At 53.9% G+C, this 68,929-nt stretch overlaps 2 protein-coding genes, 3 long non-coding RNA genes, 1 other non-coding gene and 1 pseudogene across 8 annotated transcripts; 6 read left to right on the top strand and 1 right to left on the bottom strand.

Annotated features, from left to right (window-relative positions):
• Positions 1–4,680: 4,680 nt before the first annotated feature.
• Positions 4,681–4,762, top strand: TRNAS-GCU (transfer RNA serine (anticodon GCU)). Its single transcript has one exon. It is a non-coding gene; the product is annotated as a tRNA-Ser (tRNA).
• Positions 4,763–10,494: 5,732 nt separating this feature from the next.
• Positions 10,495–11,076, top strand: LOC132243895 (uncharacterized). Its single transcript, XR_009455466.1, has 3 exons — positions 10,495–10,550; positions 10,725–10,752; positions 11,001–11,076. It is a non-coding gene; the product is annotated as an uncharacterized LOC132243895 (long non-coding RNA).
• A 1,935-nt stretch (positions 11,077–13,011) lies between these two features.
• Positions 13,012–14,157, top strand: LOC132243894 (uncharacterized). The gene is made up of 2 exons (XR_009455465.1): positions 13,012–13,058; positions 13,921–14,157. It is a non-coding gene; the product is annotated as an uncharacterized LOC132243894 (long non-coding RNA).
• Positions 14,158–26,316: 12,159 nt separating this feature from the next.
• Positions 26,317–33,526, top strand: LOC132244166 (acidic leucine-rich nuclear phosphoprotein 32 family member E-like; annotated as a pseudogene).
• A 406-nt stretch (positions 33,527–33,932) lies between these two features.
• On the top strand, positions 33,933–49,845 carry LOC132244165 (uncharacterized). 3 transcript variants are annotated; one of them, XM_059715207.1, is made up of 15 exons: positions 33,933–35,660; positions 39,778–40,126; positions 41,927–42,899; positions 43,446–44,158; positions 44,413–44,543; positions 44,858–44,986; positions 45,383–45,462; positions 45,616–45,718; positions 45,818–45,913; positions 46,105–46,212; positions 46,638–46,773; positions 47,195–47,289; positions 47,467–47,619; positions 48,375–48,522; positions 49,184–49,845. In XM_059715207.1, the coding sequence occupies exons 4-15, from the start codon at positions 43,447–43,449 to the stop codon at positions 49,315–49,317; spliced, it is 2,025 nt and encodes a 674-aa protein (XP_059571190.1). In that variant the 5' UTR covers positions 33,933–35,660; positions 39,778–40,126; positions 41,927–42,899; position 43,446; the 3' UTR covers positions 49,318–49,845. The 3 variants fall into 3 exon arrangements, with proteins under 3 accessions (XP_059571190.1, XP_059571189.1, XP_059571188.1); XM_059715206.1 differs by lacking the exon at positions 33,933–35,660 and having other exon boundaries at positions 39,317–40,126; XM_059715205.1 differs by lacking the exons at positions 33,933–35,660; positions 39,778–40,126 and having other exon boundaries at positions 40,815–42,899.
• A 7,771-nt stretch (positions 49,846–57,616) lies between these two features.
• On the top strand, positions 57,617–58,777 carry LOC132243726 (olfactory receptor 2K2-like). The gene is made up of 2 exons (XM_059714120.1): positions 57,617–57,631; positions 57,827–58,777. Exons 1-2 carry the CDS (start codon positions 57,617–57,619, stop codon positions 58,775–58,777), a joined length of 966 nt encoding a protein of 321 aa, XP_059570103.1.
• Positions 58,778–61,909: 3,132 nt separating this feature from the next.
• On the bottom strand, positions 61,910–63,520 carry LOC132243893 (uncharacterized). Its single transcript, XR_009455464.1, has 3 exons — positions 63,316–63,520; positions 62,962–63,014; positions 61,910–62,772 (listed from the first exon to the last, which is right to left on the bottom strand). It is a non-coding gene; the product is annotated as an uncharacterized LOC132243893 (long non-coding RNA).
• Positions 63,521–68,929: the final 5,409 nt, after the last annotated feature.

The following is a 68,929-nucleotide window of genomic DNA, read 5'->3' as shown; positions in this document are numbered from 1 at the left end:
GCACCAGAACGAACGCACACCGGACATCTATCAAAGACAGAAACACCCAATTACCGGTGGGGGCACATTTCTCACAGGAGGGCCACTCTCTCCCCAATCTCTCAGTCCTGATCCTCCCTCAGCTTCCCGCAGGAGCCATGACTCGATTTTACCTGCACTGCTGCCGTGCCCCGAGGTGTCACAGGGCTGCCCTCTGCCGACACGCAGTGTTCATCCAACCGGAGCTTAAAAGCAGAATTCAAATCCACATCATGGAAAACTAGTGTCACAGGCTTACTGAGAATACCGGAGTATGTAAGTGCAGGACGGGCTTTGCAAGAATTGAATCTCAAAGGAGCATCTCAGTTAGACACCTGTAGCAGGACTACAGCCCACTGGTTCAAACTCAGCTGTTTTGGTTTTTTCATTCCAGTTTATACTTGACTAACACAGAGCTTGGACACTGGAATGACATTTAAAATGAGGAGTCCAGCCATTGACTACGAACTTGGAAAAACTCAGTTTAAGCAGAAGTCTGGGGACAGAAGAATTAACATTTTATCTTTTGTATGTTAGGAGCTCATCTGACTCCAATTACCATTGCACCCACGTGCCTGACAGCCTACGGTGGATGTATCTTCCCAGCTTCCCCGTGAGGTAGAGAAGGAGCATTCCCACTCACGGTCAGCGCACTGAGGCACAGAGGGACAAAAGGATGTGCCCAAGGTCAGCAGGGCAGGCTGTGGCAGAGGGTGGAACGAAGCTCAGCTTTCCAAAGTCCTTAGGTAACCGGTGACTGTGTTACCTCTCGGTAGAGCTTGCGTCTCCTCTCCTTTGCATGAAATGCAGGAGTAACCACAAACGCATGAAATACGCACCAGAAAGATAAGACTGAAGGCCAATGTTTCTATGATGAGGAATAGGAATGACTGGATCATTTCTTTTAAAAATTAGGGGAAAAGCCTCCATACGTTTCTCTTTCATACACCTCACTGCAGGATCACCATGCAATACAGCACAGCTTTGCTTCCCAAAGGCCAAAAAAACCCAACAATCTTTCTGCCTGAAAAACAATACAATTTAAGTCTTTTCAAAGGTTTGGCTTCATTCAAATGATTTACATGTGTTGTTTCAGTACAAGACACAAGAGGCATGCAGAGGAAATGTATGAACTCAACACAAGTCGCACCTTCGACTAATTTAAGTTATAAAGTTAAAGTAAAAAAAAGAAAACGTTTTCTATCAATGACTAGACAGAGATCAATAGGATAATCAAGCTGCTTTAAAAGCCTACAGCAATCAACAGTAATTGAATATACTTTTGCTGTCATTTCGTCATCTCTCATATTTTTAATTAGTCACCAAACTTCAACTAACCTTTGGCTGGCTTCTGGGTAAAAATTAGCTTCCAGGACCTATTGACAAGGTGGCGGAGTGCTTAAGGTGATGGGCTATTAATCCTTTGGGCTCTGTATGTGTGGGTTCAAATCCTGGCCTTGTCATGAATTACTTGTGTAAATCAGGGCTGAACCACTGATTGTCCTTCTGCTGACTTCCCTAGGAGCCAGACTGTCAAATGGTGAAACTTGGGCAATTTTGTGCACTGGGCACGTGTGTTTTGGGGGCTCTGGGCTCCAGGCAAGTGGGGAAATGTTAGCGCCCACACCAGGCTAGCCCACATAACAGACATCCTACCTCAAAAAGTATTCACTTCACAAGAGGTTGTGGTGGAGCATGACAGTGGGAACACCAAGAGGGCACTCTGCTCCCCACACACCTTGTCATCCCATTCCCAGTCTGGCCTTTCCCCTGGCGAGGCTTAGAAAGCCCCAGGAGTTAGGAGGATCTTGGGCGCGACTTAGAAAGCCCCAGGAGTTTGGGGGATCTTGGGGCGGGGGCACTGGGCAGCAAGCTGAGCAGCTGCCTGGACAGGCACCAGGAAGGAACAACCCTCCCCAGTAATGGGATTTCTCTGCCCTGCGCGCGGCAGGTCTCACCCCGCAGTGTTTTATCATGCACCCGCGTTCACCCCGCTGGCCCTTTTGCTCCAGCCTGACCCTCTGATCCCTGCGCAACTTGGGAATGTCTTCCATTTTCTGCCACCCGGGGGGATTCCCTACCCAAGACGGCTCCCGTGAAGAGCACGATACCGCGTGGATGAGCCCCTGTTGGTGATGGACAGGAGGGGTTTCGGAGCAGGGGGGACCAAAGGGGTCACCTCTGTGCAAGTCCTCGTGTCCTTCCCACCAAGGGGCAGAGAGGACACGCGCACTCAGGGCCCTCATTATCCCCCACGGGTGGTAAAAGGCTGTAAATTATTGTAGCCATTTCCCCGAGATGTCCGTCACCACCCTTCCCTCCGAAACGTCACACAGAGACATTTGGGGGGCAAGAGAGACGAGCGTACATTCGAGTATGCACAAGGAAGAGCTTTCCAGTCCAGGCTCACAGGTCATTTCCTGATATTTCGTACTTTCTTAAAGCAAATGGCTCTTTTTTTGAACCCGAGCATCCCTGGGGAGAAGTAAAACCAGGCCAGATGGCAAGTTTCAAACATCAGCCTTTCCATACAGACCACCGTAGGCAGCACGAGTTACAATCACCTCCGAGGAAACACTGGCATTTCTGCCGAACTTGTGCAGAGCTGGAAGGGTCTTGCGCAGACTTCCCCAACAACCTCGGAAACATTGTGGGATGAGGCTTGTTGGGCTGACACTGTTTAAATCTTTGACCTCAGGAAGTGCTCCCCAAACTTTGCCTCCATATGAAGGAAGCTTACACCAGGAAACTACGGCTATGGACCGCACCCAGAGTGGTGGCGGATGGGTCCTTCTCGGCTTGGAGGGAGGTGGGCAGTGGGGTCCTGCAGGGTTCAGTCGTCGGACCGGTATTATTTAATATCTTCATCAGCAATTTGGACGAGGGTGTGGAGAGCACTCTCTCCAAGCTGGCTGATGATACCAAGTTATAGGGGAAAGTTAGTACACCGGAGGGCAGGGAGCAGATTCAGGCCCACCTGGACAGGTTGGATCAAAGGGCAGAGAGAAATAGGATGCAATTTTAATAAAGATAAATGCAAGGTACTCCACCTGGGAAGGAGGAGCCCCAGCACACCTATAGGTTGTGGAGTGTCCTTCTCAGCAGCTCGGAGGCAGAGAGGGATCTTGGAGTCATAATTGACTCCAACATGAACAGGAGCCGGCAGTATAATGAGGCCATCCACAAGGCCAATCGCACCTTGTTGTGCATGAGCAGGTGCATGACTAATAGCTCAAGGGAGGTGATGCTCCCCCTCTATGCGGCACTGCTCAGGCCGCAGTTGGAGTACTGCGTCCAGATTTGGGCGCCGCACTTCAAGAGGGACGCGGGGAATCTGGAGAGGTCCAGAGGAGGGCCGCTCGCATGATTAGTGGCCTTCGTGATAGACCCTACGGGGGGAGGTTGAGAGAGCTGAATCTCTTCAGCCTTCACAAGAGACGGCTGAGGGGAGATCTTGTGGCCGCCTATACATTTATTAGTGGACGTCAACGGGGAATAGGGGAAGCGCTGTTTCCTAAGGCGCCCCAGGGAGTGACTAGGAATAACGGGTGTAAACTAGTTGAGAGTGGATTTAGGTTAGATATCAGGAAGAAATGTTTCACAGTAAGGGCGGCCAGGATCTGGAATGGGCTCCCAAGAGAGGTGGTGCTGTCACCTACCTTGGAGGTCTTCAAGAGGAGGCTAGATAGTCACCTGGCTGGGGTCATCTGACCTCGGCCCTCTTTCCTGCCGGGGCAGGGGGGCGGACACGATGATCCATTGTGGTCCCTTCCGACTACAATCTATGAATCATCTTCTCTCCAACAGGCCATGGTTTGCTGTCCGGTGAGCCCACACAACCCCAGACAGCCTCAGGCTTCCTGGGTATAAGCAAGAGTGCATTTTGGCCAAATGAACATCTCTCTTCACCTGCCGGGCCAGTAGAAACACATATAACATGTTCCTCCCCCAGCGAGTTCCCTTCTCCTTCTTCGCGTGGAGAGGACATGAGTCCAGGAAGATGCGGAGGGACCCAGAGGCCAGCTCTACGCTGGGCTCCAAGCCTGCGCCCCAAACCCTGCGGGATCCCTCTGCGCAGGTACTTAGGTCTCAAGTGGACTGTGATCTTCAGGGTTCAGTAATGTTGCCGAATCTGGACTCCATTTCCTCGTGTTTTACCATTCAGGTTTCTAACAAGCTCCGCGAGAGTTCACGTGCGACGTAGTGAAATATCTTTGACCACGCTCGGTAGTTTCCCCGTGCGGTTATGCGCTTTGCCGTTGTAAACGACAGCTTCACCCGAGAAGATCAGCTTGGGCTGGATTTGAGAGCACCTGTCCAGCGCGCCCTGAGGAAGAAAAAAGAGACAAACAATTGCACCATGAATCGCTGCAGGGGGATCCATTGGTGCTAAATCCAAAGCCTAGTCTCAAAGGAGCAATAAGGGAATAAGAGGGGCCACATACACGAATAACATTAAAGCACTGACTGCACCTGTTCTTTCCACCCCCGCCCCCAACATTTTGATGACCAGTGGTTTGGTGAGGGCCAACCCTTCTCATGATCCAGCATCTGACTCAGCCACTTCAATACTGCAGGAATGGCCCAAGACCTTCCAGCACGGGTGCGGTTTTTTGGTATTAAGAAAGATTTTTTTTTTGTGGTAGGAATTGTAACAGGCATGACAAGGTGGCCGAGTGGTTAAGGCGATGGACTGCTAATCCATTGTGTTCTGCATGCATGGGTTCGAATCCCATCCTTGTCGTGCGGCACTTTTATGGAGTGAGGTGGGCACGCTGGAGGGGAGGAACAGGATCCAGCTAGCTCTGGACAGGTTGCAGAGGTGGGTGCATGAAACTAGGCTGGGATTCAACACAGACAAGTGCAGGGCAAATGAGCCAGCAGCACACCTATAGGCTGGGAATCACCCCTCTTGCCAACATGGTTGCGGAAAGGGATCTTGGAGTCATCGTTGACTCCAGGACAGACATGAGCCACCAATGCGAGGAAGTGGCCAGCAAGGCTAACCGCACCTTGTTGTGCATCTACAGATGCATCACAAGCAGGTCCAGGGAGGTGATCCTTCCCCTCTATGCGGCGCTGGGCACGCCGCAGTTGGAGTACTGCATCCAGATGACGGAGAAGGAGCGCATGCATGCATTTCCAAATCACAGACACAGCGCGTGAGACAAGCAGCCTGCACATGGAAGATCTTGCATTTGTTTTAATCCGAGAACATTTAACAAGGATGGCCGCATATGTAGGGAACAGATAAGAAAGGCTAAAGTGGCGACCAAACTTAGATTAGCAACAGAAATCTGCATGGGCTTTGCTCAAGCCGGTGGGCACCAGCCCAGCGTGAGTCCTGACCTGCCCCAGGCGATCTGCCCCAGCCCAAAGCATGCTGGGAGATTGCACCAGGCAGCAGAGCCAGGGGGCCTGAGTTATCTCCCTGCTCTGGGAGAGGGAGTCGGGGGCAGGCCAGGAGCCCGGACCCCTGAGCTTCCCTTGCTCTGGCAGGGGCTGGAGGGTTACGCGGGGGATCGGGGAACCCAGGCACCTGGGTGCCCTCCCGCACCCCAGCAAGCGCTCACCCACCTGAGTTCGGTCTTCAGCTCCACCGCCACGTCTCTGCCCCCCACGGGGAGAAGAGAAGGGGAAGCAGAAAAGCTGGATGGGGAAAGGGCAAGAGGGGCTGAGCCCAGGACAGGGCACAGAGCACCTCTGCCTGGACGCCCTGCCATGCGCTGGGCACCAGGGCGCCCGGCCCAACTACATCATCCCAGCCAAGGCTTTTTCTAGCCGGGGCTTCAAAACCTCCAAGGATGGAGATTAGAGAGCCTCTCTGGGAGCCTGTTCCTGTGCTTTACTAACTGCCTCCTGAGCTTTTCCTCTGATCTAACCTAAACTTGGCTGGATACAACCTGAGACCAATACCCCTTCTTATACCTAGGCCAACGTCTGCCCCAAAGGCCAGCCACCTCTCCTATTCCCGCTGTACCCAGCCTGACACCCCCACAGCCAGCTGCAGCTCCTGTCCCTGCTATACCCAGCCCAATGCCCCAGAGCCAGCTACAGCTCCTACCCTTGTTTTCTGCAGCTGGTCACCCCTGCCAGACCCAGCCACAGCTTCTACCAATTATACCCAGCCTGACGCCCCCCAGATCCAACTCGGGGCAGCAGGGAAACTGAGGCAGGAATGGCGTGACCCGCAACCCAGCAGCAGGTTGCCAGTGAGGTGGGTGAGCACCCAGGTGTCCGGGTCTCCAGGCCGTGCTGCCCTCTGGCATTGCTAGGTCAGAAATCTGAAATTATTGTACGGGAAGCTCAAATCCATGGATTTTCTGCAAAACTATCCTACAAAAAAAGCGTGCAAATAAGTCTTGTTCTTGCTGTAACATCCCTTTGCCGTATGCTGTTCTCATCACGTCCTCAGTCTTGATCAACAGCTTCTTGGAGGCGGTGGTGGCGGTGGCAGGCCCTGCCCCGGGCCCACACAGCGCGTCCCCAGCACCGCAGCCTTGGGGAGGCCATTGACCAGTGCCATGAAGCTTGGCTACTCACACGGCTGGTCCAATATCTCAGCCCGAGCCCGGTCTGGCCCGCTTGCAACACAAGTGCCGAGTCCTGTCCCCAGCAACGCTGGGCTGGGAGCGGGGTAGAGGAGACTTGTCCCCACCTGGATGTGGACGTGTGCAATGTGCCCAGATGTGCTTCCCAGATGTGGGGGTAGCAGCTGGCCTAGAGGACCTGCTGCAGCTGGAGCCTTTGGCTGCACCAGGCCAGGGCGCTGAGGGGGTTGAACCCTGACCCCATGTTCCCGGCGGGGACGTGGTCAATCCCCCACCCCGGGGCACCTGGAAGAAGGCCCCGGCCCAGCCCCGTCTCCTGGGACTGCAAGGGCGGGCAGCCGGCACTGCCCCGTGCACAGCACAGAACCGGGGGCCAGTTTCAGGCTGGATGTAAGGAAGAATTTCTTTATTATCTGAGCCCCCAAGGTCTGGAATAGCCTGCCGCCGGAGGTGGTTCAAGCACCTACTTCGAACACCTTCAAGAGACATTTGGATGTTTATCTTGCCGGGATCTTACGATCCCTGCTGACTTCCTGCCCCTGGGGCAGGGGGCTGGCCTCGATGATCTTCTGAGATCCCTTCCAGCCCTAATGTCTATGAATCTACGAAATCAATGAATTCATGCCACAAAAAAATGCGTGTGCACTTTGAAGATACAGCATCATCTGTTGAGCATCATGCACACAGGGTCGGGACCAAGTGCTTTCAGAGTTGCCCAGCCAAGGTCATTGCAGGCCCGGCTGCCCGTGCTCTCTGGCCTGCTCTGTCTTCCTGGACCTGGTCCTGGGGAAGACTCCAAGCAAGGTATCCTAGAGGGGACCCTGCCGCAGTGGTCAGGTGGGATGAACGGGGACCCTGATTTCTTGCTGTGACCCCATTGACTCCAGCGCAAGAAGGAAAAGACGGCAGGATACAGCAGTGCCGTGCAGAACAGGGCTTGTGCCCAGCCATGGCCTCTCCAGGGGAGTTCAAGCCCTGGCACCTCATGTGGACGTGCTCTGGTGAGATGCTCACGGCAGGACTGGTCCTGAGCACCCAGAGAGCAAGGGCAGGATGACCCGGACATTTCGCAGGTCACCTTTATATCCCATGGTGACATGAGCGGGGAAGAGGGCAGGCTTGGATCCCACAAGCTGCCACAGCGCTGAGGGACCCCATGTCCTCACATTTACTGGGATCTCTGCATGTGTCAGGCCAGGGAGCTGGACCCCAGAGGTGAAAGCTCCCACCTGGACGGCACCTGCATAGAAATCCTGATGTGATCTGCCACCTGAAACCTGGCCTGACCCGGCCTGAGGAAGGGGTCAGACTCCTCTGGGAAGTGGAGGGGGAGAAAACCCTCAGGGCAGATGGGAAGCAATGACTAGGGGAACGTGCAGGATGACGTGCTGAACCAAACCCAAGCACCTTCTCTTCAGTGAAGCCCTTAAGTGAGCCCAGGGAAGGTTTCATGAGGATTTGCAGAGAGCAGAGAGGCCTGAGGATCTGGCCCCGGGGCTCGGGGTTACCCGGGACCCTGCCCCAGGGCTGTCCCTGTGCTTCGCTGCCGGCCCCAAATGTCACGGTCAAAGGTCGTCCGGGGCCGGGGACCCCCGCAGGCCAGGCCAGACCCCCGGTGCCCACAGCCCTTGCCCCAGGGGGATGAACACTCTGGTTGCCGTGGCAACGGTCCTGTTGCTTAAAAGTGTGACATCACAATCCCCAGCCTAACTGTCAGCCCGGCTCCGCCCAGCGCGCTCGTGACGTCGCCGCAGCCAGTCGCACGTCCCGGTCGGCAGTGTTTGCGGAGTTAGTTGATTCACTGTTAGTTGGTTTGTTATGTTTGTTAGGTCGTTAGTTCGATAGTTTGTTATTTCAGTAGTTCATTAGTTCACTCATTCATTAGGTAGTTCGTTAATTCCATAGATAGTTTGTTACTTCATTAGTTCGATAGTTTGTGAGTTCAGTAGTACATTAGTTCAGTAGTTAGTTCATTAGGTAGTCACTTCTTTGGTTAGATAGATCGTTAGTTCCTTCATTAGTTAGACAGTTAATTAGTTCCTTAATTCAGTAGATCAGTAGTGTATTTGTTAGTTAGTTAGTTAGTTTAGTTAGTTAGTTAGGTCAGTAGTTAGTTTCCTGTCGTTCCCCACCCGAGCGGCGGGAGCGCGCGCCTGCAGGAGCCGTGAGTGCCCGTTCACGGGACTCACGGTGCCGTGGTGGGGCAGGGGCTCAGGCTGCGCCAGGCCCAGGACGCGGCCCCGGGCCTCGTCCCTGCTCTCGCCAGCCCGGCTCCTCTCGCCCTCCTGCAGCTCAGGGCTGTGTTTGGTGCAGATGCTGCGGCGCGAGAAGCTGCCACCGCTGCGCCTGCGCTCCAGCACCCCGGGTGAGGGCTGGGCACGGCCCCCACGGCACCAATGGGGGTGGGCGGCACGGGAGGCTTCAGGCCCGGCAGGGTTTGCCTGGCAGGCCAAGCCCCGCTGTGCCAGGTCCAACCTGGACAGACCCGGCTCCGTGCCCCCAGCTGTGCCCCCTGCTCTGCACCAGCAAGCTCCTGGAGACGGGGAGCAGGACTGGCCCCCACGGGCTCCTCACTCTGCCCCGGTCCTGGCCCTGCCCCTGCCCGAGTCTTGCCCGTGGCAATGGCCCTGCTGCCCTCTGCTCCCTTGCAGGGGGGGCCACACGGGCTCTGGGACCCCCGTCCTCACAGCGGTGCTCAGTCCCCCCAGCCTGATGCTCAGCCCTCGTCTCCCCTCAGCACCAGATGCCACCCTGGGCGCAGGCAGGCGGGCAGCAGACAGACTCCCCGCCATTAAGGGCGCTGCGGATTTACCTCCCCTGGGGGCAGGCCGGGAGCAGAGGGAGCCTGCACCCGGTGAGTTTGGGTCGCCTGAGCTGGGGGACTTGTGCGGTTGCGTGGGGAGGGGGAAAGGTCTCTGCATGGGGGCATCCCCTCTCCCTCCTCAGTCTCCATTCCCAGGGGTCGAGCTGATCCAGCCCCTCCAGCCCCACAGCACTTTCTTCCACCCTCCAGATGCCTGTTTGGGCCAGGAGACCCCTCCCCAGCCTTTCTGCCCCTCATCCCTTCGTGCCCTGGCACCCACCCACTCTGTAAGCAGAGTGGGTGCAGCTGACGCGGTGCCCCTTGTCCCCCCCAGGACCAGGAGCAGTGCCGGGGGGAAGTGGAGGGGTGGGGGAGACCCTCCCAGCTGTGCGGGGCAGCTCTGCCAGGGCCGAGATGTGGCCGGACCCTCCCGCTGCCGTGAGTCTCTGCCCTGACCAGGGCGGTTGGGGTCTGATCTGGGGGTCAGGGGTCTCTCCCCAGGTGCCCTGTGCTTCTCCCAGCCCCATGCATGGCATGAGATTCCGGGGGAGAATCTCGCTCCCTGCCGACTCCACGGTCCCTGCAAGAATAAGGGAGGGGGTCGTGGGCTCATCCCCCAATCCCAGGGACAGTCCTTCCCAAACCAGAGTGTTGGAGGGCACCTGGGACCCTGAGTGGGAGGTGGGGGCTCACCTGAGATGGGTAGTAACAGCCAACCCCTGGCACCCCCAGGACCCAGGTCTGGGATCCCTGCCCAACCCCAGGGCTCTGGGGGCTGCCATCCCTGCACCCTGGGGAGGTGGGGAACTCGCTGCCCAGGGGAGTCCATCGCCCCAGCAGCTCTTTCCTTCCCCAGGCGGAGAAACCCCGTGGCAGGCAGCGCCGTCAGCAGGTGAGCGGGACCCAGGCGGGCTGGGGGCTGTGAGGGAGACCGAGTGGGCTGGGCATGGCTGCATGGAGGGGTGGACCAGAGGGACAAGGCTGGGGCTGGGCTGGGGGATGACGGGTGAATGCATGGCCAGAAGGACAGATGGGGTCAACCGGTGGCTACGTGTGCAGACAGGCCATGGCGTGACGTCTCCCTAACCTGCACCGTCTCGTTTGCTGCAGCTGGAGCTGGAGGCGCTTCGGGTCCGGCTGGCACAGGCAGAGCAGGACATGGAAACTGTGCTGTCCTGGTAGGTGTGGGGCTGGGGAGGGAGCTGGCTGTTCCCGTTGTGCGGCACAGGGCTCGGGGCACAAGCCCAGGGCCCATCCCACCTTCTGTGCATGTTTCTGCCTGGGGAAGGGGTGTTTTCTGGGACGGTGCCATCCATCTCTCTCAGCCCAGTAATGGTTTTTTGTCTCCACAGCGCACGGCAAAGGGAGGAACGGCTCCGGGTGAGTTTGTATGGGGCAGGGGTCCTCAGGGCTGTGGGGCAGGGGAGGGAAGAGGCTGAGGCAAGCTTGGCCAGGCTGGGGGACATCCCAGAGGCTGCTGAAGCTGGGAGCAGAGTCCCGACACATGGCGTGCGGGGAGAGGAGGGACCTGATGGGTGCGCAGGGAGGTAACGCTGGTGGGTGCGGGGCCCGATACGCTGGGCGCAGGCATGGGCAGGCTCTGACGGGCTGGGGGGATTCTCGTGCAGGCCCAAGTGGAGGCGCTGAGGAGCCAGAACCTCTTCCTGGTGCTGGCCCTCAAGGCGCAGAGGGAGCAGGGCTGCGAACAGCACGACAGCCCCACGGAGGCGAGTCCTTCTGCATGCCCCTGCCCCAGGGGAGGGGGAGTGTGCGTGTGCCCGTGTGTGCACAGGGCAAGGCTGGCCCCTGCTGTGCCAGCCCCACAGTGGAGGCGACGGGGGGTTGCCCTGGGGGAAGGGCTTGTGTGTGCAGCGCTGGGCACCATGTGAGCTGTGTGGATGGCACAGTGGGACTGGTGGGGTGACAGGTCTGTGCTGCACTGACCTCCCCTGCTCCCTGGGTTACTGCCCCCCAGCCTCCCCACGTACTCCACCACATGCCAGCGCTGGCCCACGGGCTTGATTTTCTCTTCACTGCTATGTTACTTTTTCATTTGCACCAGACTCCCATGGATATGGAGGGGATGGCGGAGGAGTGCTGGCCACCCTGGAGGGGGTAAGTGAGGGACAGGGAGGGCAGGGTGAGGTACGGGGTGTCCTGTAGCTGGTGGGCTCTGGGCCAGGCTATGGCACGTTGCAAGTGATGCTGTTTGCAGGTAGGGGAGTCCTTCCTTCTCCGGTGCTGGTGGGGATGGATTCAGTCCAGGACCCATTTCTGACCAGCTCCTTTTTGTGCAACCAGGAGCATTAGCCCCTGCCAGGAAACGGAGGCAGGGTCCCATGAGGTCAAGGGGACGCAGACCAACCTGCCCCTCCCTGCAGAAGCCAGCACCCAGACTGGGCCCCTCTGCCGGGCTGAAGTGGGGTGCAAGACAGAGTTTGACAGAGGCGAGTCTTCGTTTGAGTGCTCGCCTCCATGACGGGCAGGGGTTCTGGAGAGAGGGGAGGCCGGGGCATGGGCTGGTGGAAGTGGTAGGGCTTGGGGGTTTGGGGTGTCTGCAAGGTGACCAGTGTCTCTGCCTCCCACCCCCAGTGCTGACACGGCGGCAGAGGGGAGGAGGCGAAGGTGGGGAGCACTGAGCAGGTGAGTTGCCAGGACTTCACCCCGGGGTTTGGAGGTCAGAGCTTCTGGCCCAGGTCAGGCCTGCTGGGACAGAAATCCCCGCTGAACCAAGTGTGAGAACCACGTACTGCTCCCAGTTGAGGAGACTCTCCTTTACCCCGTGGTTGTTCCTGGGTGTGAGCAGAGGGGCCGAGATCCAACCCCATCCCGCTCACACTGGTTTTTTCTCACCTGGCCTGCACCCCACCTTGCGCGTGCCCTGATTCTGCCCTTCTCCCACAGGTTTCACCTGGCCTGGATGGTCCCGTGCTGTTTTGCCCCCAGATGAACAGCTGAACTCCTCCCCTCCCCATGCCCCTCCGTCCTCCTTGTTCATGATGCATCTGCCACTGTGATGAGCACCCCTGAACTTTCACTACAGTTTCTATACTTCGAAAACAGCTTTATATATTTTAAAAAATATATTTTATCTAACCAAGGACATAAAATAGGTTGTTTAGGCTAAAAAAGATCGCTTGTTGCTTAGTTGTTTAATTGCTGGCCTCGCTAAAAAAAAAAGCTATATCAACAAAGTCCCAGAAAAGGAAGGGGGGTTACTTGGGAGAGAGCTGGAAGGGGGGTTACTTGCTGGGCTTGCTACACATTTCATCACATGAACAAGTTTAACCTGTTACATAGCTATATAAGGCAGATGCCCACTGGGGTGGGGGTGCGTACTTTATAAACGATTGCCAAACACCACTTTCTACACAAAAATAAAGATTAAGTTAGATCCTTCACTCCTGTGTGTTTATTGACACAAGCGCACCGGACACGAACTCACTGTCCTTTGGAGACAACAATTTCTGGCGACCCAGATGGGACCCTAGCTGACTGCCTTGCCCGGTCCACCTTTTCGGCTCCGGCAACAACTGTGGACGGCGCGAGGGCCAGGCACCACCGACCTTATTCGTCGGAGGTCTGACCGTCTCCTGGTTGCCTGACGGAGTCGTGGAGGGGTACAATGGTGCAACGCTCGAAGGACCAACTAAATCGGGCGGGGCGAGGGAGGTTTCAACGGACTGGTGAGTACTTCTTTCCATATTTTGAGCAGGTTGGGGAAGAGACGGCTTTAAAAGTTCCGACCGTGTAGACGCCCTAGGCGAGTGAGATCGGGTGGCAGCCCCGTGAGCTCCCTTTGATCAGTTTGGTTCTGAGGCTGAGCGGCGGTCGCCGTCCGGTAGTCGGACAATGGGAAGTAACCAGTCCAAGATTCCACCCTGCAGTCCCTTAGGATGCATTTTGAAAAACTGGCCAAAGTTTGGAAGCGACCCTATGATGAAACAACAGATGATTCGGTATTGCAATACATGTTGGCCACAGTACCAACTTGCGGATGCTGCAGCCTGGCCGGAGAACGGGTCTTTGGATTATAGCACAATCTTGCAGTTAGTTGTTTTGTAGGCACCAAGGGAAGTGGGATGAGATGCTTTATTAGAGGCATATATGACTTTGTATAGGGATGGGGTTACACAGAAGTCGTGTGGGATATTTAGGGGAAGCGGGGTAATGGCTTTACGGGGGGTCACCACAGTATGTCCGGAGGAGCCGGACGAGGGAGACGTGCAGTTGCTAATTGCTCCCACGGCTCCCCCATCTTATCCTGTGAGCCCTGCATCACCACAGGGGACTTCCGCTTTCTGCGCAGAAATAAAGATTAAGTTGGATCCTTCACCCCTGTGTGTTTATTGGCACAAGTGCACCGGGCACGAACTCACTGTCCTTTGGGGACAACAACACCAAGTCTCTGGACTCGGGCCTGCACATAGGATGCCCGCCAAAAGACTTTGGCACAAATTACAAATGGGCACCCACAGACTCCCCACAGTTGGCACTGGGAAACGGTCCTATACTTCCCATCCCACCCTGCAATTCCACCATCTCTAGGTCCTTCCCATGGGAACAGCACTGAGAGAGAGTGCATTTGGCATCTGCCTTTCACCCTCTTCAACGTGGGGACATCCTACAACACCTTTGTGGCTACAAGTTCCAGACCTCCAGCATGACAGGGCTCCAGCACTGTGCCCTGACCTGTCGGCAGTGGATTGATAACCGTGTGTCCTTCCATATATTTCGATGTGATATTTTTCTCTGTCTCTCTTAGTAAAGGTGGTTCTTGATGAATGTGCTCCACGTGTTTTGTTTGCCCCCGTTTCCCCATGGGTGAGGTCAGACAGGGGATTCCCTGCTTTCGTGGGTGCTGATTTCTGTGAAATCATGAAGGGTGCAGAGAAAGGGAAGAGGTGCCGAGCCATGAGAGCCTGAAGTCAGTCAGATGTCGGGTTCTAGATGAAATAAGATCGGAAGAGGCTTGTGCTCTGTCTGTCTGTCTGTCTATTTGGAAAGCTTATGCTCTCAATGCATATTTGTCTTATTTAATTAGCTGATAAAGGTGCAACTCTACCTTGCTTTATTACTGAAGGAATCAATGGCCCATTTTTCCAGGCACTGCGTGGCATCCTGCTTACGCTGCACAGCGGTACAGCCTCAGCATCTCCACCTCATCACATTGGCATGCTCCAAGGATGTGGCCCCCAGCAGTGCCACAGCAAGGAGGGGGGCAAGTGGGGTGACTGCCCTGGGTGCCGAAGCGAAGGGGACGCCAAGAGGCGCTCCCCAGCTGGGGCGGGAGCAGGACGGAGCCGTGAGGGGCTTATCTGGGGAGATGGGGATGGGAAAAGGGTGGCTTCTGCCGCTGCGTACACTCCTGGCAAGCATGGGGGGGTGCCCCCCCGATCTGTGCAGGGGGCTAGGGCGGGCTGCCACTGCGGGGTTTGTCCCAGGCATCAAACTTTGGTGCTTCGGCACTGGCCTCTAGGGTGGATCTACCTAAGCCACGTTCTGGCTTCCAGATCTCTGGGAGTCTCCCCAGCCTGGGCAGCCCCTCCTCCCAGCCTAACTCCTCCCCTGCTCAATTTTCCGTCCTTCCTCCTCTTTCTCCCTGTTATACGTTTAATTAGCTCATAGAGCATACTGTTATGTATGCATGTGTCATGGGGTTGTAATTCCTGGGTTCATCCTGTGCCTCAGGGTACCTGCTGGTTGTTGCTGGGGGCTGTAGGGGCCAGAAAGAAATATTTATTCCCCTTAAAGGCAGAACCTGGCCTCTGATACAGTGCTCAGTTCTTGGTTTGGGGCCTTCCTTTGAAGCCTCAGAGAGCAGCTGGCTATTTCCAAGCTGAAACATTAAGGAAAAGGGGGGTAGCGGCAAGATGACACAAAGTGATTTCAGGTGGGAAAGACCCAGGTGGAGTGCGAGGAACTACAGAAGGATCCTGCATGATTGAGTGACTGGGCAATGAAATGGCAGATAAAAATCCAGCATTGATAAGTGTAAAGTGATGCAAATGGGCAAAAATAACCCATGCTTTACCTATTATGGGCTCTACATGAGCTGGTACCACACAGGAAAGAGATCTGGGAGTAATTGCGGACAGCTGGATAAAAAATACCAGCTCAATGGCTAAAAAATACCAGCTCGATGGCTAAAGAAGAGAATTGTGAATGAAACAAAGTCTCAGGATTCCCCTTTATAAACCCATGGTGCCCCCACACACTGAAGACTGTGCCCAGGTCTGGTCTCCGCATCTCAAGAAGGAAATCGAAGAACTAGAGAGGGGCACCAAGAATCATGAGTGTCACAGAGGGGCTTCCTTCCACATGAGAGCCGGTAAAAGAGGCCAGGTCTATTCAGTTTAGAAAAGACCTGCTTGAGGGGGACCATGTGAAGGGTTTACAAGATACTAAATGGGGAAGAGTAAGTCAATAGGGATTTATTATTGACTCTCTTGCAGTACAAGAACTGGGGTGCCAGGATGAAACTAGTAGGGAGTATGTCGAAAGCAAACACAAGGAAGTTTTTTTTCACCCAGCAGGTCATTAGAGTGTGGGACCCGTTGTACCAGATGTGGTGGAAACTGTTCAAACAGGGATTGGACATATTCTTGGAGGAAAGGGGCATCAGTAGGTATTGAGCACAGGAGTGAGGGGCACAGCCTCTGAATCAGGGCTTCCTAGACCTTAAATGCTGGAGGCTGCAAGTGAGAAACCATGGATAGCCCTGGTCAGACACAGTTTACTCTCCCTTCCAGCATGTGCTGTCTGCCATGGTGCGACACAAGAGACTGGGCAAGACAGACCTGTGGTCTGACCCGGTATATAGCACTTCTGTGCTTAATTCAGTGTGGAGGAGATGGCTTGGTGCCATGAAGGAAGGAGCTGGTAGTCAGGATCCAGGACTCCTAGGTTTCATCAATAGATCACTAGTTCTGGGATCCAGGACTCCTGGAAGTTTCATCGTAGCAGCTTGGCTAAAATGCTAGGGGGCCCCAGCATCAAAAGCCTACGTTCCCTCTCTGCAGCTACATCCCCATGGGTTTGCTCCCCCCAGAGTAGTTCATGCCCTGAGTGCAGCCAGGCAGGGTCTGTTGCCCCCTTATGAGCTCACAAGGACCCTCCCATTCTGACCTCACCATGACGTCACTCCCTGACTACCTCCTAGGGCCCAGGGACCCTCAGGTGGGCAGTTGCCAAGAAAGAGGTGGAGGAGAGAGGTTGCTGTATCTTCTGCTCCACCAACCTGGCAACTTACCAGCATGGATTTTCTGGTCAAATCCATCCTGGTTTTACTCGTATCTCAAGCGGGCTTTTGGCTTTGCAGGTACGTTGGGGGGGGGAGGGGGCAGAGGGGAGGAGGCTTCTGGGCTTTGCTGGATGGCTTCTCCTCTCCTTTCTGCTCCATGTGTCAGGATGTTCTTAACCCTCTTGTAGAGGCAGGGGAAACACCCTGGAACTGGGTCAATTAAGGCAGTTTCCTTGAGTCTTCCCAGGGATAACTGTTCCCCTGGCATGGTTTAGTACCCGCCTCGGGGTTGGGGCTTCAAGCCCACTTTCTGGAAATGGGAGGCTCCTCCCTAGCTTGCATCTGCGGCCGTATGTATGACTGAGGGCAGGCGAAACTTGGGGGCATCTTAACACCAAGTCTCTGGACTCGGGCCTGCACGTAGGATGCCCGCCAAAAGACTTTGGCAAGATCTGAAGCCCCTGGCGGGGGTGGAGGATGTTTGCCAGTTGTAGGGCCACTTATGGTTTGGACTGACTCATGAATTTAGACTCGATTCGGCTGGTTTGGCTTGCAACATGAAACATTTCTTTAAAAAAACCCCGAACTAAACAAAACAAAACCTGTTTTTAGAGGCGTTGGGTGTCGGCTGCAACTGAGGCCGGGGATGGTGACAGGGCTGTGCTAATGCTCCTGCTGGAACGACAGGCTCCTGGCTAGAGGGTCTTGTCCCTCTGCTCAGGGTCCCCGTGGGGATGGTGGGACCTGCCGGGTGGGCACCAGTTCTCCGGCCCTGTGGGGTCCAGGGAGCTGCCCTCTAGCCCGCTGCTCTCTGTGTGTGCAGACCGTTCGTCGGAGGCCGAGGCAGATACTGGGAAGAGCCAAGCTGGGAGGTGAGTAGCCTCGGGCCCTGGCCTGGGGCAGGAAAGAGCACGGCCCCCTGCCTCCTCCCAGCCCATGGGAGCCACGGAGGAGCAGCCAGGGCCCCGCTCACAGGCTGGGGGTGCCGGCTGGGGAGGGGCAGAGTCTCCCTAGGCCCACGCCAGCTCCTTCCTCTCTCCCTTACAGCAGCTTGGGGACACGTGGAGGAGACACCACCACGCCAGTGCACACAGTAAGCACTGCCCCATGCCCCTGCAGCCTCCCGGGGCCTGAGAGACCCCTTTCTGCCAGGGATGGGGCTGGCTCAGGAAAGGGAGGAGGGGAGGGGGCAATGCAGCCATAGGAGATGCCCTCCTCTTTGTCCTGCAGCTGCCCCATGCCTGGGCACAGGCTCAGCCTCGAGCGCACACTGCAGCTGGTGGAAAGGAGGCTCCAGCACATGACCTGGCACCTGATGAGATCTGAACCCGTAAGAGCTGAGAGGGGAAGGTGCAGGGTCTCTGAGGGGGCCTGTTCCCAGAGGGGACCTGGAAGCCATGTTTTCTGTGGTCTTTGGGAGGACACAGCCCCGCCCCACGTCCCCCAGGGTCTGGACCGTGTGGGGCGGGGTGGAGGAGACGTACCCTGCCCCGCATCTCATCTCTGCCCCTCGTCTCCTCTCTGCCACAGGCCCAGACCTGCATGTCCTGCACCATCCTGGATCTCCGAGGAGCCCGAGGAAACGGAGAACCCTGACGCTGCCTTCATGCAACCTCCCAGCCATGCTGCCGTGGGGGATGCCTTCGTGGGGCCGTTGCCGTTGGCCTGCCTAAGGGAGACCTTTGTGCTTTTGCAGGAAGATGGCGTGGCTCTCCCCAGCCCAGCCTGGCACCCCCCTAAGTCCCCACCAGGACAGGCAGATGGGTGTCAGAGTCAGCCCATGCCTGTGCCAGTGCTGGAGCTGGCAGTTGCCCGGCATCTGGGCTTACACATCTGGTGCCTGGAGCTGCAGCACCACCTGGGCCTCCCCAGCCCAGATGCCAAGTCACTGGCCCGTCTGATCCCCCCAGTGCCGCTCCGGTGCCCCCGTCCCACATACGCTGAGAGACGCCGGCTCTGGAAGAGCATCTCCCGCACCCCTCGGGATTCCCGCGCAGCCCTGCGGGTCTCGCACCCGCTGCCCGCCCTGCCTGAGGAGGCGCCACAGTGTGAGGAGGCCGAGGCCGTGAAGACAGAGGAGCCTGGATCCAACCCACGGGATAAGGCCGCGCGGCCTCCGGGATTGGACACCCAGGAGCCCTGTGTCTGCCTCCCCAAGCCCTTGCCCTGCCGGGCCCTGAGGCTCATGAGCCTCCCTGAGGCTGCCCTGAGCCAGCCCGCGCCCCATGCTGACACCAGTCTTTCCAGCAGGGGAGCCCGGAGACACAGCCTCCACTGGCCCGCGGGTCCCAGGGGATGGCTCCGTGTGGGAAAGAGACTCCCTCAGCTGCCCAGGGCCATCCTCGGGCGAAGCCTTGCAGCACGGCTGAGCCAGAGAAGGGCCCAGAGCACCGCCACCCCCCCCGAACCCCTGCAGGCCACTGGGGTGCACCAGCCTGCAGTGGAAGCTGCACCTCCTGGCCCCAGAGCCTCCGGGCAAGCAGGATCCTGCAAACACCACCATGTTGCCAGGGGAAGCCAGCACCAAGGTCCCAGACCCATCTGAGGATGTTTGTGCTTCCCAGGAGGCGTCGGAGCGGTACCTCATGGGGAAGCAGCTGCAGGAGGTGACTGAGCCAGGCCCGGCCTCTTGCCAAATGCCCTCAGGGGCAGAGACTGATCCAGGAAAGGAGGACCTGTCCCACCCGTGGCGCACCACCAATGGAAGTGCAACGAACAGCATCAGATGCCTCCTTCCCACCCCAGTGAGAGGCCGCCATGGAGGAAGGGAGCGGTGGAGCCTGGAACAGCCCAGGAAAGGCACCCAGCTGCCCCCTGCCTGGCACCCCAGAGGGCAGAGGGGGGCACCCAGCGGGCAGCCAGTGGCAGCTGGGAGCCGAGAGCTGCATCAGGCTGGTGGGCAGGCGCCTGACCTCCCCTACGTCTGTGGCCTGGAGGGAAAGCCAGCCCGTGCGGTGTGGCCGGGAGACACTGGGCAGCTTGGTGCCAGCTGCAGCCTGAAGGAGCTTCAGGGGCTGCTCCAGAAGATCACAAGGGTCATGGCAAGAAGCCCCAAGGCCTCAACAAGCTCCATGGCTGGTGCAGGAAGGGGCCTCCAGCAGCGCAGCCTTGAGACCAGCTGGGAACGGGATCAACTGGTCTCCCAGCTGCCCCCAGGCTCAGAGATATCCCCGGGGACCGATGTCCCATTATCCCAGACCTCCATGCCTGCGTGGAGGCACCGACCAGCCTCAGTGCTGCCCCACAAGCCAATCCACAAGCCTGGTGGGGAAAGCGGGATGGGACCCAGGCAGGGGAGACCCCCTGGCTCCAGCCAGCCCCAGCAGGGAAAAGCGACCCGTGCTAGCAGCTCGAGGGCTGTGGCAAGAGAAAGCCTAGCCAGCACCCCCAGAGACACCAACAGGCTCCCCAGGGAGAGGGGACGGGGTGCAGGGCCAGGCCTTTGGCCGTGGAAGGAAGGAGGGAGGGACCAAGAAGTGCCCTGTGGGGGCAGCCAGGCTCGGACCCAGGCCAGACCACGTAGAGCCCCCTGACCGGGCGCAGCTCCTGGCCTCCATCCTGACCTCCCTCCACGCTCATGACCTGCAGCTCCAGTTTGTTGCTGACCTGCTGAAGAAGCAGTGCCCCCAGGGTGTCAGTGCCATTTGCCCCCACCAGGCCCCTGTGCCAGCTGCCTTCTCCACCCAGCTGGATGTCCAGACTCAAGGCCAGGTCCGCGCCCACAAGATGAGCCTGAGCTACAGGCTAGATGCCCCCGGCGGGCCAGCTCAGGAGGGGCCGCCCACAGGGGGCTCCCGGGGGACACGGAAGGGGGTGAAGGGTCAGGCGAAGGCAGGGACATCTGAGCAGGGCCTGGACAATGCCACGAACGTCTGGCTCCGCACATCCCAAGCCCCGGATGGGGTCTGTCAAATGTGTGGCAAGAAGCAGCAGAGGAAGCCAGGTGGCTCTTTGGGCCCTGGCGGCTGCCAGGGACCCCTTGAAGAGCCTCAGCGCTCATCTCCAGGGGACCCCTTGGGTCCTTCCAATCTGGACCAGAAGCCCCTGGAGAGAGGGAGCCAGAGGCAGGACAGGAGGGTGAGGAGACCTTCCCACCAACGACCCCGAACTGTCTCTGTCAGCACCAGCACCACGCATTTCCCCCCCCAGCAGATGCATGGAGCCACTTCTCTCCTGGCCACCAAAGAAAAGAAACGCCAGACCAGGACCCCATCGGTGCCTAGAGAAAAGGTCCCTTTGTGCCGCCGCTTCCTGAGGTGCCTCCAGCGCACCTTCTCCAAGCCCTGCCTCACCACGAGGGCCCGGCTGTCCCGGGATCCACGGAACAAGGTCCCCAACGTCAGGCTCACAAAGCCTCCCTTGCGCCATCAGGCCTCCAAGGTGGCGCCCCATTGGCACCTCCCAGTCCCCACCTGCCTGCTGGGAGGGACACCCAGGAATCCACCTTCTCCCTGGGCTCGGGCAGGTGCTCGCCCTCCTGGTCGTCTTCTTCTAGGGCACTGTTAGCTTTTCCCATCTGCATTACAAATGGGCACCCACTGACTCCCCACAGTTGGCATTGGGAAACGGTCCTATACTTCCCATCCCACCCTGCAATTCCACCATCTCTAGGTCCTTCCCATGGGAACAGCACTGAGAGAGAGTGCATTTGGCACCTGCCTTTCACCCTCTTCAACGTGGGGACATCCTACAACACCTTTGTGGCTACAAGTTCCAGACCTCCAGCATGACAGGGCTCCAGCACTGTGCCCTGACCTGTCGGCAGTGGATTGATAACCATGTGTCCTTCCATATATTTCGGATGTGATATTTTTCTCTGTCTCTCTTAGTAAAGGTGGTTCTTGATGAATGTGCTCCAGGTGTTTTTTTTGCCCCCGTTTCCCCATGGGTGAGGTCAGACGGGATTCCCTGCTTTCGTGGGTGCTGATTTCTGCGAAATCACGAAGGGTGCAGAGAAAGGGAAGAGGTGCCGAGCCATGAGAGTCAGTCAGATGTCGGGTTCTAGATGAAATAAGATAGAAAGAGGCTTGTGCTCTGTCTGTCTGTCTATATATTTGGAAAGCTTATGCTCTCTATGCATATTTGTCTTATTTAATTAGTTGATAAAGGCGCAACTCTACCTTGCTTTATTACTGAAGGAATCAATGGCCCATTTTTCCAGGCACTGCGTGGCATCCTGCTTACGCTGCACAGCGGTACAGCCTCAGCATCTCCACCTCATCACATTGGCATGCTCCAAGGATGTGGCCTCCAGCAGTGCCGTAGCAAGGCGGGGGGCGAGTGGGGCGACCGCCCTGGGTGCTTAAGCAAAGGGGACGCCAAGAGGCGCTCCCCAGCTGCGGCGGGAGCAGGACGGAGCCATGAGGGACTTATCTGGGGAGATGGGGATGGGAAAAGGGTGGCTTCTGCCGCTGCGTACACTCCTGGCAAGAATGGCCAGCTTGAATGCATCGAACTAATCCAATCTTCTTCTAAAAGCTAAGAAATATTGATGTGCTGATAGGAGAGCCATCAGGCATTGGAATAAGCTACCCATATTAGTCGTGGAATCTAAGCAATCGAGCAATGACAGAGCCTGAGGTGGTATTAGCCCCCGCGGGAGCTGCCGCAGCATCTGGGAGCCCAGCCTGAGACACCCAGGGCTGGATCTGCAGGAGGGCCAAGCACCTCTGGTCTCCAGCAACTTCAGCTGGACCTGGGGCTGCTCAGCACCTCTGGAGATTGGCTCTGGGATGAGGCAACACTTGGGGGCCCCAATCCCTCATGGGAACAGGCCCATCCGTGGCTCATGTCACCACCCCCCCAACCCATATGATGTGGCCAGGTAGGTGGAGACAGGGCGGCTGTTCCTCCGGCACAGGACCAGGGGCAGGAGCAATGGCTCACGGCAGGAAGGGACCCTACAGGTGGCATCAACACGAAGATGCCTCTGGAGTTGGATCAGTGAGGAGGGAATTGGCGTTCCACCATTCAATGATATTAGGGATTAATAACGCAAGTCTAAGATTACAGAAACTACCGTTAACTTTGAATTCAAGATCAATTAATGTATCCTACCCTAACATTACCTCAAAGAATTCAACCTAGACCACTGTTAGGGGATCAAGTACCATTGATTATATGTTCATTAAAGCTTTTGACAGTACAGATGGAATTAAACTTTGGGAGAAATTGTTGAATTATGGGATTGACCCTTCTCTTTTGCACCTGCTGATAGAATATTACAAAGATACATGGGTCCAAGTTAGCAGGGGCCTGAGGGTCAAACTTGCACAGAAATTTCAGCTACAGAAGGGGGTTGGTTAGACAAGGATGTATTTCGGCCCCTTCGTTACATGAATGACATTATCAGAAACATGCAGGATGCTCATTTTCACCCCCCAAAATTACTAGTAATTCCAAATCCTGTTTTGATGTACGTGGATGACACCATTACATTGTCAAGAACCCCCATTGGGTTACAGAGAGCAATTACAACTTTTCAGTATCTTCTGTGGACAGAACAATTTAAAGATAAATTATGATAAACCCAAAATAATGTCTTGGGGAAGCTGTTTGATGCAATAACCGTGGAACACGCGGGGAAGTGAACTCAAAGTTGTTAAAACCTATGGGTACTTGGGTACGAGGTTTACAGTTTTTCCATCATGGAAACAAACACCACGTTCAGTCGTTTAGAACTGAGGCAGCCCAACCAGTCGTGGCTATAAAGAAACTGTATGAGACCACAGCAGGAGGATCATCAGTCTAAGATCCTGTATTAGTATATCAAGTCAAAGTTGAATCTCAGATCCTATATGGTGCTGAAGTATGGGGTTACGCTGCCAGTAACCATGTAGACATATCTCAGAATAAGTTTCTTGGAGCTCTTTTGGGTCTTCCTCCAACTCTCTTTTGAGATTAGAGATGGGATTAGATTCTATAATCTAAGAATTGGGCGGGGGGGGGGCGGGGAAGGTATTTACAGCTGGATCTCAACAATAAATGGTGATCCTCTTTGACTAGACTCAGGACTGAAGAGCTGCCTACAACTGTTTTGGCTGAGTGTCCACTTCCCATTCCAAGAGCCCAACTCCACTAGGAGCTCTGGAAGCGATCCATTAGGTTTTAAAATGTTCTTCATATGACAACGTATGAAGAAAGTATCTATCACCATTCTTGCAGAAATACTTTTCAAACAGAGAGAAATTAATTTGACTTTTCCAGCAAACAGATCTATACTTAGTAAGCCGTCTTGCAATTTTTGCTTATAAGGCTACAGCGATCAGAGCTAAACATTCTTTACTGTTGATGAGGCTGATAGTAAAATCAAATACAGTGATAAAGTGTGAGTCAATTGTAGGCCTATCTATAACATTTTTATAGATTCATGACCTGATTTATCACTATATTTCTATTCGATTACGTTAATGTCCGGAGTATGAATAATAAACGTTTATTTCCAATGGTTAGCTATATTTTATTATTACATTTGTATTCGTTATTTTTTGCTTAAATTTATTTTTTATTATGGTTGCATGTTTCTCATGTTTTTGGGAGCATGGCTTTCAACCACAATCCTTAATAAATTTAATTGAAGTTGAACTGATCTGTAAGGAGGGCCCACAGCTCATGTCTGAGGGTTTGTGCTGCTCCTGCCCTGCCAGTATCACCCACTGCATGAGGGGTTATGGGGTAGGGGCATGTGTTGCTTCCCTGCTGGCTCTGCAGAAGAGCCGCTCCCTTCGCATAAAGCGGGTCCTGAGAGCTACTTCCCCATCCATCAGCTCCACTCCCATCCCACCCAGGCATTACGGGGTTTAGTCACCCTCCAGGAGACCAATGTAAGTGGGAGGGGCTAGCCTAATGCCACAGCCCTTCTGCGCGGCAGCCACAGACCACAGGGCCCCTGAGAGCACCTCGAAGTACTTGCTGCCTTAGGGCACGCACAGACGAAACAAAAGTTCCCATTTACATCGACGCAGCTCCGTTTGTTTGCATGACCCAGGATTTTCCATTTCTTTAAAGTCCATTTAGCACCTTAAAATAACACTACTCAGAGCCTGACTCCAAAGACTTGGAACTAATCCCCTTCGCCACGAGGGGGTGCTGCGTTCGGCCTCTGGTGTCCCGGTACGTTCTTTTTTACTCTTAACGATAAGTATGAGAAGTTAAGCGCAAGAAAAACATAATAATAAGTTTTCTGCAAGTAGTTTCAAACTTTGGAGGGAGGGAGCAGTTACATGACTCCCTTCAATACTGCAACCTGAACTTCAGCACGTTCCCTTTCAGAGCCACGACCAGAAGTCCAAGGGCAGCAAGACGCTGCCTGCCAGACCCGACACCCAGGCTACGCAGCATCCCAGGTGGGTTTTTTTCCTTGACACCCACATTGTTTGTTAACTGCTGCCTAGGGCTTCACGGCCCAATACCGACTGCAGCCTAAACTCTGGTCTTCTTGACAGGTCAAATCTCTGCCGCTCATTGACCCCGACCGCGCTATTCTCTGTCCTTCGAAGCTTCACCGCTACCCCCGACACACGCCTGCAGTCCTCGTCTTCACGGCGTCTATTGTGTCGGGGCTCTCGTCGTACCAGTCCCTCGCACTAATCAAGCACGCCAGTCTGCGTTGCCCGTTCCCCCTAAACCCGAGAGATGGCGAGGCCACAAGGCTGGCAGGAGCCAACAGCTCTTGGGATTTGGCAGCCTTTCTGAGCACGTCCGCTGCCCTTGCACACCCCAACAACCGGGTATTTCCACAGCACTGAACTAAACCCACGGCTCTCCAGTTTCCTAGACGTCAGGCGTCCCTTTCGGCGCCCCTCAGAAACTGCCCATTTCACCCGAGTGGGTTTTTTGTCACAAATCATTTTTGCCCCGTCGCAAAGCGCTGAGAAAGCCCCCAACACCGCAAGGCTTTGAACTGTTGATTCCTGTATGAAAGCCCCCACGTTTCTCCTCTGGTGAATCAGGCGTGCACGCCGAACAGGGCTAAGCACTACCCGGCACGCGCAGCACCCGCAAAAGCGACACCCCAGACGCCGCGCGCCCCAATCGAAACAGAAAGCCTTCGTTTGGGAATCAGGACCGGAAGCCAGCAGGTCCCAACAGCACCCCTCCTCTTTCAAGCCCCTTGCACAAGTATCTGCCAGCTCCTTGCTGCAGTTTTCACTAAACACAGTGTTATCTTTAGCCCGTCATTCGGCTAATCTCTGCCTTCGCACCGAACACCTAGACACGTCCCTTTTCCTTTTCTAGCGCCTATAACACCTCATTAGTCTGCTTCCAGCCGCCCAGCCCTGACCAGGCCGACCAAACCACCCAACCGCGTCACACGGAATGGCACCCAGCCGCTGCCAACAGTCGCATTTAAGAGCTCGGAGCCTCGACGGGCGTCCGGCGGAGCCAATCGGCCGCCGCCGCGCCGCTCCTCCAATGGGAAGCGGCGTAGCGAGAGGAAGCGCTCGCCCCTTCCTTGGCCCCACCTCGCCGGCCGCGGGGGGCGTGTCCTGGGCGAGGGGGCGCGGCGCGCCATGGCATGGAGGCTCAGTGCGCGCCCGGCCGCTGAGCAGCGCGGAGCTCCGGCCGGCGGCGGCGGCGGCCCAGGTCTCCCTGCCCGCGCGGGCTCGGCCGTGGAGGTGATGAAGCGCGTGGTGCTGGAGCTGAGGAACCGCGCGCCCGAGAAGGTGAGCTCGGGGCCGCCATGTCGCGGCGGTGCCCGGCGCTGCGCGTGCCCCGACCCGGCATGGAGCAGCCCCGGGCCCCAAAACACCCCTCCTCGGCGTGCTCCTTACTACGCAGTTGTGCCTTGTGGTGCGTTCTCCTAATTATTCACCTCCTGACCGCGTATTATTATTATCATTATTATTATTGCAACAATAAGATTGTTTTTGGACGGGCCAAAGGCTTCTTCTGCCCCCTGCGCTGCTTGTAGAAAAGTGAAGGAGGGCTGGAAGCCCCTGCGCGGGGCACGGGCTCGCCGCGGTCGCTGCTGCGGGCATCTGTTCTCGTTGTTCGGCTGATTTTCGGGGAATTAGGAACTTGCTTTTCTTTTCCGCCTCCCCCTTTTTCCTTGGGTGATCTCCGAGTCTGGGTCCTCCCCCGCGATGCGCCCGCCATCAGTTTCTCGGTTGTGTTTGGGGGTGAGTTTTGGGGGGGGACGTGTTAAAGTATCCTTGTTAAAAATAAATGAATAAATGGACAGCTGCTTTTCTTCGGGGCGGGGAGAAGCCCGAAGTCGCGTGTCCCCCGCTCGCCCATCCCTCCCGCGCTGGCGTTGCTGGCAGGACGGGTCTTCAGTTATTTTTACCTTCTCGCTGGTGGAGGTTGCGAACAGGTCGTAGCGGCACCGAATCCATTTTCAAAAAAAAAAAGAAAAAAAAACACTTTTTTTCCACCCCCACGCCCCGAGGTGGCTGTAGGCAGGTGGTATCTGCTGCATGGTTTTTCCCCTGCTGCGTAGGGAAAGATTGTGGCCGCGCTTTGCTTTTTAGGAGAGGGTCGTGGTTTTACTTAATCTCCTGTAGTAACTTCATTGACTGCAGTGCCAGCTGCATGGAGAGCAGGCTGATTAACAGCAGGGAAGCGGAGGCTGCAAGTTGAACTCGGCCAACAAATGATTTGTCGCTCCAGCAGATGTTTTTGCATTTAGGTCAGTAAGGACGCTATCGACTGGCGTGTCTTGCTCTCCCCAAGAATGAAGTCCAGATAGGTTGATATTGCAAAGTGCTTTTACTCCACCCCGGCCTGGGTGACTGACGGCACAAAGATTCCCTGCATAAAAACTACTCCGATAAACAGTGTATTTCTTAACAAGTTGACTGTGTCGGATTATTTTTTTAAAGCCTTTTAACTGTGGCTGGAGTTACCCCCCCCCCCCCACCCCCCCAAAATGGTTTCAGTCTTTCCCTTTTCTTCAGGGCAAAGCCTGAACAACTTTGGGACTTGGAAACCACGAAACAATTCAAAGCTGGTCTCTCTGGTCACCTTTTTCTGCAGCAACATGAAATAAGATTGTAAACTTGAAACAAATGAGCAGCTCGTGCCCACCAAAATAACTCAGAAGTCGCCAGTGAACAAGTGACTTTTTTAGTCCTCTCTACAGATGAATCTTTCAGAGCTGAACTTCCCAGACTGGTGTTGCGTTTAATCCTTTTTGTTTGCAGCCGGATTGGTAAACTAGCAACTGTGGTCAACCCACCGTTGGGGACATGGAGGACGGACAAGCAGAAAATGGATTTTTCCCTACAGGACGTTCAGCGACACAGAGTAAATGCATCTAGAATGAAGAAGCAAATGCTTCAGTCTGGTGCATTATTAACCTATGGTACTCTCTGCCTCAATATTTTGAGGGTCAAAGCTATAGAGTTTGCAAGAGGATTTGGTGCTTTTTTCTGGCAAGCGAGGCTATACCCCCTTATTTTAAATAGTGAATGGGAATATAAACCCTCATCTGGGCATGAAGCAACCATTAAGTGATGGCTCTGGAAGGAAACTATATGCGTAGGTCATTCTGTAATTGCCTAGTTGGCTTTTGGCTCCTTGCTTCTTCTGATGCATCTGTTCCGGCTTTCATCAGAACCAGGACCATGGGTTTTTGTCCGGCCCGGTAAAGGACTGCGATTGTGAACTCTGTCTTGGTGGTTGTGCTTTCTGAAGCCAGCATGTTAACAGAAATAAATTAAGTTTTTATCTTCTGGTTCTCTGTGATGGTGCTTCATACTCTGTTTACTTCCTCTCAAGGTTGATATGGTCGATGAGTTCAGACAACTCAAGTTCAGGTCGTCCCAGATGAGAAGTAAAGCCTGTCGTCAGGCTGCTGGTTTGGCCCGAATTGCTTGCTTGGTTGAGGGTCCCTATTAAAGTAATAAGTGACGTTCTGTTTTGTTTCAAGGTGACAGAGTTAGTGCTTGATAACTGCTGATCCAGCAATGGCGAAATTGAAGGTCTGAATGACTCCTTTAAAGAGCTGGAGTTTCTCAGCATGGCCAACGTAGAGCTGACATCCCTGGCCAAGCTCCCCACCTTGAGTAAGCTCTGAAAGGTATGCATCTTCAGACAAAAACCCATCGGTTCTCTCCTGCCAAAGTTGTATACCTTGAAACACAGCAACAGTTAAACTACTTGCGTATTTCCATAGTCACAGTCACGTTTGCATCTCATTGAAATGTTTTACTAAACATTGCGAACTTAAGAATTAAGTCTTTAAGACCCTGAATGTAATTAAAGCTGGTTTCAAACATTAATGAGCCAAAGTACTGAAAAAGCATCACTTGAAAACTGTTAACGATGGCCATCCCAGTCTGTTGTAAAGAGAGGGGGTCGGGAGCAGTCGCATTAGGTGAAGTGCTGGGAACACTGAAATCATTGTTCGTTACCTGTAAGGAACCAGTTTCAACCTAGTCTGTTGACCTAAAGCCTGTACGAAGATCCAATGCTATGTTTCACATCCCCGTGTAAAAAATAAAGCCTGGAAATATTTTAAGTTTGCACCATAGTAAGTATGCTAACTGAACAGTTGGGATCGGTGAGATCACTTGCCGACTTACAGTAGAACGTGCTTGAGTGTCTGTCGGCACCCAAGTATGAAACTAGTTAATGAATTATCACTCTCAAGTGCAGGTGTGAAGAGCTTCTGAAATAAATGTTAGGCTCTAAAGAGACGTACATGTGATCAACATGGGTTGCTATGTTTTTAACCAGATTTCATTTTATGCAAGTAATCTGAGGTTTTACGGGCTCTACAGGAAGTCAATAGTCTTGTGATGCATTTGTTCTTTCAATAAAATACAGGCTCTTGATTTTGATAGCAATCAAACCAACCATCTAATTATCCAACTTTTGTGCGCTGTAGCTGGAATTGAGCGACAACGTCATTTCGGGAGGCCTAGAGGTCCTGGCAGGAAGATGTCCAAATCTCACACCTCTAAATCTAAGTGGCAACAAAATCAAAGATCTCAGCACTGTGGAAGCCCTTGTAAGTACAAAGTCAGATTCTTAGAAGATTGCAGTGTGTTAAAGAAGTCAGAATCTTTCTAGCATTATAAAAGAGAAATAACAATAATTTTATCATTGAATGCAAATGTAAAGTTTGTAAGTGCCTGACGATAGAAGGTCATTGCAAGTAGAAGGGATAAGTACAACAAACACAGTTGAAATAGGAAATCAATAAAACACAAAAAGATAATAAACAAGATGGCTTTAGTGTGACATTCAACAGAACTGAACAGTATGCAAAAAGTAAAACTCTCACTATTTCCCAAGCCTTGGGTAGCTTTTTGTTGCCAGTTCTGGCAACATTTGAATCTTCTTTTTTCTGAATTTCTGTATCCCCCTTAGGCCAGTATTGATTACACCTATTGCAATACATGCATCATCCGATGGTTCATTAGAGACAGACTTGTAAAGACACTGTAGTAATCAATTTTGTGTCAGCCGTGGGGTTTACAGGAGGAGATGTATTCAAACTTGTGGTCTGTCAGCGATAGTTCTGTATTGCCCGTATTTGTTTTCAGTGGTTAAAACGCATTAAAAGACACCGTGATTTCTTTAATAACAACCGATTTCTGCGGAAAAAGAAGTGAAACTGCTTGGTTAGTAAATGAAAGGTATCCACAAGACCATTTTTAACAAGTGGTTTGTGGCCTAGTAAAAACAGTTCACAAATTTTTAATTAAGTTTTTGGAAGCAAGGTGCTAATCTTTATGATTAATTTTGCTGTTCTTATTACTAAACACAGGCTAAACAAGTGTTTTAGAAACTTGGTAATGATAGTCTGCCTTGCATCTCACTGGTTCGAGTTGTCACAGAGATAAAATTGTTTCTATTTAAGTTAATTATACTTGTTGCATACTTGTTTAAGTGCCAAAACTACCCTCTGAAAGTGGTGTCTCTTATACATGGCCCCCAAAACCGCAATTTCTTAGTATCACTGAAGTATTGAAAAGAACACCTCAAGCAGCTAATGATTATAATGGGCTACAAAACCCAGATCTCCTACTCCCTAAGCAGGATTACCTCTATCAGCACATCCCATAGCTGCCCCATTCAGGCCATGGAAAGCTGTCTGTCCACCAGGCATGGTAGGATTGGTGCTGGGACAGTTGGCTGTGCTGACCCCAGAGAATGGGAGAGCCCTGGGTGATTTATAGGATCATATGGGACTTCCAGAAACAAAGACATGCATCTTAATGGGAAGTAACCTGGGTCACAGCTATTTCAAAAGCAAGTGTAGAGGGAGAGGTGGTATCTCTGGTCTTATGGGGAAGGAACTTTGACTGTCAGCACCAAGACTTCTTAAATGAACTCTGGACAATGGGGAACAGCAAAGGAGAAAAGAAGGTAGTAGGTATACGTAGTAAAATCAATGACATTTAGGAGGCAACAGTCCAGTACTTGGAGGTACCAAATAGTTATTTCATCTCAGTGAGTCATTTTTCATTCATTTTCAGCAAAATCTCAAAAACTTGAAGAGCCTGGACTTGTTCAACTGTGATGTCACAAACCTGGAGGATTACAGGGAAAGCGTTTTTGAGCTGCTTCAACAGATCGCCTACCTAGATGGGTTTGATCAGAAAGATAATGAGGCCCCTGACTCGGAAGACGAGGATGATGAAGGTAACTTCTCTAAACATGCAGTCATGAGTTATGCCATTCAGTCGGTATCTAAATATAAAATTGGAACTAGAGTGACTGTGCAACTGCTGGAGCACAAATCAGCTACATTTTTGAAGTGTAGGCCAGTATCAAATACTGCTTCTGTTGAGTAATGAGGGCGGGGGGAATGCACTTGCAAACAGTGTAGTCATGGGTGCTGTGCACAGTTAAAGGAGAGTTGCACGTAGGAAAACATGAGTACAAATCTTTTTACTGAGACATAACTATATAAAAGCAGTCGTTTTATTGCTGATACCAAAAGCTTTTGCTTTTTTTTTGTACCCGTCATTTTCATATTTGATTCTGTAGCTCATTCGGTTTTTAGAAGCTTATTTAAGATGAGTTTACAAACGAGCCTTTGAGGTTTAAGTGAAGCTGTAAGGAATTAATTACCTGCCTTTCAGAAGGGGATGAGGAGGATGAAGAAGATGAAGATGAAGCTGGTCCACCAGGAGAATACGAAGAAGATGAAGATGATGCGGGTTCAGATTTGGGGGAGGGTGAAGAGGAGGAAGAAGTTGGTCTTTTATACCTGATGATGAAGGAGATCCAGGTAGAACTTTCCCTTTTCCACTGTAAGACTTAGGATTTCCTTGACACTGTCTGATTATACATGTGTAATAATTTAAACTTCTCTAAGCAGAACCGTGTAAATCCACTATCAGATGTGAGCCATAGGCTACTTTAGAGGGAGACCTTTTACTATCAAAAAAGTGCGTTGCAGTAGGAGAGCCACTTCTCTTTGGTATTCTGCATTGTCTTGCTCAGTGAAATGCTTCAAGGTTCATTACTGCACTGCCTTGAAGAATTAGTGTTGTTATCTACCAGGTCACCAGGTCAGATTTTGAGGAGAAAAACCCCCTTCCAAAGCTAAAAACGAAATCTCATTTGAGGATCTGAGTAAGAACTTGGCAGTAATTCTTTGAGAAAATGAATGAACACTTGATTGGTGGGGGTGGCAATATTGGTAGAAACCTCAATATACTTAGTGGCTTCTGTGTACGGCGGCTGCCAGGAGGTGAAGAACTGCAGCATGGGCTAAAGAAATTGGGAACTAAAGTACTCCTAATGTTACCACAACACAGCTTGGTAACAGAGGAAGGACTCCTTTCATTTGTTGTTGCTGGGGAGTAGGCAGTAGCCAACATTAAGCGCACACGGTTCAGAAAGTCCCGTCTTAACAATTTCAGTATATTTTGGAAAGGGAAAATGAGGACTGGAATCAGCATAATTATACACCAGCTAAACCTGAACTTGAATAAATCCAGCAAAAGCACATCCTAAATTTACGTGTCGGTTAAAGATGAAATTCCAGAATGAATTGCTAAATGCCTTTAAACTTTTACCAGATGTTGTAAAGCATTTCATTTGGCAGATAATATATTTGCAAAGATATTACCTACATGCAAAAAAAGGTTTAGTTTGTCCTCAGTTCCTGCTATTGCACTTATACTACTGGAGATCTCGGTGTATGTGTGTAACATTTCTAGGATTTCATGTAGCCAAGTGGCCTAAATTTGTCCAGTTACCCCATTTAGAAAGCAACTTTTGTTTTGTTTCGAAACAAAACAGCTCTGGATGTATAAACTCTTTTTTCTCCCTTCTTGTTTGACTTCCGTTACCGACAAAAAGGGTTCTTCTCAGCTGTTGCTGTTGTGGGCCACTGAATTTTGTAATACTCTTCTTGAGACATTTTCACAGCTAGTTGGCATAATCATTATTGGTAGATCAGAAGTAACAGCAGAAAAAGACTCCAAATAAAAGACTCCAGCCTTGGTTTTGTACATCTTTGCTAACCTGATAAGTGTAATATAGTAAATTGGGACTCTGGTCTGTACAAATGTCTAGTAATAAAAACAGAAATTAAACATGATCTTTAAACCTCAAAGTGCTGTTTTAATCTTCTGCAAAGCACATGTCATTACAACCTAAGCATACGGTAGTTTTTAAAAAATCTCTTAATATTCTGTATCTTGAAGGATGAAGATGATGATGACGATTACGTCGAAGAAGGTGGCGATGAGGGGGAAGAAGGCAGGTTCTGCAAAGCGTGAAAGCTGTTTGTTTTGTTTTTTTAAACAACATGTCCATTCTTTTGGCATCTGTAAATTAGCAAATCTCAGCTCGCTGCCATTGTCAGCTTATGGCACATCTGTTCAGCTCATCTGTAATACCACGTAACCCTTGGATGAAATGGGCAAAAAAAATCTTTTACGTTTAAAGGTGTACTTGGTAGTCCTGTTTGTCTGAGACATAAAGACATACCAAAAACTAGAACTCTTGGTTTCAAAATGATACCTTTTATTAGACCAACTGGGAAATGGCATTTTCTCCCCAACGGGGAGAACCTTGTTGGGGAGCTGGACACAGGGTCCAGTGTGTCATTAATCAATGCCAGCCTTGTGTCACCTGCAGCTATAATCCTGGGGGGGAGGACCCTTACCATTCAAGGGGTGGGGTGCCCACCATTTGAGGTACCTGTAACACGTCCCTACATCGAGTGGAGAGGCTGTGGGATGTGCATAGACGCGAGTGTGCTGGAAGGGGCTCCTGTCCCCATCCTGGCGGGACATGATATTATGGAGCTAGAATACCTGCCCAGGGAGGAGGGCCACCTCCTCAAGCTAGAGTCCTACTGTGTTAATGTGGTGACCCGTGAACAGAGCGGAAAGGCTAAGGCGGGATGAGTGAAAACTTCCCAGGGCCTGGTCACCCAATTGGCTACAGAGGCAGAGGGGGAGGAAGGAGAGACTCTGACTCCCTCTGACTGCAAGCAGCCCCTGGCCATTGAGGAAACCAGCGACCTGGAGGTGGGGTTAAGTGACAGTCCCGGGGAGGAGTCTGGTCAGTCAGTGGCAGAGGAAACAGACTCTTGGGGAGAAGTTGGAGGATGCCCCTGAGGGTGGGGGTGCACTACTTACAGGAGCACCTGAGCTCCCTGCTGATTGCTTAGCGGGGAGGAGGAGTTCACGCAGGAGGTTCTGGCGGACCCCAGCTTGGAGGAACTCCAGCAGAGGGCTCAGGAGTCGGAGACGGAGTTCACCCCAGAAAAGAGGGAACAGGTGGTCTGGGACAAGGGACTCCTTTATCGGTCGTGGATACCGAAGAACCTGGCCGAGACCTGGGAGCCCTCTCGCCAGTTCGTAGTACCTCAAAAGTTCAGGCAGCAATTGTTTTCCTCAGTTCCTGATTAAGCTTGTGCCGGTCACATAGGCAGGGAACGGACGCACCAGCGGCTGCAGGCGAACTTCTCTTGGCCCAGGATTGCCCAGAACGTGACGGACTACTGCAAATCCTGTGAGACGTGCCAGCGGACGGGCAAGAGTGGGGGCAAACAAAGAGCTCCCCTACAGCCCCTCCCGATCATCGAACAACCTTCCTACAGAGTGGGTATAGACATTGTGGGCCTGCGGAGACATCGGACCTGCAGAGGGAAGAAATGTATCCTGACTCTGGTGGACTTTAGGACACGGTACCCGGTGGCAGTTGCCTTAACCTCCACCGAGGCACCAGTAGTTGCGAATGCCCTGACTAACATCTTCTTCCAGCTGGGTTTCCCCTCCGAGATCCTGACTGACCGGGGTGGGAACTTCCTGGCCGAGGTGATGAAGTGCTTGTGGGAGTGCTGTGGGGTGAAACACCTTAAGACCACAGCCTACCATCCTCAGACAAATGGGCTGATGGAAAGGTTTAATGGGACCTTGAATGGGATGCTAAAGGCCTAGGTGGCCTCTAATCCCAATGACTGGGATGAGAAACTGCCTCATCTGCTCTTTGCCTACCGGGAGGTGCCCCAGGAGTCCACTGGGTTCTCGCCATTCGAGTTGATGTTCGGGAGGCGAGTTCAAGGTCCTCCCGATTTGGTGAGAGAGGAGTGGAAAGGGAAGATCCCTTCCACAAAGACCTGCGGTGGAGCACGTGCTTAACTTTTGTCAGAAACTGACTGACATGATGAAGGTGGCACGAGACTCCCTGGCCCAGGCGCAGGAGAAGCAGAGTGTCTGGTATGAGAAAAAGGCTCGCTTGCGTACCTTCGAGCGAGGCAACAAGGTCATGGTGTTCCTGCCACTAAAAGCGCACAAGCTGCAAGTGGCCTGGGAGGGTCCCCAGCTCATCCTGGACAGGCTGGAGGATGTGAGTTATGTGGGAAGCAAGAGCAGGTCACAAAAGACGCCTAAGGTAGTGCATGTGAACATGCTGAAACCCTACATCGACCGAGGGGAGACGGTGTTCTGGGTTTCCCCAGCTGACAGCTCACCCGAGGACCCGGAGGAGCCGGTTATGCATGGTGACTGGGATGAAGAGGCAAGGATAGAGGAACTCCACCGGCCGGATCATCTGCTGTCCCAGGACAAAGACAAGCTGCTCACTGTACTCAAGGACTACGAGACAGTGTTCTCCAACAAACCAGGTAAAACGCACCTGGCCGTGCACACGATAGACACGGGTAGTCACCGCCCTATCCAATCGCGACCCTACGCAGTCAATGCCAGGGTGATGGAGGAGATAAAGCGGGAACTTGCACAGATGAGGGAGTTAAGGGTGATCCGGCTTCGACGAGTCCCTGGGCCAGCCCGGTGGTACTCATCTGGAAGCAGGATGGCACCATTCGGTTCTGCGTGGACTACAGAAAGCTGAATGCCATCACCACCCCTGATGATTCATAGATTCATAGATGTTAGGGTCGGAAGGGACCTCAATAGGTCATCAAGCCCGACCCCCTGCATAAGCAGGAAAGAGTGCTGGGTCTAGATGACCCCAGCTAGATACTCATCCAACCTCCTCTTGAAGACCCCCAGGGTAGGGGAGAGCACCACCTCCCTTGGGAGCCCGTTCCAGACCTTGGCCACTCGAACTGTGAAGAAGCTCTTCCTAATGTCCAGTCTAAATCTGGACCTCTTCAGCCTCCGCAAGAGAAGGTTGAGAGGCGACCTTGTGGCTGCCTATAAGTTCATCACAGGGGCACAGAAGGGAAATGGTGAGGTTTTATTCACCAAGGCGCCCCCGGGGGTTACAAGAAATAATGGCCACAAGCTAGCAGAGAGCAGATTTAGACTGGACATTTGGAAGAACTTCTTCACAGTTCGAGTGGCCAAGGTCTGGAACGGGCACCCAAGGGAGGTGGTGCTCTCCCCTACCCTGGGGGTCTTCAAGAGGAGGTTAGATGAGTATCTAGCTGGGGTCATCTAGACCCAGCAGTCTTTCCTGCCTATGCAGGGGGTCGGACTCGATGATCTATTGAGGTCCCTTCCGACCCTGACATCTATGAATCTATGAATCTATGAATCTGACCCCAGCCTGCTGTGTAGGGCTCTGGGTTTGGGAATTTGGCAGCAGGGGCAGGGTGGCACCATTTATTGTCAGTAACGTGTCCTAGGGAGCAGCCACGGCCTCACTCATTGCGGTCACCTCTAATGAGATGGTGCGACTCTATGGCTTTCCTGAGACAGACTTTTAAACTGGGACAAGAGCCCCATTTTTTAAAGTCATTTTATGTGCTGAGATAATCCTGGTTTTTCAAGCCAGGAGTGTCTCAGTGGAAGCAGCGCACTTAGCTTTAGCCAAGATCTCTCCATTCCCGACACAAAAGGCCTCTGGTTTCTTTTATTCCACATGTTCCCATCACGAGGTCTGGGGTCAGACGGCCTGCTCGTATTGAAGATGGCCAGGATTTCCCTGCAGCTTTTCAATTTGGATGTGAAGCTACACCCTTGAAAAGACAGATGTCACCTCCCACCCACAAGCAAACTCCTGCCCTAAATTCTCTGTCTGAGTGAAGCAAGGCACGAGACTCCACTGAAAGACACATTTCACACGGGACCTTTTGAAAGCCACTTGGCATTCATCCCAACCATCAGGGAATGGCCTGGAAATAATGGTGAAAATCTCACTGATCCTGGGAAAAGGGGTACCTGGAAAGGAGTAAGATAGGGGAGGGTGTCTCCTGGCCTGAGGGAGAATCTGCAGTGAAGTGGGAAGTTATTCTGCAGCTGGCCTGGGAGAGAAATGCAAGGGGAGGGGAGTGGGGGCGGGAAGGAATTGAAGGGGCTTCAGTCAAGGGCATGCCCTGATTTGACCAGATTTCTTCCCTTCCTGTGACAATCCTTGGTCACAACCTTCCCTACACACTTTGGGCCCTGCCCTGTGATGCCACGCAGCCCCTCTGCTGTTCAGCACATCTCCCACGATGAGCGGAGCACGCTGGCCTGGGGGCAGGCGGCACTGCGGTGGTTGCGCTCCTGGCAAAGCCGGGGCCCCTTGCCCAGACAGCCCGTCTCACTGCAGTGCTGCCTGCTGTCCTCCTGCTGCAGGGTGCATTATCTAAGTTAAAATCTGCCTTCTTTAGATGTCCCCCATTTGCCTTTCCAGCTTTACTCAAGCCAGGGCCATATGGCAAGAATATGGGTGTCTTAGTATTTTCAGTCTTCCCAAAATTGTCCCTGCTGAAAACCCTTTCCTTCAGCAGTGCAGACACCAGGCAGGGGCAGGGACTGGCTTTTCCTCTCTGCTGCTCACAGGACAGTGCTTCTCCCAGGCTGGCTACAGAGCAGGGGCCTGGGCCTGGGCCAGGCTGGAGCTGGCCACTTCCCTCCCCAATGCCTGCTCCTGCTGCCCCGTCCAGCCAGGCTCTCCCTTCCCATCTCGTTCACCCCAGGCTGGGACATCTCCGCCCTTGCCCATTCCCGGGGATGTCCACTTCCTAGGACCTAGGTCAGCTCCTGCCAGGGCTACTGGGAACAAGATCCTGAGTGCACGAGTGGATCTAGGATTTTGAAGAGAGCGATGCAGACAGTGTGGCACGTCATCACACGGTACACGACACGCATTTTCCTCCAGCTAAAGCAAAACAAGAAGCTTCTCTAATACGGTAGGGCAGAGGTTCCCCAATTTAGGATTCTCCGGCTCAGGAGCTGGTGCATGTGCAGAGCCCCTGGGCTGCCAGCCCCCAGGTCTCTCCCCATGACTTGGAGTCTCTGGCTCAGGAGCTGGTGCCGGGCTGCCCGGGGCGCTGGTCCCAGCACTGCAGAAAGTGCCCCCAGGGCTGGGCATTGGGGGCTGCAGTGCAGGCGTCTCCCAGCACAGCCCCAGCAGCACCTGCCAGAGCACAACCCTGGGCTGTGAACACCAGGGGATGTCATAAGCCCAGGCTCATGGAGGAAACTATAAGGCCCTATTACTACTGGTGGCAGAGTGACATGTTACTAATTACTTGGGACAAATTATAATGAAACCAGGCACCAGAGTGGGGGTCAAAGGTTCAAAACCAGACTGCCAACACGGTTGTGTCTGGTTGTGTTTTCCTTGCGCTGTCCCTTGAAGGCTAAAGCCTCATGCTCAGCACTGCAGGGCTCAGTTGCTTGTGGCACTTTTGCAGCACTGGGACTCCCTGTTCTCTGCCATGAGGAGCCAGAGGCATTTCTTGTTTCCTCTCCCTCCACAGGACTGGACTGAGTTGAGGCAGAGCAGGTCTCAGATCTGCATACATATACGGATGCAAATGTTAAGATCCACCCTGGATATGATTTCAGAGAGTTATAATAACAAATGACTCTTAGTTCAACACAGCAGGGTCCACAGTGTTGTTGCAGAACCCACAACACATCAAACACAGTTAAGGAAGCAGCCGCAGCAGCCGCTGAAGGAGGCTCAGCTCCGGTCTCCTGAGCAGAGGCAAGGCAAAAGCAACCTCATCTCCTTCAGTGGCAGCCAGAGCCCCCTCCCCCACAGAGAGAGGCCAGCACTGGAAGCAGGAAGCAAGCTGGACCCCAGGGCACCCAGCTGGGCATGGGCTGGGAGAGCTGCCAGCATTGGGGTTGGCATTTTGAGTGGCATGGACCTTTTGCCCTGGGCTTTGCCTTCTGGTGTTGCTGGAGCAGCCCGAGTGAGGCTTTGGGGGCAGGGCTGGTGCACAGCCCTGTGCCTGGTCCCCTGCATCTGTTCGCACAAGGGAGCGCAGAGCAAGCCCAGTGAGCCCGGCAGGGGTGCAGCTGTGAGAAGAGCCCCAGTGCCATGTGCACAGCTCCACACAGCACACACCGTGCCTGTTTCTCGTGTTGGCACCAGTGGAAAAAAGTGGCTGTGGCAAAGTGGGCGACTGCACTGGGCATTTCCTCCCCTTGCCCTTGATTTGGGGAGTGCCCGGGCTGCCCTGAGGGACACCCATCCCCAGGTGCATGGGCAGTGGCCTCTGAAGAGCTGGGAATGTGATGGTGGTCTCCTGGGTCTGACCCCAAATAGAAGAAGTCTGTTCCCGTCCCCTCTGCCTTCACATGAACAAGGGACTGTGCCCCTGTCATGGGTGGAGCCAGGATCTGGCCAGGATTTCTTCTCATTGGTACCACTAAGGGGAGCTTGGCAGCCATAAAGAGAAAGGGATCCCAGGGCCAGAGCCTCAGGACAGATTTGGGAGCCTGAACCAAAAGCAAAGAGGATTCGGAGACCGAATGTAAAAGGAGACGGCGAGTTCAGAGCTTACCATCAAGTTGGACAAGTTTAGCAGATGCCTTGTTTCTTTATTTGCTTTCTAGGGTCAAGAGCTGTCAGGGGCAAGGTTCCTACTGCTGCTGGTGCATTGCATGAGATGGGAGCTGAGCAAGGGGCCAGGCTGCAGCCAATAAGAAAGACCAGGAAGAGGAGAGCGGTGGGTGCAGATGACCGGCAGGCCTGGACGGCATATCATTCAAACTGCTGTGCTGAACTGGTCAGGAGGGTGCAGCAATGGCCAGGCTTGCAGAGATGTGCCGTGCACTTGCTGGACCACAGAGGCCACCAGCGAGGCTGAGGCATGGCGAGGCAGGCTGTGGAGATGCTGCTGGAGAGGGAAACGTAGCAGTCTCATAACAATCCTTACCCAGGAGTGCTGACCATCCTAAAGAGGTGCTTTGTATTAGCTCCCGTGCCCATACCTTCTTCCCTCTCCAGGCCCAGGCTGACTTACCCCAGGGTCAAGCTCAGGTTTCCCATGCTAGGGCTCGGCTGTAGTCAGCTTGCTCAGGGGCTCCTGCCGGAGGCTGCTGGAGCAGCCTGAACTGGGGCAGGGGCAGGGGCAGGGGCAGGGGCTGGGTTTTGGCTAGGGGCTGAGAACAGGCAAATGTGGAGCTGTCTGTCTGCTCGGGATGAGTAGGACTCCCTGTTAGTGCTGTATTGCAGTGGGTCGCCTCCTCCACGCTGCTAAGAAGCTGGATGGAGCCTGAGGGCCCCACCTGGAGTTGGATCCGGGAGGTGTTTTGGCAGCAAGGCAATTTGCAGCAGGACCAGTGACGGGGTTTTGGGACTTCTAGGCCAGTCACTGGAGCCAGGCTGTGCGGGGTCTCCAGCAGGAGCAGCTGAGCGCGGGTTAGGGTCAGGTTTGGGACCAGGGTTAGGAGCAGGAAAGGGATAGAGGTGTCTTCCTGCTTGGAGTTGGTTGGTCTCCCGGAGATGTATTTAGGGCACGGTGGGAGAGGGCAGCCCACATGCACAAGCTGGACCCTAGAGCACCCCAGTGGGGCATGGACTGGGAGAGCTGCCAGCATTGGGGTTGGCATTTTGAGTGGCAGGGGCCTTTTGCGGCAGGGCTATTTTGGCAACTGGGGATGTATCGGCTGGTGTCTCCCATGCCACCTGTGGGTTTCCCAGGACAGGTCCTGTCAGGAGGTGTCTCAGGCGCTGCTTCCTGGGGTTGCTGAAGCAGGCTGAGCAAGGCTTTGGGGGCAGGGTTGGTGCATGGCCCTGTGCCTGGTCCCCGGTGTCTGTGCAAAGAAGGGAGCACAGAGCAAGCCCAGGGAGCCCAGCAGGGGTATAGCTGTGAGAAGGGCCCCGGTGCCGTGCACACTGCTCCATGCAGTGCGCACGGCAAGCCTGTTTCTCGTGTTGGCACCGGTGAAAAACAAAGTAGTTATGGTAAAGTGGGAAACTGGGCATTTCCTCCCCCTGCCCTCAATTTGGGGGAGCACCTGGTCTGTCCTGAGCGACACCCATCCCCAGGCACGTGGACAGTGGCCCTGGGGGACATGGCGGTGCCGCGGGAGGCTGCGGCGCTGGGTGCGGGGTGGGGGGCGATGGAGCTGGTCCCCGGGCGTTGCCGCGGCAGCGTTCGTATCATCGCGGCGCCGCGGGATTCCAGGCAGTTGCCGGCGGAGGCTGGAGCGGTGCTGCCGGGCGCCCGGGGTCTGCACAGACGGGTAAGTCGGCTGCGGAGAGCGCTGCCCCTCTTGTGCCCCCGCCTGAGGCAACGCGGGTGTCGAGAGGAGGCCTCTTGCCCCAGGGGTTGTCAGAGTCAGACGTGAAAGAGCCGCGGGGCCGGCGCCCTCCTGCTCCTGGACGAGGTGTCCCAGGGGGACGCGGCCCGACGGGGTGGGATTTGCACCAGCCCCACCAGCGATGGGACCGGGAAGGGCAGTGGGACCCGATCCTGCAGGTTGTGTTCAGCCAAGAGCGGGCACCAGGTCTGCGCCTTTCCCTCGGGGGTGGTTTGTGCCTGTGTAAAGCCCGGAGGGAGGAAACGGAGCCGAGCCCGGCCGAGCTGCCCCAGCCCAGACACCTGGAGATGGGGTTTCTCCTCCTTTTTAATGAAGGGGAGAATTGAAGAACAAACCCATATCAATTAATTTATTCCTTGAAATCACAGTCCAGGGGGAAGAGTAAGTATTTCCTCCATGTTCATGTGATTTTAATGTCCCGTCTTGTTTCTGTTAGTAATCATCAGGCGCCGTTTGGAGAGCGACAGCAGAACCGGTTTCGTGGAGGATTTCGCTCTGCGATCTCTCAGCCCGGAGTGAGCAGGTCAGGATCGGTCCTTGGGCAACGCTGCCGGAGGCGCCGGCAGGGGTCGAGCTGGGAGGGGAGCGAGGGGCTCTTGTGCTTTCAGGCCTGTGGCCCGCGTCCAGAGAAACTGTGAAGCATCAAGACGGAGCCGACAGGACCCTGCCCTTGGCGTGAGGGGCTGAGTAACGCTCCCTGCAGTCATGTGTGTAGGGTGCAGGAGCTGGGCATGCTCTGGATGCCACCCCCTGCTGAGGCCATGATGAGAAATGTTTCTCCTTGAACTCTGCTTGTTTTATCTCCAATCCAGAACATCATTTCTCACACCGGTGTCGTACCTCTTCCCAAAGCTACCTGGGACAGGGCTCCCCTCCCCGCCAGGATGGCTGGAGCGCGGTGCACAGCCAGTGTGGACTGGACCCCAGTTACAATCCACTTAGAGCCACCAGTCTTGATGGCGCAGAGCAGGACACTTGGTCTTTCCTGGGCACCAACACGCATGGAGTAAAGCTGCAGGCACAAGCCAGTAGCGCCTGTGATGTGGAACAAGGCCAGCGCAGGGTGGCAGGACTTTCTGTTGGGTGGCAGGAAAGGGTCAGGAAGAGAAGATCAGGGAAGAAGAGGGGTCCTGGCATGGGCAAACAGAGAGGGGACTAGGCGGGGGGGAGGAGAGGTGTAGTTTTGTTTTGGGGGAAGAGGCTGTGCACAAGGATGGCTTCCAACAGGATGGCATAGTCCCTTTCAGGGGTAGGCGTCCCCCCATCGGTGGCAGCGACTGCAGCTTGAGGCGGCGAGGGACATCCATCGGAGGAAAGGCAGGAGACCTTAGTCCAGAGCCGGAGGGAGGAGTGCGGCGTCACCAGGGCCTGTGAGCACCCGCCCAGCAGCGCTCCATCCCCCAGGGCAGGTGAGGGGCCTGCAGCGCCGGGGGGGCTTCCCGTCTCTGTGCAGGAACTGTAGAAACGGGCAGAAAATCCAGCCCCTGCAATGTGGGCACTCAGCCCCTGGTGCTCCCTCACACCACTTCCAGCGGGTTGGAGACATCCCCAGGTGCTGAAGCTCCCCACCCCTCCCAGCCCAGCCAGTGCTGCCCAGACTGAGCGTGCAGGGAGCCCCAAGCCGTGGCGCTGCTGGGCTCCTGCAGGTCCCAGGAAAATGGCCCCTGTCCTCCTCTCCTTGGCATTCCCAAACGCATGGGCACTCAGCCCATGGCCAGTCACGTGGGGTGAGAGGGGAGTAGAGGAGCAGGGAGCTGTGTGTCCAAACCAGCTGCAGGTCTTGGACCCTAAGACAAGGGCTCTCCCCACCTGCCAACCCTAGTGCCAGGGAGGCTGTGGATATGGCTGTAACCCAGGGTTCACCTGCCTGTGTCTTGGATGAGCAGAGGAGGGGGTGGATACGTGTGAAGGGGATGCTTTGAACCCCAGTGATAATTGCCCCTGTTGGGTGCCAGGATGGACAGGCTGCGGCAGGTGCTCAGGAGGAGGTCGGCCAAGGTGCTCTCCATGGGAGAGGAGAGCAGCAGGGAGCCTGGGCAGGAGGAGCGGGGCCCCACCTGCCGTGAGGAGGAGGGGCCCATCGGGGCAAGGAGGTGGCTGTGCCCCATCTGCTGCCGAAGTAAACTGGCAGCTCCCAGCGGCAGGGGAAAGGAGGGAAAGAAATCAGCCACCTCCAAGTCCAGATGGAGGTGGCCATGGGTGCGCCTGGGCAGGCGGGAGCCAGCGCCATCACAGCTCCCGGCACCCGAAGAGCCGTGCAGCTCCCCTCCTGGGTCATGGGGCAGCCTGGAGCCCGGCCCTGCAACCCCGCAGCAGGAGGCAGCCCCGTGCCAAGCCGGGGACGAGGGCCCAGCTGCCCTGGGGCAGGAGCTGAGCCAGGCCCACAGCAGCCCCTGCCTGAGCTGCAGCTCCTCCTGGGATGACTGGCACATGTCCCAGGAGTCCGGGAGCACCAGCACCAGCTCCTCCTCCTCCTCCTCCTCGGACTCTGAAAAGTCCCAAGAGGCCCAAAGCACCAGCACGAGCACAAGCAGCAGCTCCTCCTCGGAGGACAGCGATAGCTCGGAGGAGTCCAACACCACCAGTTCGACCAGCAGCTCCTCCTCGGAGGACTCCAGTAGCTCCCTGGAGTCTGGGACCAGCCCGGCCCCCGGTGCCACCTGCACAGGTGAGGGGAGCCGCTGGGGCCAGAGGTCTCAGCACCTTTCACTAAGCGAGGCCACTTGGACCCTCCATGGGGCCGGGCAGGGGGATCCTGGCCAAGGTGAGGGGGCTGAGCCGCACACCTCCCTGGCACGTCCTGGGGCAGACAGGGGACCCTAGTGCTGGTGGTGGGAGCACGACACCATCTCTTCCCCCGACACCCACTTCCCTTCCCCTCAGGGGCACACGAGTGACCTCTCCCCTTTCCTCCGTGTGCAGTGATTCCCAGCCCAGCCGGCGAGGAGCTGGAGGAAGAGGAGGAGGAAGAGGAGGAGGAGGAGGAAGATGGAAGGTCCCCGGAAGAAGCTGCCCTCCTCCTTGTGAAGAAACACCTGCAGGACCCCGGGGAGGTATGAAACTGCCCCAGCGGAGCCGGCACCCAGTCAGTCTTCCATTCCCCCATGCGGCCCATGGCAGGAGGTCACCCCCTGGGACCCAGAGCCCGCAAGGGAGCCCCGGGGCGCTGCTCGAGGTGGGTGTTTGTGAAGCCCCAGCTGGGTCCCTCCCTCCACGGACACTGCCCTGCTCTTTACAACACCTGCCCCGAGGAGATGCATCTCAGCTCCGTGGGGGCAGAGGAGGCCTGAGTCCCACAGGGGGCTTGCGGAGGAGCAGGAGGCTCCTGGCTAAGAGCCTGCTTTAGCCCTGGTCTCGCTCCTGGTAGATGCTGGATGGGAAGGACAGGCAGCGCTTCCTGCTGGCCATCATCAGCCTGACCATCGCCGCGGACCAGAGCAGAGAGGTGGCTGTGGAGCTGGAGGACCTGAAAGCGGCCGTGCTGGAGAGGATCGTGGTGAGTAGCACGGGATGGTGTGGGGAGAGGGAAGGAGAGGAAATGTTGTCTCGTGACACCAGGAAGGAGGGGAGAGGTGGAGCGGGATAAGAGAGAGAATGGCAGGCGCGCCTTTTCCTGGGCATGACATGGGGGTACTAGATGAGGGCGATAGTGGTCGATTCCTGACCTGGATGTTGAGCGTTGGGCAATCCTGCATCTGGAGGGCAGGGGAGGGTGGGATCAGGAGAGGTTTGAGTGCCATGCTTGCAAGGCCGTGGGAGGCAGAGGGCCAGCCCAGCTGGGTGGGTGGGAGGGGGCTGGTTGGGATCCTGCTGCCTGCGCCTGCAGCACTGGGTGGTCTCCCGTGGGGGACGTGGCTGATCCTTACCTCCCCGTCCCCTTTGGGGCTCACAGGACCTGATGGAGACCATCTCAGTGGAGGGCGACCGAAAACACATCCTGGCGTACAGCATAGACGCCATCCGCTGCCTCAGGTACAGGGACCTCTGCCTGACTCTCCTGACTTTGCTGTGGGCCAGGGGGATCCCCACTGCTCAGGCCCAGCTTTCCAGGCTGTTTCCTGCCCACCCCAGTGCCACCGCCGCCCCACATAGCTCAATCTGACGCAGGCTCCTCTCTCCTCACAGCGACCCGAAGCTCAGCCTGGAGCCAGCGCTGGAGTCGCGCCTCCTGCGGGCCGCCGTGGAGAAGAGCTTCCTGGCCATAGGGCGTGAAACCCATCGAAACCAGGTAGGTGCCCCTGCCACTGCCAGGTCCCACAAGCCACCCCCTGGCAGGAGTGGCCCCAGGCTCCGTGGCACTGACCCTCGGGTCTGCCTCCCCTTTCAGGTCGTGCAGCGACTGTACGAGGAGTACCTGGAGGGCCTGCTGTGCTGCGTCTTGTCCAGCGCCCCCAGCCTGGGCAAGCTCTACTCCATCTGGGAGGTGAGCACCGTGCAGAGGGGCTGGGCTCGGGCCGGGACAGCTCCTGCCCTGTGCACTGCAGCAAGCCTCTCTCAAAGCATAAGGAAGATGGTCAAGCCCGAGCTTGAAACCTGGGTCCTGAGGAGGAGGATGGCCAAGGCTGCTGGGTTCAGCAGGGCATGTGCCCTCATCTTAACATCTTCCTCCCACAGCACTTTACATCGTGGACTGAGGCGCCGGATGCCCAGCACCGTGCACTGGGCATGAAGATCATGACCGGCGCCATTGCCTTTGCTCTGCAGCTCCTCCCACAATTTGAGGTCAGTGAGCCCCTTCCTTCCCCAGTGTCCTGGTCCCCTGCCTTTGCCAGGGCCCTCCTGGGAGAGTGGGGTCAAAGCTGGACAAGGAGCTTCACTCCAGGGCTTTGCTTCTGCCTCAGTGGTGCCCCTGACTCTTTACGGGTCTCTTTTCCATGGCCTGCTCTGGGCATGGTCAGCCCTGGACATGGGGCCTACTAGGCCTGGAGCATGAGGCACGGGGAGTGATCCTGGGGCCCCGAGCAAGTCCCTGGGCTGCAGGTTCCCATGGGAAGAGAGGGCTGTCATGCTCTGGCACTGTGGTCTCTGCCTTCCTGCCCTCGTGCTGGGTAATGCGGAGAGGTGGAGAGAGAGAACTGTGCCTGGGGATGTATTGGGGAAGGAAGGTGGGACATGCATGAACTGCCTGATCCTCTCCCCCTGCTTAGGGCTCCCCTGACATACTGGAGGTGGGGGACATGGCAGCCCGCCTGGGTCTGTCCATCAACGACCCGGAGGAGACCATCAGCTGCCAGGCCAGGGCGTGCATGTATTTGCTCGCTCAAATCCTCCTTCATCAGAGGGGTAAGGAGACCCAGCTGGAGTACAAGGCTCCGATGCCAGCAGTTTCCCTCCAAAAGCCTGGTCCCAGGTGCTGGGCCAGACGCTTTGTCTCCATCTGTCCATTCCCAACCTGGGAACAACTCAGGGTGTCGGCGTTAATGATTTGGGCCTCTTCACCTCAGCGCCGAGCTGTGGTACTGCAGCCTGTGCTAATGCACCCATCCGGGGTGACTCATACGGGAACCAGGGAGCCCATCCCCAGGCCCCCAGCCCAGACTGGTCCCAGGACACGTGGTGTCCATTGACTCCTGCAGAACAATGACCTTCCTGCTGGGGCCCTGCCCTTCATGGTGCCAGAAGGGCAGCCAGAGCCCCACTGGGTGGACATTGAGCACCAAAGCTAGCATGGCAGCTCAGAGCCATGTGTCTCCACCTGTCCTAGGCCAAGACATGCGAGGGGCAGAGGAGCTGCGGTGCAAGCGCCAGAACGATCAGAGCCAGGTCCAGAAGTACAGGGACCTGGCGAGAGTGGGAGAGGTGAGGATGGTGTGTGTGATGAAGGGGTTCGGAGAAAGGCTTGGTGCTTGTCTCCAGCTGGCAGGGGTCTTCCTGCGGTGGGTTACAGCCTTGCAAGTGTCCAGGGCAATGTGGTGCCAGCCCCAGAGATGGAGCCTGTGTGTGGGTTGTAGCCAGCCTTGTGTTCTCCTGTTTCAGGGGCTGAGAAAGATCTTGCTGGAGGAGCAAAGGAGAGCTTTCCTGCAGAGGGCCCTTCATGCAGTTCGCAATGGACCGATGCACATCAGCCAAGCTGGGCTGGTTTTCCTGTATGCAATCTTGGGGGAAGCCGGCCGCTTGATGGGGCACAAGGTCAGCAGCCACGTTGGGGAGTGCGGGGAGGGAGGAGAGTGAGCTCACGGCCCCTCGGCTCTGTTCCACGTAAAGTTGCTGTCGTCCCATCACGACCTGTTGTGTGGGGACAACGTGGAGCAGAGAGAGGTCACTACACACTGGAGTCTGAGCTCTAGCTCACGGTGGGGCCCATTTGTACTTCACAGACTAACTCAATTAGTGACCTGCCCCTGTCTGTAAGGTGCAAATCTCCCTTGCCTTCTGAGCAAACTGGCCTTGAGGAGAACGGGAGGCCTGCCAAGTGCCTTGGAGAAAGGAATGAATTAATCTGCCTAGGCAGGATGGCACCAGCCTGTCCTTTGCACATGTCATGCCCCTGAGGGTCAAGGTCTCTTGCCAGGCCCAAAGATACACAGCGTGTTCCCTCAGGACAAGCTTCCCATTCCCAGTCTGCAGTCAGGAGTCTTTAGGAGGTGCACAGGTCCCCGCATGGCTCCATTTCTTCTCCTGCCCACGATCCTGTGCTTGCTCTAGGGAGAACGGAGGATTCAGGCACTTGGCGCTGCTGATCTGCCCCATTGCCCAGAGCCGCCACCCTCTGTCTTTACCGCGATTCTCAGAAAAATGTTGCTCAAGGAACCTACCCCCCATTTCCCTGAGCTGTTGCCAAGACCCCTTGGTTTCAGTCCAATCCCTGCCCCATGACCCCTCCCCACATCCCCTGTCCTTTCTGGGTGTAGGACAGGCTATGACCAGCTCTTGTACCTCTGCAGGAGAAAGAAATCCCCATCAGGGTCCTGAATAAGGTCTTCATTATCACCTACCTGAAGGAGCTGCCTAAAGATCTGCAAGGGCACAGCCTGCTGGTCACCTCCTCCAGCGCCATCGCCTCTCTCCAGCCGCCCACACTTGCTCCTGCAGGTACTGTCCTGTCCCCTCTGCCGCTGGGGAGCAGGGAGCAGTGGGAAGGGAGGGGGAGGCTCTTGGCACTAACACAAACCTGCTCCCTGCCGCGTGTGGGCAATTCTCCCCTCTGCCCTACAGAGTCCTGTCCTAGGATCCGTCCTCCGCAGGTCTTTCCTTTCTTTCCTCTCAATGGCAGGAGCCTTTCCTCGTGCCCTGCTGCCCCCGGGTAAACCTGCCCTCTGCCCCGGGTGGCATGGGTGGGCCTGCAGGGTGTTGCCATCTTTCATGAAGGAGCCCCGGGACCTGTCCCAAGTGGCTGAGCCACCCCAGGACAGGGGGGACCCTCTGCCTCCTGTTAAAGGCTGCTGTCACTCCCACAGTCGGAGACCTGCTTTCCCTTGCTTGTAGCTCTCTCAGCCATGGTCTTTTTGGGGCTGGGGTTGTCCATTCAGAGCATCTACCTCATCTTGAACGTGGCTGGGCAGTGATGCCTAAAGATGTTCAGCTTCTTCCAGGCAGGAGGCTAAGCACCATCTATTTTTTTTCCCCTCATTCAAATGTTCAGGCCTTTGTGTCCTGGGAAAGCTCCCAGTCCCCACTTCCTCACATCGCAGCCTTGTATCATGGTCCCAATGCATGGATTTAATCTTCTGCTGCTTTTTCTTACGCTGCGTAGCAACACCTGCAGACCACCTCAACCCTGACAGCACCTCCATGAGAGAAGATGACCTCCCCAACCTCACCGGGAGCCCGATGGCTACAGAGAAAAGCTGCAACAGCGCTGAAGCCACCACACACGTCACCGACTGACAAGTCATCATCCAGTCTGAGCCGTCCGCCACAGCCAAGTCAGCCTCTGCAAGAGGAGCAGCCTGAGAAACCCTCGTGGTGAAGAACTTGAATATCTTCCAGACCAGCTCTGCAAAGGGCTGGGGAAAGACCAGGCACCATGAGTTTGTAGTGCCCAGGTTGCCAAGTGGAGGATGCTCTTGTTGTGTGGATGGCATTTTGTGACCCCTGCCTCAGGGCTTTGGCCGGTCGCCATTTGGGGCCAGGAAGGAATTTTTTCCCCCTTCATTTATGGAACCAACTTCGGGGGGTTTTTCGCCTTCCTCTGAGGCATCGGGACATAATCAGACCATCCCGGCGTCTGTTGTGTTAGTAGCCTGTCCTTGAATCCATCGAGAGCAATTCAGGGAGTGAAGAGAGCAAAGGCATAAACCACGTGCACTGTTGAACATAGATTTAGTGTAATGTGTAATGTTGAACATAGATGTTATAGAAACTAAGAGGAGATGTAGGATAATAAAGTTAAGCTTTAGTTTTCTTTTCTTATAAGTGTTGGTGTTCATCTCAAATTCCTGTGTGAAATACAAGCTCATGACATGCAAGGTAAGAAAGAAGACAAGATGATCCATTGCTGTAGAGAACAGGGTCTACAACACACAGGAGAAACCTGGCATGTTTAGCTCAGAAAGTCAAGGTCGAGCTGCCTGAGAAACTGCTAATACTGTTCAATGGGAAACCACCTTTATTCCTCAACAAGTCAACGTTGGGTGGTCAGGGAGGTGTTTCAAGAAAGTGGCAACGGGAAAAGTTCTCTCTGCTCCAGGTTGCCGAGGTGCTTTGGGTAGATGTGATATCTCTTAGGAGATATAGTTGGAAAAAATGTTCTTTGTAAGCTTTTGGGCACAAACACCCACTGCCACAACCAATAGCTGTTCTCTAGGTTGGTCTTTGTCAAGAGCAGAGGGAGAAATAGAAGAGAGATGGGGATGGGGAGTATGTTTCAGGAGCAATGGCTTTGTGGTGCTGAAGGCACTCAATGGGAAGGGAAGGACCCAGCTGTGAATCCCAGCTGGAATGCAGATTTCTCCAGAGTCTTTTCATTGGAATAAGCAGGGCCCTTTGCTACACAGTATATTTTTCTGGTGAAAGTACAATGTGTACAAATGGCCCCTTGTAACAGGCTTCTCTGAATAGGAGGGGACAACCCCCTGCCTGCCCCACTCCCCCTGCGCGATCCATGGAGCCCATTCCAGGCTAATATTTGTACCAAGTCACTGGAGTCAAGATCTCTCAGTCATGGGGGCTGTGGGGTTTCTGGGGGTTTGAGCTGTGTTTGTTTGGTGTGGGTTGGGAAGACCCAGCTCTGTATCCATGCTGCAGCACAGGGAGCTTCCCAGTCTTTTCCACTGGAATAAACAAGGCCCTGGGGAATAAACCCACTTAGCCCCCCCCCGGCACTCAGGGCTAGATCTGGCTTGCAGGGATCCGCGCAGTCTGGATCCAGACCCCCGCCTGCAGTTGTGGGAGCAGTGGCACCCGTGGTCGGAGCAGATCGGCGTCAGCTCAGGGAGCCTCAGGGATTCACGCAGCCGTCAGTCACCCCCCAGCGCTGCAGCACATGTCCATGGCGGCTCCGCACCCTGCAATTCAGTGGCGGTTCCTCATCTTGTCCCACCCCAAATCCCTGGCCCCTCCAGGAGCCCTGCAGACCACAGGACATGGCTCTGGGGACTGGATCCAGCTCACCGGCCATATTTTTGACACCCTGCTAGGAGCTGTTCTCACCAAGCTTTGAGTCACTGCTTTGGTTCTTATTGACGCCTCTCTCCTCTTCCCCCTTGTCCCACATGCGACCCCCAGACCTGGTTATGGCTCCCAGTACTACTCACACTGACACTGTACAAAAGACAGCATCCCTGCCTAACTCTGTTGCTTTTCCCTCGTTCAGCGTCCCTGGGACATTTCCTCCCAGCGTTGCACTGGGAGCTCCTGGCTGGTTGTTTGCCCCCCTGACCTCAAGCACGTGTTCACAGTCACTGCTCTCGTGTGACATGTGAGGAGCAGGGGTTCAATGCCCACCCAGCCCCCTTCAAGACCCAGGACACCCAAAAGAAGGGAACGGAAAAGCTTGCAGTTGGTATCCAGGCCCGTGCAAAATCTCTGCTATGCTGCTATGTTTTCCCAGCACATTTGCACTGGTCCAGACAGATGGTGAATGAGCACAGGGAACAGTCCTCTGTGTCTGAGGCAGCTCAGCAAATGCATGGCACACCGCGCACCAGCCTCCCGCACCGACCGGAGCCTGCAAACACTTTCTCATCTCCTCAGGCCCAGCAGCCTTGCCCTGGGCTCCCCGGCACGGGGGGTGTGATCAGTGTTGGTGGGGGAGGAGGAGGACGTCGTCGCTGAGGTGCTGCAATGTCCTGACACGGGAATTATATCCCTGGGTGCACATTCACCCCAGCCCCATGGAGGGGCTCTGCCTGCCCCAGGCATGTGCTAGTGCCCAGCCTGACACCTCGGGGCCACAAGTGATGTCCAACCAGCCCAGCTCAGCTGGGACTGATAGCGGCTCTCAGCCCGGCTAACAGAGGCTGGACTCGCTGGACATGACATGTGTGTCTTGGGGTCTCAATCCCGTGTCTCCCAGCACAGGGGCACTCCCTGGCGCTGCACTGAATGGCCGTGTGTCCCAGTGTGGCACCGGCATCTGAACCTCTCAGAAAAGGCTGTGCTGAGGGGATGTGGAAGGGGAGACTGGAGCCTGAGACTCTTTTCCTCCGAGGAGCAAACAAGAAGGGCCCTGACAAAAGCTTGGCACGTGATGCACATGGGGCTGCGGCTACGTGGCCCAGCCCTGCCCTAAGGAGGGCCCTGCCTGGATGCCAACAGCCCACGGCAAGCAGCTTGTCAGGGCGAGGGGTTGTGGGGTGGGGGAGATCCCCCAGGGAAACTCCAACTAGCAGCTGCAGAAGTGCTTGCCCTGCTGCTCCACGTGCCATGGGGCCAGCTGCGCTGCTGGGCTTGGCCTCACCCTGTGCTGCGTGGCACTGGCTGCACTGGTTCCTCAATTGAGTCCCTGCAAAGAGGATTTCTACGGAGGAGCTGAGCCCCAGGGGTTGGGTGTAGCAAACATAGCCAACATTTGGCTGAAACTGGGCATCCAACATCATTTTGCAACACTGTATGAGATCTGCAGTATGAGACTTACGGGGTGGTCAAACACTGGAACCAGCTACCTAGAGCAATCAAAAATTGATTGCTTATTCCCAGTTCCCTATTTCTTACTCCCAGTGCCCAGTTCCTTTTTCAAAGCTCATCGAGACCTAATAAACGCTTGTTATTAATGAATTAAACATCTGAAACAGAGAGAATGTCATTAGCTATGCACATTTACTAATTAATATTGATAAAAATATTCTGCATCAAGTACAGAGCCCTAAATGATGGGTAGGTTTAAATGGGATTATGGGGCAAAATCCATTTTGGCACACCTCAGACTTCCTGTTGACTCCACTGAGGGACTGCCCTTGACATCTGTAACCAGAGACTTGCCTGGCTCAAAGCGTGGTTTGGCCGTCCCAGGCTGCCAATTGACAGCAGGCTAGCCACTGTGCTAAGTAGATGGACCTGAAAAAGGACCTGGATTTTGGGCTGGGATTATAGCTAGATATCCTGTTTTGGGCAACCTCATGGCACATCTCTGTGCCACTGGGGAACTCTTCTGGACATCTCTGACCAGAGACTTGCCCGGGCCAAATGTGGTTCGGCCATGGCAGGCTGCCAATTTACAGCCCCCTGCATTGAAATGGGATTATTTGGGTGCACAAATTTCTCCATGTGGGTAAACTGAGAAAAGCCACTGCCCCAGGGCGCTGGGAGCTCCTTCTGCAGGGATGCACGATATGAGTGCTGCTAGATTTGCAAACACCTACGTGAGTCCAGATAAACCCAGAGATTTTCACTAGGAGTCCACAGTGTGCAAAACATTTGACTGTTTGGAGTCTTCCTGAGTTCTTTGCAACTCAAGAATTGCTCCGTTGCTTTGTTCGAGTCCAACAGTGACTGAAAGCTGACAGCTGGCGTATCATGCCATTAATTGAATGTGTGGCCAGGCATCCCTGACTCTTGGAGCCCTGTCAGGTAATCTGGGCTCTCAGCGTTGGGGGAACACCGTGCTGCAGATCACCATGGTGTGGATCAGCACTAGATCACCTGACAGGGCTCTCAGCTGTGGGAGCTTGCTACTGGACACACCGGGCTTCCTCTGCATCAGCACTGATGCTCGATCCCACAATTATACCTTCTACTCTGCATGTGGCATGGCTAGACGCACAGTTGTGTGGCTTGTGCAACAGATGTCCTTGTGCCTTTACTGAACATCTGGCAGGGGTCTTTTGGTCAGTTGGCAGCAGCAGTGGACTCCACATCCTGGGTTAGGAACAGAGGCTCCTTGTACAAAACCCAATGAGGGGTAGGAGATATTGAATACAATCTACAACAGGCAGCACTGACCAGAGAGCTGTTGAGGGACAGCGAAGCATTGAGTCTGCCCTCCTGAGCGCTCTCATCAGCTCCCAGGTCATTGTGCTGGCCATTGTGGAGTCCACTCCATGTCTCTCAATATAGAGAGAGCCCCTCACTCTGGTTGGCTTTTACAGGCTAGAGCCCATTGCTGCAGGTTGGTGTCTATGTGCTTTGGAAGGAAGGGAGCAGAGGTCAGTCTTGTGAGTAAAAGAGGGCCAGACGTGGTGGCCAGACATGGTTCCAGCCCTTTGCCCCTTTTGTCCAATAGTTTCCTGGTCTTGCAGCACCTACCCTGGGTGTGGGAGACCATGGTTACATTCCCTTGTCTGCCTGTTCATTGAAATAAACCAAACTAAATATTTTGAAGTCCTGTTTTTCTCCCCAAATAAAATAAACTCAGGAAACAAAAAACTTTTTTTTCCCCATTGCATTCCTCTTCATTTAGTAAGTTTGTTTTAGTTGAATGATGGTATAATAAAACCCAGGAGAGGACTAGCAAGTTGCAAGCTGCTTTTGCCTTTGACTATTAACTTTTTTTTCAATGAAATGCTATAGGGATTCAAAGCCAGCTTTGAAATAATTTTTCAGTGAAATCATAAGCTTCACAGTTTATGCAAAGATCAGTGAAACAGAGAAGAGAATGAATCTCTTTAAACCTGGGTTCTTTGCCGAGGAAAAACAAGAGAAGTATCGTAATTGCAGAGATTGACATACGGTGACTTAAACGACGATAAACCAGCTTCCCATGTGCTTTTAATCTGATCAAACTAAAAGTTAAAAATGTTACTTTATGTTCATATTCTTTTCAAACAGAATGTAGAAATGTAGTTGGTTATGTCTTGCTATTCAATTTTAATTTACTGGTGTGTCTAGTAGCATCCTGCTTAATTTCTCATTTTTAATTATTATAATTTTGTCTTGAACTGCGGAATGTGATTGGCATCCAGGCAAAGCTTTTCACAAGTAAAGAAAGCTTTAGCAATGTGTGAGGACCATTTTCTCCTTAGCCTGAAGGATTAATTTATGAAGATCTATTGTCTGGTACATCTGGATCATGAATTTTGGTAGCTGAAGGAACGATCCTGCTCTCTTAGGTGGAAAAGGAGAATGAAGGCAAGTGGCATTTCCTATGAGCTTTGTTGGCATGAAAATACCAGATTGAGGGGTGTAGACATTGAACAGTAAGGTTAGAGAAGAAACAAATCGTTGGCATTAGTGAAGATGAGGGACAGAATACAAGCCTATCTCCAAGTATTGGTATTTAGTATAGGTTTTCTTTGTGACCCTCTTGCTCCATAACTGTCCCCTCGTCCACATCCATAATTGTCCTCCTTCCTCTCATGCAGCTGGTACTGGCTACAGTTGGAGGCAGGCAATCAGATAAGGTAGATCAGTAGCTTGGTACAATTTGGGAATCCCTGTGCTCCTGCAAATAAGTAGTGAGGAGCTGGAACGGGCGGATGACTGGTCTAATCCAGAAAGAAAGGGCAAGGGGAGATGGATAGTGCTGGAGTGAATAAGCACTGGAGTGAGTTTCAGTACTGAATCCAATGGAGTGTATGTCCTTCATTAGCGGGTCTGCCATTGAGCGGCCAGCTAGTCTGATTTATGTTGCTGTTCCTTGTGACCACTGCGGTGCCTCTCTGCTCTACTCAGCATCCTGTTAACAGTTTCGTGTACTTAGGTGTGTTTCTGCCCAACTGCAATCCTACATCGTGGGTCAGAGTCAGTGAGAAGTGATGAGTACATTGATTCACATCACTGTGCCAAGGGAGCCATTACCTAGCTGTTTCTGAGACAGGTTTGCAGCTGCTTTGGGTCAGTGGAGAAATGTAGGGACCCCTGAGGAGAACAGGGAAGTGGCTCCACTTTGGTTTGCTGTTGACCATCCCAGCAATGGAGTTAAGACTGTCAAAGTGGAGCTGTCTTTAGGGAATGATCTGCTTAAAAGCATGGAAAGACTGCAAGACTATAGCAGGTCCGGAATATTCCAGTAGCAGTTGGCGCATCTGCATGTTCCCGGGACTGCGCATTTGGTACTGCACAGTTCTGGCAGTGCACGGTTACTTTTAGATGCTATGTTGCTGTAGCAATGAGCTACGGTGGTGTAGCTGACCACTATGCGATGCAGCATTGGCATCACGGTTTGTGCCTGCCAATGCTGCATTGCCATAACTCGTCACAACAATGATGTAGTGTCTCATGTAGTCACTCCCAGGTAGTCTGGGTTTTTTTCCTTCAGCAGTAAATAGCATGATTTTTGGAGGAATTCACGAACAAATTAATGAATCATTTAAATGAAGCAATAGCCACAGTTTTTTCAAGGCATATATGCTTTCTCAAATAGCTCTAGGAAGACCTGGCGTGCTGTTGTGGCTACAGTAGTCCAGGATATGTGAAAAGCAAAGTCTTTTTTGGTAATCTCTTTTACTGGACCAACTACTGTATAGTTGAAAGAGCTGTTAGACAAGCCTTTGGGCACAAAATGAAGTTTCTCTGACATTTCTTCCAGATATGCCGTTGGTCCAATAAAAGAGATCACCGGACAAGCCCTTGAATCTAGGAAGAAGAACTTTTTCAGGATGATGCGGGACAAGGTTGTATTCATTCTTTTGTAGTTATTCAATGTATGTGTACATTTTTCTGAAAAGACATCTCTAAATGACCTGATAGACTTTTGTGTCTGACATTCTGCCTTTCTATCAGATTGTGTGCCCATTTGCCCAGGCACCATCATCATGGTATCTGAGTGCCTCATGAGGCTTCAGCCAAGGTCCAGATGTGAAAAAAAATCCAAGAATAGTAGAAAACATTAATGCAGCATCTCTCCCCACCAGCTAAATTTGCCTCAGGGAAATGGCTGAGAGGAGTGGCACTGGAATGGGACATTGGAGACTAGGATGCTGCTTGCAGCTGTACTAGTGACTTTGTGTGTTTCTTTCCTCTCTCATCCTTTGACTCCTGTCAGTTGAGAGAGTGAGCTCTTTGGAATAGAAGCTGCCTATCTATGTCCAGCATCTGCTGTGGCAAGGGTTTGAACTTTGTTGGCAAAGGAAAAATTGCCTTAACTATGGCATGTCTGGCACTTCATCCACCTGATACCTCAGTACCTCAGAACTGAAATGGGCTGCTGGGAAGCTGGGACCCATTGCTAAGTGGGAGTTAGTTACTTAGAGAGAGGCTGTAGTCTCCTTGGGCTTATTCCTGCTTTGCTTTGCATGGCTAAATGGCATGTATGCAGCTGTGTAACTGCAGCTTTGGGAACTTGTGCAGCGTTTGCAATTCTGTTTCCTACAGAAATGGGGGTTGGAATTGCCCTCCATGTGTACTGTCCTGAAGGAAGTTCCTTCCTTTTTTAACCCCCAAACCTAGTTATTAGGCTATTAACCCAAGAAGCAGGAGACCCCAGTTTAAACTTCCTACCCAGTGCCTCTCAGCATTGTCTAGAGTATTTTCCATCTACCCTTGAGCTGATAAATAGCACTGGGAAAATTTCTTCACCGGCTGCTTTCTTCCCATCCAGGAAAGCAGCCACCTCACTGACCACTGCATTTTTTAGCTAGCTGGCTTTCTTCTGGTTTCCTAGGTCTCTTGGCTGCTTCGTGGGCCAGCAGGATTGGAGAGGCTGCACACGTGTCTGCATTGTACTATCTGGTAGCTTGGTGGCTAGAGCCGCATCAGGCTATGGGCTAGTACCAGTGGGAAATGCAGATTCCAATCCCCAGCTTAAGGGCAGGCTGAGCACCAAAGACTCCTGATCACTGAGTGAGTGCTTCAGCTGTGCAGTTAAACCATGAAAGAGCCCTTTGTGAGTAGTCAGTATGCTTAATGGACATTTGCATAATTGCAAGCCCAGAGGTGAATTTCAAACTGTGCATAAGTGCCCAAATCCGTAGTCATGCAGCTGTCTGCTATCAGGGGTGCAAACAACAACAGAATCTAGCCTTTTTCTACTGTATCCTTCTGAGTAATTGCTTTTCTTATTGCTCCCTTTTGTTCCTAGGTCGGACGTGATGAGGAATCTCTCTGGGGGAACAGCACCTCGGTGTCGGAGTTCATCCTGCTGGGGTTCTCCAGCCAGCCCAAGACGCAGCTGCTGCTGTTTGTGCTCTTCCTAACTATCTACCTGGCGACCCTCTTTGGGAACAGCCTCCTCATCACACTTGTCATTAATGACTCCCGTCTTCACACACCCATGTACTTCTTTCTGGCCAACCTTTCCTTTGTAGACATCGGCTACACCACCACCACTGTACCCCAGATGCTGGTCCACCTCTTCTCCACAAAGAAAAGTATTGCCTATACTGCCTGTGTTGCGCAGATGTACATCTTCCTTTGTCTGGGGATAATTGAATGTATACTCTATGCTGTAATGGCCTATGACCGGTATGTGGCCATTTGTCACCCTCTGCGATACACGGTCATCATGAACAGGTCAGTTTGTGTCAAGATGGCCATCAGCTCCTGGGTATCTGGCTTCCTCTCTGCAACGATTCACACAGGCTTCACCATGAGGTTGCCCTATTGCAGCTTCAATGAAATCAATCACTTCTTTTGCAAGGTGCCAGCCATCTTGAAGCTGGCCTGTGCAGACACACGCCTCACTGAGCAGGTGACCCTTTTGATGGCAGTTATACTACTCCTCACCCCACTGTCTTTGATCCTAATCTCCTATGTATTCATCCTGGAAGCCATCCTGAGGATCAGCTCAGCTGAGGGGAGGTTCAAAGCCTTCTCCACCTGCACCTCACACATCACTGTTGTGACTCTCTTCTATGGTACCGCCATGTTCATGTACGTGCGCCCAGCCTCCAGCTACTCACCCGAGCGGGACAAAACGTTTTCCCTCTTGTATAATGTTGTGTCTGCCCTCCTGAATCCTCTTATCTACAGCCTGAGGAACAAGGAGGTCAAAGGAGCCGTACTCAAAATGACGGGCAAGACGGACCACTGAGTTACGGTGGAGGAGGAATGGTCCAGTGGCTCCCAGCTCCTCGGTTCTGGATCCTGGTCTGGGAGGGGAGTGGGGTTTAGTGACTTATAGCCAGTGGAGAAAAAAGTCAGGACGTCTGGCTATTTCTCCATTCCTGGAAAGTACAAAGGTCTCATGAATGAGGGTAGGGTGGGGATGGGAGTCAGTACTGTTGGATTGTCTTCTTCAAAATGAGAGAGAAATTGTATCTTCCAGGATAGAGTCACGGGGACTGCAAATCAGATCACCTAGATCTGGGCCAGACTGACAATAACACTTTCAGAAAGATAAAAGTCTACCTTCAAAACCCAGGAGTCCTGACTGGTTATGCCTGTGAACCACACTGATCCTCAGGCTTGATCCACTCAGGTTAAATGATTTGAATCGTTATTCAAGTGGTAGAACATTTTCAGAGAAACTCTCAGGACATATGAAAATCACTACTGCAGTCATCTCTTTTAGACTTAGGGAAGGTCACATTTTTGCCAGTGTAGCCATGTTGGCTGGGGATGCGAAATAATCATAAGCAAAATCCCTCTTTAGGACACAGGGGGTGCATCTACACAAGACACTTAGTGCACAGCAGCCTACTAACACTGCGCAGTAGTGCATCACAGCATGGACAGTGCTAATACGCTCCTGTGCAGTATTATTCGGCTACTGTGCAGTAGTGTCACTAAAAAGGCATTCGCTGGCACTCCTGCACAGTTCCTCTAGTTTCTGCATGTTTAGCTAGTACTTCATTAAGCAAGTACTAAATTAAATGTGCAGTGACTACTGAGCATTAATGAATGTGTAGACACACCCAGAAATGCTTCCGAAAGAGGGCTTTTTCCCAGCTTTGACTGAAGTTGTTCAAAGACGTTGTGTAGCCAGTCTGGTGATAAAGCCTCTTCTGTCAGTATATGCTCTGTCCTCACAAACCAACACCAGCCACTCTCAAAATGCCTCTCTTTGATATGCTTGCAGGCTGCTAAGGTGAGTGGTCTCACAGTGGCTTCACTGCTTCATTTCTGGGTTTATCGCATGAGACTTGGTGGGATGACATTATCCAGGAGAGCGCCCCTGGTAGTGCCAAGGGTCAGGTGTAGATGCACCCATTATGGCACAATATAACTGGGCAGGTACAGCTACTGGGGCCAAGGCTTTATACTGAAAGCAAACTCTGGAGAGCCTGAGTTGGTGTTGGAAGCAATATATGTCCTTCTTTGTTCCCCCAAGGCTGAAATTCACCCTTCTGCTAAGAACCCAACAAGATATATAGTCCATTGACAGGGTTCTGCCCACCCAGAACTTACCTGGTTTTATAATAGGAGGAAACTGCTGCACGGACACAAGGCATGTTCAAATTAATGCAATGGTGCCCATGTACGAAGTTAGACCGCAGTTACTAAACGTGTAACCAAAGTGGTGCAACTTTCTGTGTTTATTGGTTTTGTATTTGTTCAGACATAACTTCTCACAACAGGAGCAGCATGGTACCTAGTCTTTTTTTTGTGCTCTTGAAGAGGGAAACACATTAATGAAGCTGAACTTCATGAAAAGAGAAATGTCCATTAATATATTGGTTCAGTTTATTCTAGTTGGTTTCTGAGACTTTTGCTAAAAATGGCACAAATATTTGGTATTTGTATGTTGCAGCCACTTGTGATGTTGCAGCCAGGTATTTGTGATGTTGCAACCATGATGATCTAGGAATTACGTGAAAGGCAAGGGTTTTGGAGGGTGATATCTTTATTTACTGCAGAGTTATTCCAGATGATTGTTATGCATATCCTTGGGCTATTAAAACACGAAACATAATTTCATAATTGCCAGGTGAAAAAAATGTTTTCCAAATGTACTAGCTATTATAAAAGGTCATTTTTTCACCTTTTACATTTCCTCCTTTTTGCAATTCAAGGTAGTGGTAACGATGGGGAAAAATGCAAATGCAAAACTTGAAATGAAAATAAAAAGTGTTTTGTAATCTCAAAATGAACTATTTTAAGTAATGTTGCACAAGTTTGGGGCATCGTTTGAACTTCATTATTGGTGCTTGTGCATGGATGACATTTGCAATCAAGAGAGCTCAAAGTAAAGGAAAATACAAGAAAATCTCAACCGGTTAGTGAACCAAGAAATGTATATTTCAAGTTGTGTTTTCTCAGAAAGGGCACATATGCTGCCCTAAGGATGCTGCAGTAGAAACACCAGTAGACTAACTCCTTCTTTTTACACAATATAAAAAAGAGACATCACAGGTAATTATTTCCTACATATATAATTCCAGTGTTGGTTACATTACATATTCAGTGCATTGGCCTTTGTTAATTTTTCATATGCCTTCTCCAACTTCATGATGTATCTGTAAAAGCCTTGTATAGGGAGGTATTAGCTTTTTAGTGGATGCCACTTCAGATCAGGGATGTCAAGCATACAGCTCTTAGGCTGGATCTAGCCTACAGCACCACTCTATCCAGCCTGCCCAGGTACTGTAGACTGTAAGGTGGATAGAAAACTGGCTGGAGCATCAGGCTGAGAGGGTAGTAATAATGGCTTGATGTCTAGTTGGCAGCCAGGATTAAGTGGAGTATGCCAGCGGTCGATCCTGGGGCTGGTTTTGTTCAATATGTTCATCAATGACCTGGAAGGTGGCACAGAGTACACCCTCAGCAAGTTCATAGGTGACACCAAGCTGTGGGGAATAATAGATATGCTGGAGGGTAGGTCTAGAATTCACAATAACCGAGACAAATTGGAGGACTGAGCCAAAAGAAATCTCATCTGGTTCAACAGCACCAAGTGCCACGTCCTGCACGTAGGACGGAACAGTCCCATGCACTACTACAGGCTGGGGGCCTTCTGGCTGGGCAGCAGCTCTGCAGAAAATTGCCTGGGGGTTACAGTGGACAATAAGCTGAATGTGAACAAACAGTGTGCCCTTGTTGCCAAGAACGCTAACGGCATACTGGGCTGTATTGCTAGGAGTGTTGCCAGGAGGTCAAGGGAAGTGATTATTCCCTCTATTCAGCACTGATGAGGCCATATCTGGAATAACGTGTTACGTTTTGGTCTCTCCTCTACAGAAAGAACGTGGAGAAATTAGAGAAAGTCCAGTGGAGGGGAGCAAAAATGGGTCGGGGGCTGGGGCATATGACTTCTGAGGAGAGGCTGAGGGAACTGGGTTTATTTAGTTTAGGGAAGAGAAGACTGAGAGGGGCTTTAATAGCAATCATTAACTACCTGCTGGGTGCTTCTAACGAGGATGGAGCTAGCCTGTTCTCAGTGACGCATCACAGGCAGGGACTCAAGATCCTTGCAGCATTGCCCCTCTGCAGGTGAACCAAGGTCAGTGTATCTATGAAACCTATACCCCCCATACACCATACACACAATGCTCAAAACACAACCTACAGCATGCAGTATCCGGAATACCAATAAGAAGTTATTTTCCCTGGCTGGCTGGTCACCTGTTGGAATCTTATATGACCCAGTAACTTAAACATTTTTTTTTTTTCAGTAATAATGATTTTGTGACTCTCTTAGGTTAATTGATATTTCTTTTAAATCAGCAGCTCACTATACTTATCTGTATTGTCTTAGCAATTGCCTCACCAGATCCCCTCTCAGCCTTCTCTTGTGGAGGCTGAACAGGTTCAGATCCTGTAGCCTCTCCTCATAGGGCCTGCCTAGTTCCCATCCCGCTCTGATCCCAGGCTCACAAACAAACAGTACGAAAAGCACCATACCATTCCCCGTGTCCTCGCTGATTTTGACAGAGCCGAGCCTTTGTTTGAGTGCTCGCCTCCATGATGGGCAGGGGTTCAGTCTTGCATCCCACTTCAGCCCGGCAGAGGGGCCCAGTCTGGGTGCCGGCGTGTTCATGCCCAGGGCCCTCTGCCTGGGTGCTGGCTTCTGCAGTGAGGGGCAGCTTGGTTTGGGTCCCCTTGACCTCATGGGACCCTACCTCCTTTTCCTGGCGGGGGCTAATGCTCCTGGTTGCACAAAAAGGAGCTGGTCAGAAATGGGTCCTGGACTGAATCCATCCCCACCAGCACCGGAGAAGGAAGGACTCCCCTACCTGCAAACAGCACCACTTGCAACACCCCATAGCCTGGCCCAGAGCCCACCAGCTACCCAGGACAGCCCTGCACTTCACCCTGCCCTCTCTGTCCCCCACTTACCCCCTCCAGGGTGGCCAGCACTCCTCCGCCATCCCCTCCATATCCATGGGAGTCTGGTGCAAATGAAAAAGTAACATGGCAGTGAAGAGAAAATCCAGCCTGTGGGCCCAGAGCTGGCACGTGGTGGAGTATGTGGGGAGGCTGGGGGGCAGTAACCCAGGGAGCAGGGGAGGTCAGTGCAGCACAGACCTGTCACCCCACCGGTCCCACTGTGCCATCCACACAGCTCACATGGTGCCCAGCGCTGCACACACAAGCCCTCCCCCCAGGGCAACCCCACGTCCCCTCCACTGCGGGGCCTTGCCCTGTGCACACTCCCCCTCCCCTGGGGCAGGGGCATGCAGAAGGACTCACCTCCATGGGGCTGTCGTCCTGTTCGCAGCCCTGCTCCCTCTGCGCCTTGAGGGCCAGCACCAGGAAGAGGTTCTGGCTCCTCAGCGCCTCCACTTGGGCCTGCACGAGAATCGCCCCAGCCCGTCAGAGCCTGCCCATGCCTGCGCCCAGCGTATCGGGCCCCGCACCCACCAGCGTTACCTCCCTGCGCACCCATCAGGTCCCTCCTCTCCCCACACGCCATGTGTCGGGACTCTGCTCCCAGCTTCAGCAGCCTCTGGGATGTCCCCCAGCCTGGCCAAGCTTGGCCTCACCCTCTTCCCTCCCCTGCCCACAGCCCTGAGGACCCCTGCCCCATGCAAACTCACCCGGAGCCGCTCCTCCCTTTGCCGAGCGCTGTGGAGACAAAAAACCATTTCTGGGATCAGGGAGGTGGATGGCGCCGTCGCAGAAAACACCCCTTCCCCAGGCAGAAACATGCACAGAAGGTGGGATGGGCCCTGGGCTTGTGCCCCGAGCCCTGTGCCGCACAACGGGAACAGTCAGCTCCCTCCCCAGCCCCACACCTACCAGGACAGCACAGTTTCCATGTCCTGCTCTGCCTGTGCCAGCCGGACCCGAAGCGCCTCCAGCTCCAGCTGCAAAAAACGAGACGGTGCAGGTTAGGGAGACGTCACGCCATGGCCTGTCTGCACACGTAGCCACCGGTTGACCCCATCTGTCCCTCTGGCCATGCATTCACCCGTCATCCCCCAGCCCAGCCCCAGCCTTGTCCCTCTGGTCCACCCCTCCATGCAGCCATGCCCAGCCCACTCGGTCTCCCTCACAGCCCCCAGCCCGCCTGGGTCCCGCTCACCTGCTGACGGCGCTGCCTGCCACGGGGTTTCTCCGCCTGGGGAAGGAAAGAGCTGCTGGGGCGATGGACTCCCCTGGGCAGCGAGTTCCCCACCTCCCCAGGGTGCAGGGATGGCAGCCCCCAGAGCCCTGGGGTTGGGCAGGGATCCCAGACCTGGGTCCTGGGGGTGCCAGGGGTTGGCTGTTACCACCCATCTCAGGTGAGCCCCCACCTCCCACTCAGGGTCCCAGGTGCCCTCCGACACTCTGGTTTGGGAAGGACTGTCCCTGGGATCGGGGGATGAACCCACGACCCCCTCCCTTATTCTTGCAGGGACCGTGGAGTCGGCAGGGAGCGAGATTCTCCCCCGGGATCTCATGCCATGCATGGGGCTGGGAGGAGCACAGGGCACCTGGGGAGAGACCCCTGACCCCCAGATCAGACCCCAACCGCCCTGGTCAGGGCAGAGACTCACGGCAGCGGGAGGGTCCGGCCACATCTCGGCCCTGGCAGAGCTGCCCCGCACAGCTGGGAGGGTCTCCCCCACCCCTCCACTTCCCCCCGGCACTGCTCCTGGTCCTGGGGGGGACAAGGGGCACCGCGTCAGCTGCACCCACTCTGCTTACAGAGTGGGTGGGTGCCAGGGCACGAAGGGATGAGGGGCAGAAAGGCTGGGGAGGGGTCTCCTGGCCCAAACAGGCATCTGGAGGGTGGAAGAAAGTGCTGTGGGGCTGGAGGGGCTGGATCAGCTCGGCCCCTGGGAATGGACACCGCGGAGGGAGAGGGGGTGCCCCCATGCAGAGACCTTGCCCCCTCCCCACGCAACCGCACAAGCCTCCCAGAGCTCAGGGTGGACCTTAACTCACTGGATGCAGGCTCTCTCCACTCCTGGCCTGCCCCCAGGGGAGGTAGAAATGCAACACCTTTAATGGGGGGGAGTTGCTCTATTGCCCGCCTGCCTGCGCCCAGGGTGGCATCTCGTGCTGAGGGGAGATGAGGGCTGAGCATCAGGCTGGGGGGACTGAGCACCGCTGTGAGGACGGGGGTCCCTCAAATGGGAGCAGAGGGCAGCAGGGCCATTGCCGGGGGAAGACTCGGGCAAGGGCAGGGGCAGGGGCAGGACCAGGGGCATAGGGAGGGCACCCAGGTGCCTGGGTTCCCAGATCCCCCGCGTAACCCTCCAGCCCCTGCCAGAGCAAGGGGAGCTCAGGGGTCCGGGCTCCTGGCCTGCCCCCAACTCCCTCTCCCAGAGCAGGGAGATAACTCAGGCCCCCTGGCTCTGCTGCCTGGTGCAATCTCCCAGCATGCTTTGGGCTGGGGCAGGACGCCTGGGGTGGGTGAGGACTCACGCTGGGCTGGTGCCCACCGGCTTGAGCAAAGCCCATGCAGATTAGGGCCCCCATGGGGATGGCAGGGCACGGACAGCTGTGGCTGCCCTCGATGGGCACCAAGGTCGCAGCTCCCACCCCTGGACTCCTGGGTCCAGGCTAGGCAGAGCCAAGCTGCTCTTGGAAATATTCCTTCACAGGCAGTGCTTAGTTTCATGATCCTTGCACCTCTTTGTGCTCCTGACTCGTGTTCCTCTTTAGGCTGTTGCTTGTGGTGCAAAAACTGCAGCCAGGACTGCCGGGCAGCTTGGCAGCGGGCTTGCAGAACAGCAGCCACCCAACGTACCCTGTCCAGTGCCTATATGAGTGTGCATGCACACGGGCGCAAGCTGGTACTTAGTTCTTGTTAGGATGGTGAACCCTTGCATTTTCCCGCCTTTTTTCTGCTGACTTCTTGCAGCTCGTGCACTGCTTGCTAATGCTTGCTTTTTCCCGCCAGTTTTGCAATCTGCTCTTTCTTGTGCCCCTTTCCCATGTTGAGCTGAGCTGAACCTAGTTCGCAGTGCTCTGCGCGGTGCGTGTGCGGTGGCTGCACCCGTCCTAAGTTGCCTCCACTCTAATAGGGTTTTCCCCTGCTCTGCTCTGGCTAACGGGTATGAGGATCCCACAGGCAATTGCTTCATCGGATTCCCTAGTCGTTGGGCCTCACGTGGGGTTGAGGTTTAACACTTCTGTCTGCTGGTGTCGCAGCATGGAGATCTGGTCTGTCCACACTGTCTATTGGGAGTCTGAAAATGACGCTGGCTTTCCAAAAAAATTGGACTGAGGGGTTGTTTCTTTGGGGTATTTTTGAGTTTTACCTGAGCTGGGGCTCTTGTTACGTCTCCCACCATGAACTGCAGGAACGATCCTACAGAGCACAGTGCCTGGCAGCGGTGGAGAATGAGCATGGGAAGCCTTTGCATAATATTGAGTGTATGCTTCAGAGGAAATGACTCTCCATGCAGAAGCCAAAACTCATAATAAAATACAAGCCAGATGTTTGGCTACTATATGGGTGATCTTACTTAGAGGGACAAAGCTGTATGAGACAGTCCAGCTTGGAGCAGCATCTTGCTTAGCCCTGTTGTTAACAGGACAGGAGCATGTGTTCACAAGAACTGTTCATAACCACATCGCTATCCAAGGGACCGGGATGGTGGACTGCTGGAGCCCCATTTCTGGGTACTAAACTGAAGGCTGCATTAGAGCTGCCATAACCTTGAGCCCTGCCAGAAGAAAAGGCAGTGCCTGGGCGTGTTGTTCATCATGTAAAAACATGCCAGGGACAGCTCCCGCCCCTGAGTCTTGCTGTGCCATGAGTGCACAGGCCCACAGTGGGGAAAGCTGGAGTCTTGCTGCATCCTTGGATCTCTGGAAAACTGTGCCTTAGACACAGAGCTGCTCCCTAGTGCACCACATTGCACGTGTCGTATCCCTCCAGGGTCCCGCCTGTGCTCCATCTGGGGCAGACGCCCAGTGAGCAGTCCCTTGCCTCTTTCAGGAACTTGCAGACTGTCACTGTGCTTGGTCCTGGCTGTGCAGGGCGGAGGAACAACGACTGCACGACCCTTCTCGCCTCGCCCAAGCTGGGAACAGCCGGGGTCTGGCACTACATTGGCAGCAACCTCCGAGATGCTGCTTTGGCTCTATGCTGCTGGGTTTTGTGAAACCAGGTCCTTGCACTGCAAGCTCCTGTAGGGTAGGAACGATCTCTGCTCTGCATTTGTATATCTAGGGCAATAGTGTCCTGGTCGGTGACTGCAGCTTTCAAGTAATACCCAGTGCAGATGAAGGAGGATGCTAGTGGTGTGAGATTTGCATATCACCCCCAGTGAACTCCTTGAGGGGAGACTCTATATTTGGCAACCCCAACTTGGACATCAATATTGTGAAGTGTAGCAGCAGGGAAGTCTGCATCTCAAAAGTGGCCTCAAGTGTTTCGCAGCACAGTCAAGTGTCGGTGCAAGGGAAACATCTAGCTGTTCCTTTGCATCAGCCAGGGAGTTGTCTACAGGCTAACACTGAGCTGCAGTTAGTTATAAGCACACAAAACAGAAAGCTGGCTGAGGTTCCTTTGAACCGTGTCCCTAAATGCATCCTTGGGCAATACAGTGCATCCCTGTGAGCTTTGCTGTTCTTAGAAAGGCTTGGAGGTAGTTGGGAAATATTGGCCTCCTTGCACTGGATCCGGTGGCATTGCCCACGCCATTGAGGTGGGGTGGGGCAGGACCCCAAACGATCCCTACCACCTCCTGTGCAGAACTGCTCCTTCTACCCCATGCCCCCAGCAGACGATGACGATGCTGCCAGGGTTACCCTGGGAGAGCATCAACCATGACCCATGCCAGGCACCTGGCTCTTTCATGACAGGGGGTGCTGTAGACCTAGCCTCCAGCATGCCTCACCCCACAAGCAGCTGCATCTCAGCACTTGGTGCATAATCAACTCCCGATACAGCCTTCTTGAATCATGTGGCTCAAACCAGGACACAGGACCCCAGGGGAGGCCTCAGCAATGCTGAACAGAGCAGGAGATTCATTGCATCTGTTGCTAATTGGCAATACCTCTGACATTTCAGTTGACTGAAGGTCATTGAGTGGCCTGTAGTTACCCGGGTCCTCCCTCCTGCCCTTCGTGTGGATGGGTGCAACACTGGCCCTCTTCCAGTCCTCAGGGACTTCTCCAGAGCGTCACGAGTTGTGGAAGAGTTTCACCAAGGGGTCCTCAATGACTTCGGCCAGCTCCTTCAGCACTCTTGGATGAAGATCATCTGGTCCCACTCACCTGTCCATGTCTAATATTTTTAGTTGATCACATGCCAATTCTACGGCAATAGTAGGAAGGCAGTTATTCCTGCCGTGCTCATCCTGTACTCCACCTGGCGCTGTTTTCCCCTTGGTCCAGTGAAAGACTGAGGCGAAGTAGTCATTCAGGAGTTCAGCTTGCTCCTGGGTGCTGGTAACCAGCTCTCCTGCGTTGTTGAGCAATGGCCCCACACTCCCATTTGTTTTCCTCCTGTTCCCCATGTACCTAAAGAAGGACTTCTAGTTGTCCTTGATTTCTGTTGCTAATCTAAGCTTGGTCGCCACTTTAGCCTTTCTTGTCTGTTCCCTGCAAATGCGGCCATCCTTGTATAGTCCTCCTTGGGGCCTGCCCGAGCTTCCCTTGTTTGTACGCCTCTTCCTTCTTTCTTAAGGGGCCCGGGATTTCCCTGTTTAGCCAAGAGGGCTTCCCAGCTCTTCTGTTACCTTTTCTCTGCATCGGAATGGACTTCCTCTGTGCTTCCCTACTTGTTGATTGAAAAATGTATGCCCCAAAGAACTTATGCTCTAAATCGGACATATAGGCTGTTTGCAGATGTTGGCGGGGGGAGAACAGCACTTTACTTTAAACTCCGCGCACTTCTGTGCTAAGCCCAGCGCAGGCCTAG

Source organism: Alligator mississippiensis, chromosome 11 (assembly GCF_030867095.1).
Source record: "Alligator mississippiensis isolate rAllMis1 chromosome 11, rAllMis1, whole genome shotgun sequence".
Lineage (NCBI taxonomy): Eukaryota > Metazoa > Chordata > Crocodylia > Alligatoridae > Alligator > Alligator mississippiensis.
Note: the sequence above shows the minus strand (reverse complement) of the source record. Positions and strands in the feature narration are given on the sequence as shown.

Bases quoted from the DNA above. Each gene is read 5' to 3' on its own strand.
- LOC132244165 (XM_059715207.1), top strand. From the start codon at position 43,447: ATGGACAGGCTGCGGCAGGTGCTCAGGAGGAGGTCGGCCAAGGTGCTC. The intron at 45,463-45,615 runs GTACAGGGACCT...CTCTCCTCACAG, and splicing joins GACGCCATCCGCTGCCTCAG to CGACCCGAAGCTCAGCCTGG. The intron at 45,914-46,104 runs GTGAGCACCGTG...TTCCTCCCACAG, and splicing joins AGCTCTACTCCATCTGGGAG to CACTTTACATCGTGGACTGA.